Here is a 72,089-nt window from a genome sequence, read left to right as displayed (position 1 = left end):
CCAAATCACAAATCTAGAAATAATCTAAGGCCAGATTTAAACTCAGCTCTTCCTGACTCCTGAAACAAAAGTCTATTCATTGTGTCTCCTAATTATCTGATGTCCACCTCTATGGATCCTTGGCTATAAGGTGAATTCTGGTAATAACAAGAGAACACATGGAAATAAAATTATCTCAGATATAAAGATCTATATTAGTTTATAGGGGGTTTACCATTTAATGGTATTAATGCAATAATCACAAAGAGTTAGACTAGCTTTATCACAAATAAGTCATTTTATTCTAACCCCATTTATATATATTTTTAAGATAAGGGGAATTATAGAGATATATTTTAGGGAAAAATGAATTTTAAGATATTTCCATGATATAGAGACAGCTAAGTTGTGCAGTGAATAGAGCACTGGCCCTGGAGTCAGGAGGACCTCGTTTCAAATCCGACCTGAAACATTTGACACTTACTAGCTGTGTGACCCTGGGCAAATCACTTAACCCTCATTTCCCTGAAAAAAAGAAAAAAAAAGATATTTCCATGATATTTCTATGGGGGAAAAGGAGGGAAATGTGTTGTAGATAATAGGTAAGTTAAGTATCATTAGAACTAAATGGCTGTATCTAAAGAATTTTATAATTATGGTCCCATGTCACCTTGGGCAGAGGTATGTAGTGGAATCTTCCTGAGATCTGTAGTTATCCCTGCAATGTTTATCATTCTAAACAATTATTTAGATAATAGAATAGATTCACATACTTGCTGAATTTGCAGTTGAGAGAATTTTAAAAACAAGAATTAGCATTTTAGTTGATAGAGACAAGATTCAAAAGGTTTCAGATTGGCAAGAATGTTGGAATGACATGGAGATAGGATTCAATAAAGATAAAGCCAGTTTTACACTTGAATCCAAATAAATCATAAAACAGTACTTCACTTTACATCTGCTCTTCTGCGTATATTCCATTCCATGGAACATGATGCCTCTCCCAGGATAAGCTAAACCCTTTAAATCTTGCCACTATATTGTTAAATCAAGTCTTGCTCACACCACCTCCTTTATCCTCCTCTCTCTTCTGTTTGGAGAGTTAGAGGGTGGAATACCAAATGCCTCAAAATGTCTTTCTTTATAGAAGGCAGAAACTGGACTCAGCAACCCTCTTCAGAAACTAAGAATACCAGAAAAAGATACAAGTAACCTTCAAAGGAGAGTGTGAATATACATGTTTCTGAAACCTTTTCCCCACTTAGGTTGTCTAAATGGTTGGTTAATCAAGACTTGTCTAATTTCGACTCTGCTGCAGTAATAAATATCCTTGCAGGTGCAGGATAACGATTAGCCAATAAACAGATAAAATACCACAGTATGCTCTCACTATAAGTCCCGAGGTGTGAATTTCCCCAGTATTTGTTTGACATGCTTAAGATTCCTCTGAAACTCATTTCTCTCAGTGGTACATCAGAGCTTAGATACTGTTGTCTTGGGGGCACAGTATAAAGCTGGTTTATTTTATCCAACTTTTGGCAGAGTAAAATTTCTCCTTCTTTTTGTTAAACAAATCAGTACATGCTGGGTTGTATCAAATTGATTTTTCAGTTTACCTATTGTTAGTTACCTGTATTTCCAGTGCTTAAGATTCCCACCCCCTTCAGAAGCTCCCTTTCATTTATCAGTAGAAGCTATAAAAACAAAATAAATATACCACATCTATGAAAAAAATCTGTTTTCCTATTCTGTGTAGCAAAATGCTTTGTTCTTTCCCTCTTCTAATCTATATTGAGGTTCTTTTATTGTATCTTCTGTGGGCTTTTTGGCTATATGTCACTCTGATTAGTTTCATTGTTCCACGCTTTAGCTTTCTGTGCAGTTTCTGTTGCCTTAACTATAGCCTGGACAATTCTCTGATTAATGTTGATAGAAAGCAGCTGTGATTTCTAAGGTTCTCATATGGAATGGTTGTGGGGTTTTCATGAACCCCAGGAATTATCAGACACCTTCTGTGCATGAATCTTCACTGGATGTCAAGACAACCTGGCAACTCTTTAATTCCTCCAGGTGTGGAAACAAGAGGGGACTATTATTGAAAAGGTGAGAGTATTATCCAAAATCTGACTCTATATGTAAGCATTTGTGAATGTACTTTCTGAAATAATTATATTTACTGCAGTTGACTTAATGTTGTTTTGTGGGATTTTAGAGGTTATGAACACATAGATCAAACTCCAATCATGACATTCATTTCACTTGTGTTCAATTTATCTCATCAATATGGTTAAGTCTATTTTTGTGATTTTTTTCCACGTGTTTTACTCATGGTTTTTACCAGTTCTGCTATTTCTTAGCTTTAAGATATTGGACAGGGGCAGCTAGATGGCACAGTGGATAGAGCACCAGCCCTGGTCTCAGGAGTACCTGAGTTCAAATCTGGCCTCAGACACTTAACACTTACTAGCTGTGTGACCCTAGCAAGTCACTTAACCCCAAGTGCCTTGCTAAAAAAAAAAAAAAAAAAAAAAAAAAAAAAAGATATTGGACAAGTCATTTTCTTTTTAGCCTAAATTCCTCATCTGTACAATAAAAATAATTGAATCCTTACCTGCTTCATAGAATTTCCATGAGAGTTAGATGGAATAATTTATTATCAAGCATTATGAATTGTAAAATTCCATTTTTCAGAAGTTTAGAGCTAGAAGGCACATTACATGGTGTTTTGTTTTCTAACCTCATCATTTTACAAGAAACTAAGGACCGTAGAGGTTAAATTATTTGTCAAAATGGGGGAAATGACCTGTTCTTGTAAATAGAATCAAATCTAGGCTTTCTTGCTCAAAAGGCAATAATACTTATTATTTTATATTTCTTCATAATACACACTATTCTGAGTTTTTCACAGTGGTTTATCAATACATACAGTTAACTATGTGAGATCAGGTGATTATATTGAAATGTTTTCTTATGAGTATGAACTACTCATATGGTATAATTGGAAGAACTTAATTTCCTGTCTCATATTTCTTGCCCTTTTTCTATGCCACAACTGTGATAAGGTCTGATATTTCCCAATTAGAAATTAATTCCTTTGGTTTTAAAGATTAGGATTTTGAAAGTTATCTGAATGCAAAAGTTGCTGGGAAGAATAATTTTTAAGCTCTGTAACACACGAAACTTTCATGGAGTTTATTTGAGAACTATTTCAAAGACAAGCATGGCCTATCAGGAAATGGTATAGTATAGGGAACAAAATATGTATCTGAATAGGGGTAAGAGAGGATCGAGACTTTTCTTCCCCCAAACTTTCTAATACTGTCTAAGGTGAGCAATGACATTTCATCTATCACATCAATTATATTAAAATTTACAATATTAAGGGATTATCAAACCAAACAGGATTTATTGCTAAAATTTGATATTTGAGCATAATTAGAAGAATCAGATTTCAGTATTAATTAAAACACTTGTATTCCTAATGGAATATAGATACATTTCTACCAATTGAAGCAAAGTAGTATATTTGGTAACTTCTTGAATTGCTTTTTTTTTTAATTCCAAGAACCAACAGTCAAACAATCAAGCAATAAGCAATTTGTAAGCACCAGTAATGTTCCATAGATGCTAAGCACTGAGTATCAAAAGGAAAGAGATACAACAGTTTCTAATCAACACCTCTCTCAATTTACCCTCCTTTCTATCAACCTCACCTCCCTTTTCTTTTCCCTTTTTACTTCCTAGTTTTGTCCTCCCTTCTTTCATCATCCTTCTCTTTTCTTTCCCTTTTCCCATCTTATTTACTTATAGAGTAACATAAATTTCTATACCTGAGTGCACTATGTATATGTTATTCCCTTTTTGAACTAAATCAGTAGAGAGTAAGGTTGAAATCATCTGTACCCCTTCCTTCTTTCCCTCTATTTTTTTTTGTTTTTTTGTTTTTTGTTTTTAGTGAGGCAATTGGGGTTAAGTGACTTGCCCAGGGTCACACAGCTAGTAAGTGTTGTGTCTGAGGCCGGATTTGAACTCAGGTACTCCTGAATCCAGGGCCGGTGCTCTATCCACTGTGCCACCTAGCTGCCCCCTTTCCCTCTATTTTAATGGGTATTTTGTTCCTTTTCATGTAATGTGATTTATCCCATTCTTCCTTCTCTTTCATCTTCTTTCAATATAATCCTTTTTGTCATACCTTACAGTTTTTTAATATATATCATCACGCCAAAATCATCTTCTACCCATACCCTCTATGTGTACTCCTTCTATCTGTCTTAATAGAGATATAGTTCTCAAGAATTAGAAGTATCTTTTTCCTGTTTAAGGATGGAAACATTTTAGCCTTATTGAATAATCTTTTTTGTTTCTCTCTCCCCCAGTCCCCCATACGTTTCACTTTCTATGCTTCACTTGATTCTTTTATTTGAGGATTGAATTTTCTTTTCAGTTTTGTACTTTTCATCAGGAAAGTTTTAAAATCCCCTATTTCATTGAATGCCATCTTTTCCCCTAAAAGATTATACAAAATTTTTCTTAGTAGTACATTCTTGGTTGTAATCCAAGTTTCTTTACCTCCCCCAACCCCTCGATGTTAATGGAAGGATTATATCATCATCAACATTAGATATTCAGTTGCGATAGAGTTGGGGGGGGTGGATGAATGATGTGGATGTTATTGTTCAGGTGCATGTATACACACATATAGATACATACGTGTATTTGTATCTAAGAAAATATATGTTTACATCCATATACACCCAGATAGATAGATAGATGATATAGATATGGATACATATATAGATATATATTGATATTTTGATATAGAGTGATATACTAACTAAAAAAATCATAGCTGGTGTGAGAAGATGCTCAAATCTTGTCCCATTCAATACATTCTGTACATAATTGTCAGACTTATTTCCATAAATAATGAATTTACTATGTCACTCTTTTACTCAGTAAATCCCAAGGGATGCTTATTACTTTTAGAATTATTCAAACCCTATAACCTACCTCCTCAAACTTATTATACATTGCTCCTCTTCACAGTGAGTTAGTTGGCTTGGGGGATAGAATGCTGGGTCTGGAATAAAGAAGACCTGAATTCAAATCTGGCCTCAGACACTTGCTAACAGTGATCTTAGATGACTTCCCTAATTTCTCTCTGCCTCAGTTTCCTCAACTGGAAAATGGTCATAATTTTAGTGCCTACCTTGTAGGAATGTTGTTAAGGATCAAATGAAGTGATATTTGTAAAGTGAATAGCATAGTGATAGTCAAATAATAAATGTTTGTTTCCTTTCTTCACCAGCCATTATATTCTTCTGGATACACAATATTCTTATTTCCATTTCATTGGATTTGTATTGGCTCTTTACTTTGCCTCTAATGACCTTCCTCTTTACTTCTGTCTTCTAGAATCCATAGTTTCCTTTAAGATTCAGGTAAATATCCATATTCTATTGAATCCAATAATCTAATCCAACAAACATTTATCAAGTGCAAACTATCTGCCAGACACTATGTTAAATGCTGAGGATATAATTAATTAATAAAGAGAATGACACTGTCTGCCCTCAAGGAGCTTAGAATCTTGGTGGGGAGAGACAACACCAAAAAGAGGAACTAGAAAAATTGGGGGAGGGGTTGGAAGACTAAGAGGCATTTTGTTCCATGGAATTGAAATCATGCAGAGAAGCAGCTGCAGAGTGGATTGAGTTCAAAAGTCCAGTTTCGGTCCTCTATAATGGAAGGCATTTGGAGGAGTTTTGTACTCTACCCTTCAGCTCTCCAATCAGAGGGGAGAAGATAATGGACCTGGTGCCAATCAAAACGTGATTAGCAATATAAAACCTTTTATGCCTCCAGGTGCTATTGTTCTCCCCCCAAAAAAATCTTTGTAATAATGTTTCTATATAATAAGAATAAGAAAAACCAGGAAAAACACACTAGTTTGCCAAACTGGGTTGATCAAAGGCCATGCCAGTGTGAATGCATGACAATGAGTCTGTGGACACAATATTAAGAATCATAAATCTTGATGTGCCTACTCCACTTCTCTCTCAAGGCCTCTTCCCTATTTTCATTTGTGAGGAGAGGGTCCAATTTGGACACTTAATATACTTTAAAGACTTGAAGACTATGTCAGAGTATTGTCCAGTGGGCCAGGAAGAGTTACTCAGTCATTCAGCTTAGAGAGAGAAATAACTTCTGTTCTTGCTTTGTTGACACTTCTGAGCAAATTGGCAATCTTGTCATTTTTCCACTGGACTCCCAGGGATGCAGGGAGATGATCTTGCTCAATTTCCCACTCCTTGATGATAACTAAGGTGGTTATACGCACAAAGCAATGAGTACATATGCATGCTTAGGGTGAGATCGCAAATTCATGTGTCTTTTGCTTTGTATTTGTTTTCCAAAGAAGTGATCCTGAGAGATGAATATTTCAGCTTTGTCAGGTATCTCAAGAGTTCAGGTGCTGGTTCCTCAGTGTGCTGCTGTACTTCCTGCATCTTTGTTTCATGAGGCATTGTTCCTGTCTGGACAGGAGATAGGAAACTTGAATGAGTTGTTGAAATAATAATGATTGAAAGGGAGAGTAAAATGTTACTTTATCAATCACATAAGCCTCTTGGAAGGTTAAGACTCCCAGTAGATAATAATCACAGTGATGAGTTACTGATTCATGTTTTATATAGTTTTCAATATGTTTATATCTTTTTATTTGTTTTGAACAATGATTTTATGGCAGAGAAAATAAATAGTTGTCATTTAATTATCTACTTTATATAAAATACCTTCTAGATGATGCCTCATTCTCCATTATTTCTCTGTATTCTTTGACAAAGCTGATTCCCCTATCTTCTTTAACACACTATTCTCTCTAGATTTTTGAGACACTACAAGGAGAGCCTTGTTCTCTTCTTACCTTTCTTAACACTCCTCAATTTCCATTGCTGATCCTCATTAGATCATGATATTTAGCCATATATCTTCCATAGTATTCTGTTCTAGGTCCTGTTTTAATCTCTCGAGTGCTACTTCACTTGGTCATCTAATTAGCTCCTATGGATTTAATTACAATCTCTAAATTGAAGATTTTCAATTCTACCTATCCTGCCCCAACATTGCTATCGATCACTAATCTCACAACTTGAATTTCCTTTCAGATATCTCAAACTGGATGTCCCATGGACATCTTAAACTAAATATGTTCAAAATCAAACCCATTATATTATCTCCCTAAATTCCCCCCTTCTCCTGCCTTCCCTATTTTTGTAGAGCAATAGGAACTTCCCTCAGGCTTTCAAGTTATTAGTAATTTTGACCTCTTCAATATCACCTCCCATCTCCAATCCAATCCCAAGGCCTATAGAGGCCTTATAATATCTCTCAAATATGCTTCCATTTCTCCTCTAATACTACAACCACTTTTCTGCAGGCCCTCAATGCTTCAAACCGACATTATTACAGTAGCCTGCTGGTGGGACTGACTACCTCCCTCAAATTCTTCCTAATCCAATCCATTTTCTTTTCAGTTATTATAGTGATTTTCCTAATATCCAACCATGACAATTATTACCATGGTCTTTCCCTACTTAGTAAACTCCAGTGACTTCCTATCACCTCTGGATATACCACTAGGCCTGGAGTACTCCTCCTCCTTACCTCTAAATACTGTCTGCTTTAATTTCTTCTAAGTCCCAACTAAAATCCCATTTTTGCAGGAAGTTTTCCCTAATACCTTTTGATTCTCCTGCCTTCCCTCTGTTAATCGTTTCCCAATTATCCTGCATATAGCTTCTTTATATATATTTCTTTGTATGTTGTCTCACACTACCAGTTAGAAGTTGAGAAAACAAGGCTTGAATGTGCTTTCATCTATTAACTGTTGACATCTTTTTTTCTTCAATTTTTAAACCTAGAATAGGTGTTTATTTTCCTGCTCTTCTAGTTATTAAAGAAAAGATATGAGTTATAATGGAAGTGAGAAACTCAGTTGGGATCCAAAGTGTTCTCTTTTTGTCCCTGCCCTTAGACTTTGGGAAATTAGCATGTGATATAAGAATAGTCACTTACTTTTCATTCAGTAAGTTTAGGAACACTCATTAATTGATTACTCTGTTAAGCACTTGGTTAAGCACTGAGGATACAAAGAAAGGTAATTTTTTTCTTTGATTCTTATTTATCAGATTTAACTAAAGATTTTTTTGAGATAGTTAAAATTATGAACAGAGAAGAGAATATAAAAAAATAAAATTTATCAGAATCCTTGACTTTATATTTCATTATCTAATACTATTATAGAAAATACTCTAAATTGCATTATTTGAAAGGTCCAGTCAAATTCTTGTGTTTATTACTGTGTGACATTTTGAAAGTGATCAAAATGTCACAGAGCAGGAAACCCTAGGGGAATGATAGCACTGACCATTTGTTACTAATTAAAAAATGCTACATAACAGATCCATCTCTGTGTCAGGAAATTTCCCATAGAGATTTTATTAGAACTTTACTCTTGTTCTTCCCTTCTAATGATGACCACAATACCTTTAAAAAGCCTGTAGTCTAAAATTTTAAGGGGACAAAAGGGGTTTACTTGATATTTCACGTGACCATGAGTCATTGATATGAAAGAAATGTCCCTAGTGTGAAGAAGTATTGCCAAGTTGTTGTTGTTGTTGTTGTTTTAATGCAAAAGAGTTATATAGGTATACTGTTTTTGTTTGTTTATTTATTTTTTGAAGCACATATTTTAACGCCTGAGTCAATTTCAAAGAAATGGTAAATAAGTTTCATTCTTTGAGTTATTCTTTGAAAAACTATATTAAATATTAAAAGGACTAAGAGGTGGGGGTAGGGGGTGGGGGGAAGAAATGTTGGAAACAAGAAAAAAGTTGGAAAAAATTACATAGTCAGAAGAATAGTGATCTTGCTTCACTTCAACAATTTCTGAGTTGTATACTCAATAAAACCACTCTAAACCTAGGTGTTTTTTTTTAATCTGAAAAGTGGGATAATAAGATCTCCCCTTTTCTTGATAAATCTGTTATTCACTGGCTTAAGAAAACCCAAAGATAGGGGGCAGCTAGATGGCGCAGTGGTTAAAGCACCGGCCTTGGATTCAGGAGTACCTGAGTTCAAATCCGGCCTCAGACACTTAACACTTACTAGCTGTGTGACCCTGGGCAAGTCACTTAACCACCATTGCCCCGCAAAAAAAAAAAAAAAAAAGAAAAGAAAACCCAAAGATAGAAAACCCCTCTAGCATTACAGGTTAGTTCCTGATTTGCCTTAGTTTTTTGGTAAGTTGTCCATGACTCTAAGAAGTTAAATGGCTTCCTTATATGTTCACATAGTATTTATCAGAATCAGGATTTAAACTCAAATTTTCCTTAATTCAGGTCTTCCTGACAATAGTAAGTAATAATTAAATATTATTTGTATGTACTACACAATATTGCCTCTCCTTGGTATCAAAGAGTGAAAAGGGACCTTAGATGTCCTTTAGTCCCAACCCTTCATTGTATATATGGGAAAACTGAGAATATTGAAATGTGTTCTACGTAATTCTAGTGAAAAAATCACTTTGTAAAGTGTGACAAAGTATTAGTTGTTATTGTTATTATTACATGAGTTGACCACTTCCCCATACCCAAAATAACAGCTACTAAGGGCTAATAGAGTGAGGAAGTTAACACAAACATAATCATCTTAATTGGAAGTTTACTGTTTTGCAAAACTACCTGTGAGAAGCAATCTTTAACAATGCAATAACTCATTTATTGAGTTTTCATGAAATATGATATATATTCATCTTTGTAATATTTGTACATAGAATGTATCTTATAAAAATCTAAAGAAAGGAGAGATTTATTTATTGTCAATTTCTCCAGAAGCTCCTGTTCATTGATAATATTATACCAAATAAATCAAGTTCTAGAAAACTATAGAGCCTGATTGATATAATCCATTATTCCTCAAAGGAGATCTATCAAGTCATCCAGAAGATGGAAGAACTTATGGATAAGGAACAAATATTGCCCCAGATGATCCCATGTAGATAGAGAAAATTCAAGGCATTGGTCCATTTTTGTGTATGTGTATATACATAATATATATATATATAAATATATATATATATATATATATATATACCCATATCTAAATGCATACTCACATTAATATATATTAAGCACATGTATAATGAACTGAGTACAGAATTTAACATGAATAGGACCTCAGGCTGGATTGCATATGACACATTTTATAATGTATTTAATAAATTTTAAAATAAAATCATAGAATTACAATAATCCCCAATTAGAAATTATAAATCTATAATATATATTCATATTTTCATGTCACACAAAATTGAGTGTGGTTAGACACCAAATGAAGAAACAGACTGCAATGACTAGAAGTTACTACTACTTTTTCCCCTGTGAACACAATGGTCATCAAGAAATTAGGTCAATGCATTGACATTATAGTGAAAGAGAGAGTTTCAGAATGAAGAGGAATGATTTGTACTTCTTGAAATGTATTCCACAGGAAAAACAACACATTATTGTCTTATGCATAGCTATATATATATATATATATAGTGTTAACAATTCTCCAGGAAGAATAATATAGAACTGTTTATTTTGAGAAATAAAATTCTAACATAAATCGGAAATCTAAGTTTTGCTTTTCCTCATATTAATTTAAACAAATGAATATTTCTTTCAATTCTGCACCCAAACTATGTAGAAATAAGTATTAAAAATGGCTTAATATGGCATTGGAATAAGAATGATAAATGCTATTTAAAGTATGCTACCCTAATAGATTCCCATATACTTTCATTCCTTTGGGTTTGCATTACTGTATTTTGTACCAACAGACTTTTAACAAGTCTTCCAAATTTGCATAAATGAAGAAAATCTTATAAATGTTAGTGGAAAGGGAACTTTTGGATAATCAGTTCAAAAGAACATAAAATCATGATGCTAAATTTTTAATGTGGTATTGCCTCGTGTAGATATGAGAAGACAGGTGCTTTGTGCACATGGATCAGAAGTGCCTATTCAAACATGATTTTCCCTACATGAATGTTAATTGGAAATACACCAGAATAAAAGAAATAAGATGTTACTCTGCAGGAATTATGCAATACTAAAATAATGAAGGAATACTTTTGACAAGATACGTTAATGAAAAGGCAAATAAAAGTCCAGCTTTTTTCTTGTTTCATATCATCTAGAAGTATATTTATTAAAATAAAAATAATCAAAAGATGAAAACAGTAATCACCATTGGGAGAAAATCATCATTATCAAAAACAACAACAACAAAACAAGTGGAGCCAACAGTGAGAAACTCTGTTAATTAATTGAATATTGGGGAGGGGGAGAATGGAATAGCCATAGTACTCTAAATGTCATTATGTGTCAAATTATATTTTAATAAAAATAAGGTTCCACCAGAATTGTTAAAGTGAAGCCAAAGATAAATAATACACATCATTCCAATTTTGAAATAATGAACAATTTGCCAGGAGAAGAGATCTCTAAGGGAGAATCCAAGAATCACTGACCTAGAAAAAAGTGATAAACCAAAAGAAACCATGACTATCCTATTTCATTAAATTACAAAAGAAAATGCCCCATAAGTATTAGAGCCAAAGGGCAAAGTTCCAATAAATAGAAACCACATTGCACCATCCACAGAATATGTGATCTCTTCTCTCCACTCACAATCATCACTTTAAGATATTTTTATCACCTCTTGATTATAATATTGTCAACTTCTAATTGCTCTGCTTTGAATCTCTCCCTAATCCAATCCATCCAACAATCAGCTATCAAGGTGTTTTTTTCCCCTAAAGTGCAAATATAAACATCATTTCTAGTCCCATGAACAACAGTGTCTCAATATTTTCTCCAAGATTTAATATGAACTCCTTGTTATGCTAAGCTCATCATAGCCTGTTCTCTCCCTAATTTTCCAGTATCTTCATACTTTAATCTCCTTCATTCATTCTACAATGCAATGACAGTCTTTTACTTGAAGTTCCTCGAACACTTTACTCAACTTCTGTATCCTTTCCTTTAAATTGATTATATTCCCTATGCATGAAATACTCTATCCCTTCATTTAATCCTCTGATTCTCCTGCCCACCTTAAAATTTAAGCTTAAATTCTATGTAATCCACATGACCTTTGATTATAATATTGTCAACTTCTAATTCCTCTGCTTTGAATCTCTCCCTAATCCAATCCATTCAACAATCAGCTCTCAAGGTGTTTTTTTCCTAAAGTGCAAATATAAACATAATTTCTAGTCCCATGAACAAGTGTTCCAATATTTTCTCTAAGATTTAATATGAACTCCTTGTTATGCTAAGCTCATCATAGCCTGTTCTCTCCATAATTTTCCAGTATCTTCATATTTTAATCTCCTTCATTCACTCTACAATCCAATGACAGTCTTTTACTTGAAGTTCCTTGAATACTTTACTCAACTTCTACCTCTCAGATTGCCTTCCTTCTATTCTATATCTTTTTATGAACTTAGTTGTTCACATGGCACTGCCCTTATTATAAAAATAGCTACTTAAAGTGAGGGACTATGTTTTTGCCTTTCTTTTGTGTAATTTAAAATTCTAAATGTGGGTTCTAATCTGTCCCCCCAGGTTTGGGCGTAAACTAACATCACTGATAAGCTTAGGTTTTTAAAGGTTTATTGAAAGATAGTGAAAGAAAGAGAAAGATTGAGTGAAAGAAAGAGAAAGATTGAGAACAGATTTTCTAAACCTGGCAAACCTAACCTTCCTAAGCTCTCACTTCTGAAGTCCCCTGCCACCATGCTGATCTCTCCCACCAAAAAACACATAACTCTCTCCCCAGCGGCCACTTCCTTCTTCACATTCCTCTTCCAGAAATGGGAGGTTCTTCAAGCTGATTGGCTAGTGTCATTCAAATTCATTGGTTCACTGGACCTGAAGGTGGTCTCAATATAAAGTTCAAAGTTTTTAGTTTCTGAGAACAATTACTTTTTTAAGTACCCTTAAGTACCGGCCAGATGTGCTTACAATCTAGTAAACTGGAAGTAAGCCAGTAATCAAGTCAGCAGTCACCTTATCCAATTCTATCAGTTTAAACCAGTCTCTAGGTGGGCCTCTGAGTATCTGCTAAATCTCACCTATCACATTCCATTATCTTGACACATTTTATTTGCATAGTATTTATTTGGCACAAAATAAACCCTTGACATAAAATTTATTTGCTTTGCCATGACTTGATTCTGTGCTTGAATGTGCTCTCACTCACCTTGAATCATTAGAATGTAAGTTTATTAAGGGAAGAGCTTGGTTCACCTTTGTTTGTTCAGCGATTAGCATAGTGCTTGGCATGTTGCTTGTTGTTGTTGAGTTGTTTCAGCGATATTCAATTCTTTGTGACCCTGTTTGGGGTTTTCTTGGCAAAGATATTGAAGTGGTTTGCCATTTTCTTCTCCACTTCATTTTACAGATGAGGAAATTGAAGCAAACAGGGTTAAGTGACTTGTTCAGGTCACATAGCTAGTGCTTGAGGCCAGATTTGATCTCATGAAGTTGTCTTCCTGACTCCAGGCCTGCTAATCTATCCACTGTGCCACCTAGCTGAACAATATTCTACAGTACCACATACCTGCCTACCTTGAATGTAGTAGTGGCATAATCAATGTTTGTGAACAAATTGATCAATTGATTAATTAACTCCTGCATAGATATAACTTCAATTGGTTCCTGAGCTTCCAGGCCGAAGATAAAAATTATATAGAGATATATTACATGTCAAGTAAATTTAGGCAGAATTTCTAAGGCTATTAACCATCATCAACAAAAATAAAAGACAATAATGGAAGATTTAGAATACATTATATATATATATATATATATATATATATATATATATATATATATAGTAACGATTGGAATGATGCCACCTGCTGGATACTTACTGTAGAAGAGTTCTGCCCATGAAGCAAAGGTCTTTGAGGGCAAGACCAGGCTTCAGGAAGTGACGCGGACTAGTGGGAGGAGGAAGGAAGAGACTGGCGCTCAGTCTCGCTTCTTTTTCCTGAGGATGCTGGCGGAGAAGGGAGCTAGAAATGTGCTCTCCCTTTAATAGATAGGAATCTAGGCCTTTCTCTCTCTCTTTACCAAATTCTTATTCTCCTTAATAAATGCTTAAAAGTCTAACTCTTGCTAAAGCTTGTAATAGATTGGCGACCACTCATTAGATATTTTAGACAGACTAGCTAGAATTTTAGCCCTTAACAGATGGCTGACCACGAAGAGGAAAGCTAACCCTCAGTCTTCTGATCTTCTGGTTGGGTAAGAAATTTCCCCTCCCTCTCCCTTTAACTGCTAAGTACTGGCATACTGGCTGTGTTTTTCCTTTGAATTTTTTCGAATGGACCTTTTAAACTCCCTAATTACCCTATTTTTGATTTTAGTCTGTTTAACCAGACAAATGGGAGATAAGATCATGTTAATGCTTTGTTTTTGTGGATTTTCTATTTTTCTTTTTATTTTTGTTAAAAGAGCCAGCAACTTACTCACACAAGGAAATATCTCTCCCTCTCCCAACCATGCTTTTTCAGAGAAACCTGAAGAGATTCCCGCAGCTTTTCCCAGTTCTAACAGTAATTGTTGCTCTAATTTTGCATGCCTGGAGGCAATGACCCACCCTCTAGAAGCTTTTAATCCCCTAGCACCTGGAGGCAAAGTGGGGGAAGAGGAATCCAGGCCTGAGTTCAAAATCAAGTCTGATTCAAATTGCTCTGGTCCCTCCCCTCCTCTCCAGACCCCACCCTCTACTCCTCCTATGGCCAAGCCCATAGCTTCCCCTGCCTGGGAAGTCCAGAGATCTGATGCGCATGCTCACCTTTTTCTAACTACATTTGCACCTTCAGGCTCAACTCTTCCCCAGCCTGGCTGTGCTTCTGAGACAACCTTAGAAAGCCCTTTAAATTCCAGATATGCTTGTTTTGTTCATAATTTTGCTAACCTGCTTTTGTCTTTAATTAGTAATCTTATAAAGCATTTGTATGGTGAAAAGCCCGACAGACAATATAGAGGGGTTAAAGAAGAAAAACTTAAGCTGAATAAGAATGACAATCAACATAGTTCAAGACTCTGCTTCTTTTGCCATGGAAGGGTATATATTTTACAGAAATGTAGAAGTAAGCAGCAAGGTATTGATATGAGTATTGGGGATTTTAGATATCGGAATCAAGAGTGTTCTGAATTCACTCAGATTATTGTCAGTTCAGAGGTTACATAGGATTTCTATGCTATTACATATACATTTTGGAATTAATGGTATAGGTTTATTTTCATAGAGATTTTCATGCTTTTGAGATTGTGTCTTATACTTAGTTTCTAAAACAAGGAGAATATTTGTAAAGCTTTTTATAGTCATATGATCAAGTTTATATTTTATAATACTCTTATTAATATTAAGTTCATATTCATTTAGACTTCCTTAGTTTGAATTTCATTGTCTTTTATTGTTCCATGTGTATTTTCTTCTATTCATTTGTCTATCTAATTTTGAAACATTGCAAGATGGTTTTGATTTTATTATACAATGTTAATTCTAGGAGTATTGTGCTCCCATATTCTTAGTTGTTTGTTTTTGTTATTTTTTCTCAACTGATTATTTGATCAAACTCTTTAAAGCATTTCCCTGGCAAATTGGTTGCCATGGCAAGTGTAAATTGATTCTAGAAGTATTATTTTTGATAAGCATATTCCAAAAACAAAAAAAAAGAGGGGAACATTTGTAAAAGTTTTCTTTGAGATTGTGTTGTGATTTAACTTATATTTAAATGTTATGATTTTTCAAAAAAGAAATTGTATACTAAGTAAAAAAAAAAGGTATTATTTGAAATTGTTGCATAATTATATATTGTGTTCTGAGTCAAGATGTATTCACATTTTTTGCAATCATTTATTATCCTCAATTTTTAAATCCATATGAGACTTGGATTATGGGAATTTATCATTTAAGACATTAATTGCCTTTATTCTGAGTTATCAGATGTCAGTTGGCCAAGATGCCATCCAATCACAAGAGGAATACATGCAAGAGCAGACACTGAACTGTCACATGAGGGGAGACATGCATGAAGTCAAGGTATGGCCGAGGGAACGGCTTTTGACTAATGTTGAGGTTGGATTCTCTTGGTTTAATATTTTATTTTATTTTTCCCCACAATATTGTACAGATGGCTGGAAGTATTGATCCCACCCATCTCACTTCTACACCTGGCTTCTATGCTCCCTCCTATATGCCTGATGCCATGGACCATCTCAATCCCATGCATCTGATTAAGTCTGACTCAGTTTCCTCCAATATGTTCAGTGGCATGGACGTATATTCCATCCACCTATTTTAAGCCTGGCATACTGTATGGGCAGTACATATTGCTCAAGTGTGGGAATGCTCATATCCCATCATTTCTCTGTTCTTTTATGGTAACCCCCATAATTATCTCAGGTGTCATGATAAATAACAGTGTTGAATTTGGCCTTGACATCTGTTACTAATTATATTAGATTTTAAAATTTCTCATAATGGCATGAGGATAATTAGGCAGATGATGCAAAAAGTGATGAAACAGATAAAAATTATTTTTAATAATTAATATTGCAGCAATTGTCTTCTCAATTACCCTCCATAAGGGGGGGGACTACAGTAATATTATAATTTTAAAGAATGTTTCAATTTTTGTTTTATTATATGTTTCATGTGTAACAACTAAGATTCTGTATTCCCTTAGACATGTTTTTGAGAACTTTCATTGTTTGATTTTATTATTGACAAAGCTATTTTAAAGTTGTGTTAAGCTCAATTTTGTAGGAAATTTCCTGGCTGATTACCAGCATCCACACATCAACCCCTGAAAAGACTTCCATTCTACGACTACACCTAGAGGACATCTGAGAAAAGACTTTCAGAGACTTTAAATGAACAGTTTTGTTTTGTTGTTGTTTTTTTTTCTCTTTTCTCTTTCTGTTATAATATACACCATCTGTAACGTGTATTCTCTGCAGAGGCCCTCCCTTTGCAAGACTAATGTCAAAGCGTCGGTTCATGAGGACAAAAAAAAAAAAAATCGCCCCTCTGGACAAAACTTTCCTCTCTTCCTTTTCTATATTGTTGTTCACATATTATTAGTTAGCAATAGTTATTATATTGTTTTTACTGTTCCGTCAAGGAAACATTTTGTTTCTTGAGGAACAACAGGGGGGACTGTAACGATTGGAATGACGCAACCTGCTGGATACTTACTGTAGAAGAGTTCTGCCCATGAAGCAAAGGTCTTTGAGGGCAAGACCAGGCTTCAGGAAGTGACGCGGACTAGTGGGAGGAGGAAGGAAGAGACTGGCGCTCAGTCTCGCTTCTTTTTCCTGAGGATGCTGGCGGAGAAGGGAGCTAGAAATGTGCTCTCCCTTTAATAGATAGGAATCTAGGCCTTTCTCTCTCTCTTTACCAAATTCTTATTCTCCTTAATAAATGCTTAAAAGTCTAACTCTTGCTAAAGCTTGTAATTGATTGGCGACCACTCATTAGATATTTTAGACAGACTAGCTAGAATTTTAGCCCTTAACAATATATATATATATAAAAGGAAAATTCCTTGCCTTCATAGCATTACGTATAATTAATTATGTCTACATTTATACTACTATATGCCAGACACTGCTAAGTGTAGAGGATACAAAAAATGGGTATAAACTCCCTTATCTTATAGTCATTTTCGTTTGTTTGTTTTTGTTTTTTGCAGGGCAATGAGGGTTAAGTGACTTGCCCAGGGTCACACAGCTAGTAAATGTCAAGTGTCTGAGGCTAGATTTGAATTCCTGAATCCAGGGCTGGTGTTTTATCTACTGTGCCACCTAGCTGCCCCAAAATTCTCTGACTTAAAGAACTCATCTTCCAGTGGTGGAAATAACATGACAATATGCAAATAATACATAAATCACACAACACACAGATGTGATAAATTAAAAATAATATCAGAGAGAAGGAACATATTAAGGAGGATTCAGAATAGTTTCTTGCAAATACTAAGAATTTATCTGACAATTGAAGGAAGCCAGGAAGCAGAGATGAAGAGGGAGAGAGTTCTGTGTATGAGAGATAGTCAATGAAAACAAACCAAGTTGAAAAATAATGTCATGCTTAGCTATTCTTGGCAATACAATGATCCAAGACAACTCTGAAGGACTTATGATGAAAAACACTATCCCTTCCCAGAGAAAGAACTGATGGTGTCTGAATACAGCTTGAAGCATATTTTTTAACTTTACTTTTCTTGAGTTTTTTTTGGCCTATTTTCTTTCATAACATGACTAATGTGGAAATGTTTTGCATGCTAAACATGCATAACCTATATTGAATTGCTTGCTTTCTCAAAGAGGGGAAGGAAGGAAGAAGCGAGAGAATTTTAAACATAAAGTTTTAAAATTAGATGTTGGGGCAGCTAGGTGGCACAGTGGATAAAGCACTGGCCCTGGATTCAGGAGGAACTGAGTTCAAATCCGGTCTCAGACACTTGACACTTACTAGCTGTGTGACCTTGGGCAACTCACTTAACCCTCATTGCCCAGCAAATCTCTGCTCCCCAAAAAAGGAGATGTTGTTGAATATTAAAATATAGTTTTTGTATCTGCTTGTCTCCTACAAACAGATCAGAGAAATAATGTCTATCTCTCCTACAAAATTAATAAATCAGAAAAATTATATTATAATATCTCCTACTAACCAGATCAGACAACATGATATCCATACCTGTCCTTCTATGAAACAGATCAGAGACAGACAGAAAAAACATAATATCAATTTAATATTTCATCCAAAGAAGAAATATATAACACATGATCATGTTGAGACTCCCCTATTAGAAGAGAGCTCAGAGACTCCCCATTTCTGAGGGTATATTTTTTTTTTGTCCACTGATTACAGGGCATTGACAGTTTCAATACTATGATACAGAAGCAAAGGCAGTTTAACAATTTCAGTTATAACAAGTATGAAGGAAATACCAAAGCATCATGATAAGATTACAGGATTCAAAAAAAAATGGTTTGGCAAGGATGAGGATGCTGAGATGTTACCATAAGATAGGGACTTACTATCTTGAGGGAAAAGAAATCACTAGGTAGGGTCTTTTATCTGCTAGCTATCTGGGTTCAGTTTGGAATTCAGTTGAAGGACATTTTGTTCCTATTAACCTATTAAACCAAGGTTTCATAAAAAATACTTTTGGATAATAAGATACCTCCATCAAATCCAGGTGATCAATATATTCATAGTAACAATGTTAAAATTGTTTTTGATGTAATTGGAGAAAAGTAAAATAATAAAGAAAAAAGAATTTCATGATTTAAGGAATGGTGAGGAAGCCAATGTCATTAGATTGCATAAAGCACAGAGAAGAGTGATGTGTAAAAAGGTAGAATTGGCGAAGTTATAAAGGACTTTAGAAGCCAAATAAAGGATTTTATATTTTATCTTGCAGATTTCCCTGTATGGCCCAGGCAAGTTAGCTGCAGGGGAGTGGTGAAAAATGAGAGAGAGTGTACAGAGTCTGTGGAAGTAGAAAAGTCTGGAGATATTTTGTTCTGGAAGGGACCTTAGATAAAATAAGGAAAGTGAGAGACACAACCGTTAAGTGACAGAGCTATAATCTGTAGCCTGGTTTTCTGATTCTTCACACCTAGCAAACCAGAAAAATAACAATAGCTGAAAGATTACAAAACTCATTGTTGGAAGTACTGCAGGAAGAAAGAAATGAAAATTCATTGCTGTAATAGAATTTCATTCTAGAAAACGACTTGAAATTTGGAAAATTAAAAAAAATTCTAATCTTTTAATTGAGAAGTACACTAAAATGTACTATACAACAGGAGATTATTGAGAGCAGGAAAAGCACTACAAATTTGCACATTTTTATAGTAGAAGATTTTGGACAACAGAAAGCTTTTTTTAAGGAGAGAGTGAGGCTGACATAGGTCAGGACAACTAGACACGATCCCAGATACAGTGGGAGACCTTGGCCTTTTTAAGTTAAGGTATTGTCCAGGTCTCAGTTTATCTGAGGCAACAACCATTCAGTAATTACAAGCTTGGTAAGAATCAAGACAAAATATGACCTAGTTTACCTTCTCAAAAGAATCATTCTGGCAGGAGAAGACCCTCAGGATTTCTGGCCAGAACAGTAGTAGTAGCAGTAGTAGTAGTAGTAGTAGTAGTAGTAGGCTTCCACCAGTCTCAGACAACCACAGATCACTGCCTTGAAGAGCCATAGGCCACAGTGTGGCTGTGCAGTCCGATACGGGAGCCGCAGCTCCTGAGTGACTTATAACCTGTAACTGCTGCATCCCATGTTGTATCTACCCCATGAGGAGTAGCTGGAATGTCCTCTCCAGGGCGCTGGCCTGGGCAGATCAATATGGAAAACAAGCTGTTGCTCATGCAGCAGGTTTTCCCTCTCTGTGACATTGGCGAATCCAAAAGAGAGGCAAAGCCAATACAATTTGGCACCAGTGTCGCAGCAGGAGTTGCCAGAGGGATGTGATGTCCAACATCCAACTGCCTAAGGGACTCCACTCCTGATTTTTCCTCGGGGTTAACTCCCAAAGCCTTTCCCATATATGGGTGTACAGCCGCAAGGAAGCAGAGGTTTAAAAGCAAGGTTACCTTCCCTTAGGCGGGTTGCCTACCAAGGCTAACTAGCCCCACCTGCCTGAAGTGACTGGTTTTTAAGGCATCAATGACTTGCCTTCACCCCTTCTCCTGTTAGTGGAAACAGTTCCACCACGAGAAGGCCAGGAGTTGGTATTGGGTTGTCAGAAGCTATTTGAGACACATGCTATTAGAGCATTTTATAGAGAGTGGGAGCTTAACTCCACTCCCACCCCAGCATGACAAACCTTTGGAATGAGCCAGAAGAGTAACAACTGCTATTTGCACTCCTTCTGAGAGATCTGTGACCTATTATTGGCCAATCAGTGAGAGCCAGAATGAATTGCATTTAAAGGCATTGTCAAGTAGCTCCATTTGAATCCCAATGGACTTTATCAAACCTGGTTTTCTTCAAGTGTATTTCAAGAAATTATAAATGAAAAATATATTAGACAAAAGATTTAATGTTTCCAGTTTTACAAAATGATTGAATAAATAAGGAAGAATAAAAAAAATGTAGTCTCCAAACCCCAAGAAATAAAACTTTATATTCCTTTGGACAGAGCATCTGCTCTTAACTCAGTTTCTTCTTCCATAAAATAGAGGCTAAGCATAGATGGCATTTCAAGTCCCAGCTCTGATTCTCTGATTCTCTGATCTATGGCTATATCCATTATCTTCTTTTCATCTTCAAAATACTGTGAGGTAGGTACCATATGTATTATCATTTCCATTGTAGATATAAGAAATTGTGCCTTTGAGAGACCATAAAACTTGTCTATAATCATTTAGATGGTAAGTAGCAGAGAAAAAGTTGGAGAGAGGAATCTGATGCCATGTTTTTCTTGAATCTAACTCCAGTGCCCCTTCAAATACATTGTCTGAAGATTGACAAAAGTATTCATTGATTTTCATATGATATTATCTTTTTTGTGTGATGTACAGTGAGCTGGTGATAGAGGATACAGAAATGTGTTAGGTTCCTAAAGCAATTTCAGCCTCCCTTCCGTTTTTTCACCATAAAAAGGTCAGAAAGATCTGAAAATGAGAAGGGTAAGATGTTCCTCTGGAAAGGTTATATTCAGTGGGATACTGTTTTCCTTAATGCAATAAGTATTACCTGGTGGAAGATGGGTGATTTTCATCTGGGTCTTAGGTGTCCTTAAGTTCTTCAATGTGGTTCTGTCACCAGTTGGGATAGAATATGGAAATATTTTACATGTGTCTATTGTTTCCTTTTTTACCATAATTATTTATGAATATGTGGGACTTTGTGCTTTTTTATCTTTTTGACTTTGTTATTTCATCAACCTTTGTCCTTGAGCTCTCAAAAGCAAAACTGGTAGGTCAAAAACTGTAAGAGTTCTGTATAAGCTAAAAATCTTTATATATGGCCTCTGTAAGAGGCTTTGCTATCTTCCAGATGACCATCCTAGTACAGTATGAAGAAGTTCATTACAGAAACAATAGCCACTAGGTGGTGAATTTATGGGGAATACAGGATAGCATAGCAGAGCAGAGCATAGCAGATCATAGCAGAGCACAGTACAGAACAGCACTGGTATAGTATAGTACAACATTAATAGGGTATAGAATAGTATGGTATAGTAGAATAGAGTGTAGTGTAATGTAGTGTAGTGTTGTGTAGTATAGTATAGTATAGTATAGTATAGTATAGTATAGTATAGTATAGTGTAGTGTAGTGTAGTGTAGTGTAGTGTAGTGTAGTGTAGTGTAGTATAGTATAGTATAATATGGTGGAGTGGAGTATAGTGTAGTGTATTATGGCATAGTCAATGAAATGTACAAAAATATAGATTATCTTTGATTTTTATGTGGTTACCTTTGTGTTTTATGATCACAATTGCAGGATGTCCAATTGGCCATCCAAATCTGTTGATAATATAAGTACAGCAGGGATGATAGCAACACCCACACTTCCTTCTCCTCATGAATCCTCACCATTAGTCTAGTCCATCTTATTCCTAACCAGTACCACTAGAGCCAGGTTCTACCAAAGTCTAATATATTCTACTATACCATTTGAAATTCGTACTTAATTTTTTTTTTGTATAGCAACATTCTCAAGCGCTTTTAAGTGTGAACGTTTCACTAGACACTATGCTAAGCACTGGTGAAACAAAAAGACACAAAAGACTGTCGCTACCAGTAAGGAACTTATAATATAAAGAGGGAGACAATGTGCAAACAAATATATACAAAGCAAACTACTTACAAGATAGATAGGGAATAAAAAAGGGAAAGCACTAGAATAAAGAGGAGTTAGGGAAGGCTTCTGGTAGAAGGTAGGATTTTAATTTTGATTTAAAAGCGGTCAGGGAAAATGAGGAGGGAAAGCATTCTAAATGTTGGGGCTAGCCCAAGAAAATGCCCAGAACTGAGAAATTGATTATCTTTTTTTTCAGGCACAGTTAGGACAACAATATCACTAAATTGAATAACACTAGAAAAATAGAGGGGACTGGGTTACAGAGGACTTTGAATGCTAAACCAAAGATTTACATCACTCCTGGATGCAAACAGAAGCCATTGGGATTTATTGGGGGAGTGGCATGATCAGATATGCTTTTAGGAAAATCACTTTAATGGCTGAATGCAGAATGAATTGTAGTGGGGAGAGACTTCAGGAAGGCAGAACCACAAACATGTTATTGCAATAATCAAGACTTGAGGTGATGAAGCCCTGCACTAGAATGGTGGCAATGAATGTTTAAGACATGGTGCAAATGTAAAATAGGCAAGCTTGGATATGATGAGTAGGAGGGGAGGGTGAAAGATACTGAGGATTTCAGGATGATGCCTAGATTTTGATGTTGAGGGGCTGGGAGGATTGTGTTGCCTTCTAAAGTAAGAGGGAAGGTTGGAGGTTGTGGAAAAGGGCTAGGAGGAAAGATAATGAGTTTTATTTTTGACACATTGACTTTAAGATGTCTATTAGACATCGAATTTGATATGTCTAAAAGTCAGTGGGAAATGCAAAATTGGGGGTCAGGAGAGATCTGAGAATCATTAGCATAAAGATGGTCATTAAATTCATTTGAACTGATGAGATCACCAAATAAAGTTATATAGAGGAAATAGAGAAGAAGTGATTGATTGGAGGTAGATATCAGGCATTTGGACTGCTTCCAACCCAACAGCCTTTCCTCAGGTGAGCATCAGGTGATGGAAGGCTCATGCTCTAGTGTACTAGTAGTCTGATGTCATTTCACTAAAATCTTAACTTTGGTTAAATTCCTGACCTCACTTTTCAACCAAAACTGCTCTTTCCAATATTCTCTTAATTTCTGAATCTAGTGGCTTTTTCTGATCTATCTGCCACATTTAATACTATTAGTTAGTTTCTTTTCCTGAAGCTTCTCTCCTTTCTGGATTTTCATGACATTCTTCTCTCATGGTTCTCCTCTTACAGCTGATCACTCCTCAATCATTTTTGTATGTATTTTTGGCCCTTTTCTTTTTTTCATCTATAGTATTTCACTTGGTTATCTTATCAGTTGCCTTAAATTGAATTATCATTTCTACAAAGCAATTTTCTATATCTACATAAGCACGTCTCTCCTGAGTGCCAATCCAACATCAGTTACTGTCTTGTTGACATATTAAATTGAATGTCTGTTAATATCTAAAGCTGAACATGAAACTAAAAGGAATTCATTATTTCTCCAGAGTAGATCAACACACAATTTTGATGATACTGTGTACAATGTTCTTCTGGTTCTGCTCATCTCACTCATCATAAGCCCATGCAAGACCCTCCAGGTTTCTCTGAACTCCTCCTGCTCATCATTTCTTACAGCACAATAGTATTCCATTACATTCATATACCACAACTTGGCCAGCCATTCCCTAATTGATGGGCATCCCCTCAACTTCCAATTCCTTGCCATCACATAAGAAGCAGGTATAATATATATATATATATATATATATATATATATATATAATTAAAAGCACTATTAATCTCAAGACTAATCCACCAAACCTTAAAGGATTTTCCTTCAATTCCTTTCATTTTACCCAAAAGAAATGTTACTAATTTCTTCATCTGTTGCTAGGAAAATATTTTAGCAACTCCCAAAGCATTGTATACATTTTTTTTCTTATCATTATTATTGTTGAACCAACTACTGAGTGCTTAAATTACTGAATTTGTCATCATCTCATTAAGAGAATTAAAATTTCCTTTCACTTCTTATGATAGCCACTCTTTTTAGTAACTACATTTCAAGAGAGGGCTATGCCAGAAGACATCCTTTTTCCTATTTTAGGGATAATATAAGCAGAAAACCTCCATAATATTGCCATGACTCCAACAAGATAGAATCTATAGAAGACACAAATGACCAACTGAATTTTGACTAAAATGAACAATATTGTGCCAATAGTTTGTCCTGTTGAATTCCCACATTTAAGTGGTCAAATTGTATCTTTTCCACAAAAGTCATTATTAACCCTAATTAATTCCTTAACATTTTTGGAAAAAAGTATGATTTCCCCCATCTTTACAACTATCATGACCATCTCAGAGTCAAGCCCTGCTTGTTTACTGATTAGTATATTGAAGTGTCTCTGATCGACTGATGAGTTGATAAAGCTATTTCCCTCCTAATGAGATGCATGTCTTTAAGTTCAGTAACAAGTGTTCCATCCAAAACTACATACACAAACAAAATATAGTTTTATATTTACTCCCCAGTCACCAACTCAGTAAAGTAATAAATGATTTTAAATCATTAGCCCAAAATAGCCTCTGCAGCTGCTTGCCCTTGGATGATATGTAGTTGAAATATATTCCATATTTAATGCAGTGTCATTAGAGTTATTTATTTGAAATTAGCATGTTTTCTATGCACATTTTCTGATATTTTACACCTGTTAAGACCATCTTGCCACTAGCAATTTCTTTCATACTGTACTCCAGAACTGCCAGAAGTACTTTAAATTATTTTTCTAGCCTCCTTCCTCCTATTCTTGATTCCTATTAAAACCAAAATTGCATATAACCCCTTATCCTCTGGTGAACTACCTTAAACCAACTAATCCTTCCTCTTAAAAATATTTTTTTTCATGTTTTGAAGGTCATTTTTTATTGAATAGAATTTTATTTTCCAAAATATATGTAAAAACAAATTTTAACATCAATTTTTAAGAAATTTGTGTTCCAACTTCTCTTTCTCCTCCGTTCCCACCTCCCACCCACTAGAACTCAAGCATTTCAAAATAAGTTATACATGAGTAGTCATGGAAAGTATTCCCACATCTGAAATATTTTCTATATTAAATTGACTAAGCGATTTTGAACCACAATGGGTAGTTTAAACCATACTAAGCTAATAGCTGAGTTCCACATACATTTTTCTGGTTGACTTTTGACTAATATGATATCTCGGTACTATTTTATTCATTTGAACTTTTTAAAAAATGATGATCCAGGGGCAGCTAAGTGGCGCAGTGGATAGAGCAGTGGCCCTGGAGTCAGGAGGACCTGAGTTCAAATCCGGACTTATTCACTTTACACTTACTAACTGTGTGACCCTGGGCAAGTCACTTAACAGCAATTGCCTCACCAAAAAAAGAAAGAAAGAAAGAAAGAAAGAAAGAAAGAAAGAAAGAAAGAAAGAAAGAAAGAAAGAAAGAAAGAAAGAAAGAAAGAAAAAATGATGATCCAAGACAATCCCAAAGGACTATTGATGAAACATACTATCCACCTCCAAAGGAAAAACTGATATTGATGGAACACACACACACACACACACACACACACACACACACAAAATGGACTTACTCCATTTTTACCATTAAATAAACAAATATTGAAAACCATCATAATATAGAAGATAAAACATTGGACCTGGAGGCAGGAACCCTTTGTTCAAATTCTGCCTCAAGTACTTCCTAGATGTATGACCCTGGACAAATCACCTAATCTATTTGTGTCACAATTTCTTGACCTAAAACATGATGAGATTGAACTAGTTGTCCTTTAATGTCTCCTCCATTTTGAAATCTATGATCTTATGATGATTAAGATTTTGACCCTTCCCCCAATTCTCTATCTTTAAAATGGATATACTGTGTTTAGATAATGGAAAAAGTACTAGATATGGATATGAGATACTTGTTTTCACACATCAGATATTTACTGACTATTTAATAATGGACATGTCTTTTAACTTCTCTAAGCATCTTTCTTTATCTATAAAACATATAATACAATGGCGTCTGGAACATTTAGAGTATTTCTGAAAGCATCTCTTTTAGAGAATCTGGGGGATCTGTTTCCAGGAGAGTCATAATGACATATAATGATAGTGCCTTGGAAATATTTGGAGCATGCTTAGGTATTGTCTTAATTTGTTCTAGTTGGTTAACCATGTAGTGAACTGGAGGCTCTTTTATTGGTAGAAGAGACTTTCAAAAATTCCTAGTGAACAGAATCACAACCATTGTTACTCTTTAGCTGTGCTCTGGTGATTTGGCTTTCTTAATATTAATACTGCCTACCTGACAGATTGATTGTTAGGAATGAGCTGGACAAACCTCTAGCCCCTCCCCCCCAATATAAGTTATGTTTAATGTAATAACAATATGTAGACATATATAGAAAAGTAAAAAAATAGTGAAGAGAACAAATATGTAAGATTTTATGTGACAGAGATATGTGTGTATGTGTGTGTGTGTTTGTGTGTGAAATTGGGCTGTGACTGAAACTAATTCAGCACTGGAAAAGATCTAAAATCTGTACTCAAATGTACTAGTATAAACCTCATTTTCAAGACCTCGAGGGATGAATAATTAATACCTACCCAAACTGTTCCATTTGTGGAGATCTCTAATAATTCAAAAGTGTTCTTGTTTTTTGTTATTTTGATACATACACACATATAATGTTGTGGGGGGTTTTATGACATTTAACTAAAATATATATTTTTGAACATTGTCCCTAAGTCTTACCTCTGGTAGTAGACTTCCACCAGTCATGGACGACCATGGGTAAGTCTTACCTCTAAAACTAAGGAAAATGAAAGAGAGGGAGGGAAAAAATCAGGATCTATTAAGCTCCTATTATATGCCAAGCAGTGTGCTAATTATTTTACAGGTATAATTTCATTTGATTCTCCTAACAACCCTGAGGTAGGGGCTATTATGACTTCTCTTCTATAGTTTAAGAAATTAAGCAAGACAGAAGTTAAGTGACTTGCCAGGGTCACCCAGTAAGTGCCTGAAGCCAGATTTGAACTTTGTTCTTACTGACTACAGACCCAGGACTATATTCACCATGCCACATATATTCCTCTGAACAAGGTAAGCCCATCCTACTACATGACAGCCATTAAATACTTAAAATTAATTCTCTAATTTTCTTTATTGGAGAGTAAAATGCCCCAGTTACTCAGTCATCATAAAGTGTGGTCTCCTCTCTGTCTCTCATCTTGGTCTTTCTTTGGGATGGAATTCTGAAATTTCATTGTTTAATTCTTCAGGATATCCTCTTCTAAGTGTCACTTATTCTCATCAAAATATATAAAGATAAGGAAACAGACATGTTTATATAATTATTTTTGTGGTTTTTAATTGGTAAAAATAAGATCCAATACTTTTGCTCAAAACTTTGCTTTCCTATCCTTTCAAGTACCTTGAAAATAAATATATTAAATGCATCTGACATCCCATTAGCAGCTTGACTTCAATGTATCTGCAACAGAACTTATTCATTCTACTACTTGAAATCTACCTTTCACTCTGTGGGAAAAGCTCAAGATGTAAACTGTTTTTGATGAAGTGTGTACCACTATCCTTTCCAAATGCTCAGAACCTTTGCCTTCCTTTAGTAATTCATTCTGGCATTTTGTGAGTAACTAAGGTCAAACTTCTGGCTAATATTTTGCATAACAATTGCTCTCCCCATATTATCTATCATCTATCTGTATGTCTGTCTATCCATTTATGTATTCATCTATTTATGTATGTTAATTCATTTGTATATTTTTATTTAGCTATTTTTACTCATTCATTCATTTATTAAAAATAAGACAAATCTATAATATTTCCCCATTTCTAAGTGCTTTTTTTGATGATCAGAATAATTACCTTTATGTTCTCTTAGTACCTTGGGACATGGTTTGCTTTACCTGGTGAACTAAATTCATTGTGCATATATTTGTTCTTTCACAATCTTTCTTCTTGTTTTGGATTATACTACATATTAATCATTTTTCCTATCTTTTACAGTCTGAATATTATTATTCTTGAAATAATGTACAATAGCAAAATCTTTATCCCATTCATCCTGTGAAGTGGTCCTATCACATTGTGATCTGTTGATTCTGTAGTCTTGCTGAGCACACAATTATATGCCATGGACTCAAGCTGTTAAGACATAATTCTACCCAGGATTAAAAGAGACTACTTTCTCCAATGCTATGCCAGGTGGGTATTTGATTTCTATTCCAAAATTTAGCAAGGTAGTTTCTGTGGGTCTCCTTCTATGTTTTTTACTCAATGCCATTTAATTGAAATTTGAAATAAAGACATTGATTCATAATAAGTTTCAGAAGAATTGAAGCTGGGTGGGAGTTAAAAAGCATGCCATGACTGCTGACCCTAGAGGATGGCTTAATTAGAGGTCATTTAATAAAACCTTATTCAATTTACAGATGAAGAAACCAAGGCCCTAGAGCTTAAGTGACTTGACAGAGTTAACATAGACCGTACCAGAACAGAGATTGAAATCCACAGTGGTGGCTGTTGTGTGGTGAACTGAATCATGGAAATAGTTAGGAGAAAAATGGATTTAAATGTCCCAGTACTTACTAATGTGCAATTCTGGGTAAGCTTCTTAAAATCTGCAAGCCTCACTTCCCTTATCCACAAAATGGGGAGGATGATAATAGTACTTACCTCATAGAGTTTTTAAGAGGATCAAATGAAATTTTATATATATATATATATATATATATATATATATACATATATATATATATATATATATATATAAAGTCTTCTACAAATGTTAAAGAAGCATATAAATAATACAATATATATTATTATCTTGTAGGGAAAATTGTTGATTTTTGTTCATGGCCCCAATACAACAAATAATCTTAATGACTTTGCTGAAGATGGTTATGTCTAATAAGAGAGGAATGCAAACTTGGGGGTCATTATTTTTAATAAAATCTGTTCACGCATAAAGTGAAAAGGGGGCCAAGAAATCCAAGGAATCAGACAAGAATGTTGTCAGATATGAGAATTCTCAAGATAAAAACAAGATAATATGGAATTGTGGCAAACAATTTAATTCTTGCTAGCAAAAAGCAAGTCCAGGGAAGAAAGTCAAGGATAACACTATCTCAGAACCGGACAAGTAATGTCCTGGGTTATGACCAAGACTAATTGTCCAGTGATGAAACTGTGAGGTTTGGGAACTTCTTTCAATTGAAGGGACTAGTATTGCAATTATTTTCTCTCCAGCTTTTTAACTGATCATTTATCTGTGACATATAGTAAAGTCTGGGGCATCTTGGTGGTACAGTAGATAGAGTGCTGGGCTTGGAATCAGAAAGACTTTGAATCTGGCCTCAGATACTTAATAGCTATGTAATTATGGACTGGTCATATAACATGTTTTCCTAAGTTTTCTCATACATAAAATGGGGATAATAATTGCATTGTGCTTCTGAGGATCAAATGGGACAACAATTGTAAATCATTTAGCACAATATCTGGTGCATAGTAAGTATTATATAAATGATGATAATAATGATTGACAGGTATTCATTTGATAGAGTTGAACTTAGAGACAGTTATCTGAGTTTGAATCCTTTTTCATATACTTATACGCTGAGTAAACCTAGGTAACTCCTTTTATGTGTTTGAATCTTATTTTAGAAATCTCTAAAATGATGATACTTATACCATCTACTTTAAAAGGTTGTTGTGAATATTAAATGATAGAATGCAGGTAGAGCAGATTTTCAGTGATCATTATTATTACTTATTAAAGTCTAAGTCCTTAAAGGCCTACAGGACTATGATATAATGACTTTCCATGACATAAAAATAATAAATACCAAAAAATACTTGAATAAGTAAAAAAGGGAGAGATTACATTGCAAAGAATGCTCAAGAAATAACAAAAAGACCATGTGACCGTCAAAATTATAGAATATATAATAACAGGGATAAATAATGATGATAAGTCACACATGCAGTACTTTATAATTTATGAAGCTATTTTTTTTACAACAAGCCTGAGATTAATTTTTGTAAGGTCACTTACCAAGGAATAGCTAAAAATATAGAATGTTCTAGAACTTCCCTCTGTTCTTGGGATCTTCTCACACTAGGAGAATCTTCTGCCAGGTTACTCCCCACCTTCTTCATTTTTGCAGGGCAATAAGGGTTAAGTGACTTGCCCAAGGTCACACAGTGTCTAAGGCCGGATTTGAACTCAAGTCCTCATGAATCCAGGGCCAGTGCTTTATCTACCTCACCACCTAGCTACCTCCAGAAGAATTTTTTTTTAATAGTGAAAATAGAATGCTTCAATCTGCATTCAGAGTTTGTAGTTCTTTTTTGGATGTGGAGAACATTTTCCATCATGGTTCAAGTATTGCCCTCCATCATTGTATAGCTGAGAAGAGTTACTTCTATCACAGTAAGTCATCACACAATGTTGTTTCTGTGTACAATGTTCTCTTGATTGTGCTCATTTCACTCATCATCAACTCATGTAAGGTTTCCAGGTTTTTTACAAATCTGCCTGCTAGTCATTTCTTATAGCATCATAGTACTCCATTGCATTCATATACCACAACTTGTTCAACCATTCCTCAATTGATGGGCATACCCTCTATTTCCAATTATTTGCCAACACAAAGAGAGCTGCTAGAAATATTTTTGTACATATGGGTCCTTTTCCCTTTTTTATGATCTCTTTGGCAAATAGACCTAATAATGATATTGCTGGGTCAAATGGTGTGCACATTTTTATAGCCTTTGGGGCATGGTTCCAAATTGCTCTCCAGAATGGTTGGATCAGTTCACAACTCCACCAACAATGCATTAATGGTCCAGTTTTCCCACACCTCCAACAATTATCATGTTCCTTTTTATTGTCATATTATCCAATTGGCTAGATGTGAGGTAATACCTCATAATAGTTTTGTGTTGTTTTTTGTTGGTTTGTTTGTTGGTTTGTTTTACCAAGTCCATTTGTTTCAAGTGTTAAGCCAGCCCAAGAATAGGGTAGAGAGGAATCTTTCTTACTAGAGAAAAAGGAAAAAAAACCCACATATCCCTTTTTGTGACCTAACGATCTGATACCATAGGCATTTATTTTAGTGTCCTTTAGAGTAGTGGTATTAAAAAATTAATGAATATACATAATATGTAAAATAAGTGCTTATTTGGACTAATTCCCTTAACTAGTCCAGTATTAGGCAATCAATGCCACTAGTAGTAAAAAGCATCATTTTTAATTTTCTCACCAGCATTGGTCCTAAATCAAATTGTCAAATAGTAATTTGTTTATGCTGTATCATTTCCCCCATAAAATATCACTTTTGTCCTTCTTTGTATTTTATCCTTCACTAGACAGCCTCTTCCTTCTATATTTCCTTTTTTGTTCCACATCTTTGTCACCTAGAATTTAAATTTTTTAAATAAAAGTATTTTATTATTTTCCAGTTACATCTAGAGATACTTTTCAACATTTGTTTATATAAGATTTAAAATTTCAAATTTTTCTCCCTCCATTTTGCATTTCATAATATTCTCTACCTCCTGTTTGGTCATAAACTGTTCTCCTTTGCAAAGATCTGAAAGGTAGACCATTCCTTCCTCTCCTAATTTACCTATGGTATAACCTCTTATGTCTAAATCATGTATCCATTTTGACCTTATTTTAGTATAAGGTGTAAGATGTTGGTCTATGCCTAATTTCTGCCATACTATCTTCCAGTTTTCCCAGCAGTTTTTGTCAAATACTGAGTTCCTATCCCAGAAGCTGGAGTCTTTGGGTTTATCAAAGAGTATATTACTAATGTCATTTACTACCATGTCTCCTGTGCCTAGACTATTCCATTGATCCTTCACTCTATTTCTCAGCCAGTACCACATAGTTTTGATGACTACCATTTTATAGTAGAGCTTCAGATTTGGTACAGCTAACCCACCTTCCTGTCCATTTTTTCATTATTTTCTTTGATATTCTTGACTTTTTGTTTTTACAGATGAATTTTGTTATTATTTTTCTAGCTCTGTAAAATAAATTTTAGGTAGTCTGATTGGTACTGAATAAGTACATTAATTTAGGTAGAATCATCATTAGAATTTAAATTGTTGTTGTTCAATTGTGTTCAAGTCTTCATGGCACCATTTAGGATTTTCTTGGCAAAGATATTGGAATTACTTGCCATTTTCTTTTCCAGCTTCCCCCCCCCAAAAAAAAAAACTGAAACAAACCATTAAGTGACTTGTCCAGAGTCACATTCTTTTTTATGGTATAGCTTCGGCAAACATGTTGATGATGTGCTAGAGGGGAGATGCATGGAGAGTTCCAAAGGCAGAGCCAAGATGGCAGAGTGAAGCCAGGAATCTGCTTGAGCTCTCCCAATTTTCTCTCAGAAACAAAATTAAATTAAGCCCCTAAATGGATTCTGGAGTTATAGAATCTACAAAAATATGGAGTGAAATAATCTTCTGGCTTAAGATAACCTAGAAGGTCTTCATCTCACTTGGGTAAAAAGGGAGCACAGTTCAGTGCAACGGGTGTCTGTATAAGCCTGCAAAAGGCACTTAGCCACATCACAGATCAGTAGGTGAGGACACTTGGTCCTAGCTCAGCAAACTAGTGGTACAGCAGGCCAGTTGTGAGGCTCCTAGGTCAAATGCAGAAGACAATCTGCCAGCTGGAGTATCTGCTACCCAAGAGGTCCAACTAGGCTCTCCAGTGCAATGAGCAAGCTGCAAGTAGCTGAGGCCTCAGAGTAGAAAGCCAGTAACTGGGCCCCTGGAACCAAACAAAAGAAGCTCGGGAAAGTGAATACTTTATCACAGGAGTAGAACTCCACTTTAAAAAGCATGAAATAGGCTAAAATATGAATAAGAAATAGAACCCTCACCATTGACAATTACTTTTGAGGACCAAAACATAAACTCAGAGAAAGACAAAAATGTCAAAACTCCTACACGTGAAACCTTAAAGGGTTTCAAGACCAAAAATCCCTCTTGGAAGAGCTCAACAAGGATTTTATAAACCAAATAAGAGAGGCAGGAGAAAAATTGGGAACAGAAATGCTTTATACAAGATAAAGTCAATAGTCTTGATAAAGAAAATAATGCCTAAAAATACAATTGGCTAAATGCAAAAGGAAATGCAAAAGCTGGCTGGGGAAAATAATTCCTTAAGAATCAGAATTCACGGGGCAGCTAGGTGGCACAGTGGATAGAGCACCGGCCCTGGAGTCAGGAGTACCTGAGTTCAAATCCGGCCTCAGACACTTAACACTTACTAGCTGTGTGACCCTGGGCAAGTCACTTAACCCCAATTGCCTCACTAAAAAAAAAAAAAAAAAAAAAAAAAGAAGAATCAGAATTCGGCAGATGAAAGCTAATGATTAAATGAGACAATAGGAAGAAGTAAAGCAGAATCAAAATAATATGAGGAGAAGAATATGTACAATATCTCTTCAGAACAATAGATCTTGCAAATGGATCCAGGAGTGACAATTTAAGAATAAAAGGACTACCTGAAGACCATAATCAAAAAAGAGTCTGCACAGCATATTTCATGATATTATCAAGCAGGACTGCCCTAATTTCTTAGAACCAGAGGGAAAAAATAGTCTTTTAAATAATCCACCAGGGCAGCTAGGTGGCACAGTGGATAAAGCACTGATGTTGGATTCAGGAGGACCTGAGTTCAAATCCAGCCTCAGACACTTGACACTAACTGTGTGACACTGGGCAAATCACTTAACACTAACTACCCTGCAAAAAAAAAAGAAGAAGAAGAAGAAGAAGGAGAAATAATCCACCAATCACCTCCTGAAAGAAACCAAAAAAGGACTGCTCTAAGGAATATCATAGCTAAATTCCAGAATTATCATGTAAAGGAGAAAATACTACAAGCAGCCAGAAAGAAACAATTTAAATATCAAGGAGTAATACTCAGGATCATACAGCATGAGACAGCTTCAGCATTAAAGGATCATAGGGTTTAAAATATGATATTTAGGAGGACAAAGGGACTTGGGTTACAAACAAGAATGTCTTACTCTGCAAAATGAATCATACTCTTTAAAGGGAAAAGATGAGCATTCAAAGAAATAGGGGACTTTAAAATTTTCCTAATGAAAATCCCAGAATTGAACAGAAAATTAATTCTACAAATTCAAGACTCAAGAGAAACATAAAAAGGTTTCAATAAGGTTTAAATGTTTACATTCCTACGTGGGAAAAAGATAGTTGTAATTCTTAAGAACTGTATCGTTATTGGGGCAAAAAGAAGAAGTACATATACACAGAGGGTTTGGGTATAAGTTGATTTTGATGTGGTGATAATAAAAAAAACAGAGGGTTACAAAATGGATTATACATGGAAAAGAGAAATTATATCACATGAAGAGGCACAAAATGCCTATTTCAATAGAGGGAAAGAATTGAGGGGTGAGCTTTGATTCACATTTACTCTCATCTGATTTGGTTTAAAGAGGGAAAAACATACAGACTCAGTTTATCATGCCCTAAAAGGAAGTAAGAGGGAAAAAGGGAAAGCAAAAGGTGAGATGCTGATAGAAGGGAGGGGAAAACTAGGAGGCAAAAGGGGATGGGCATAAGGGAGGTAGGGCTGACAGAAGGGAGAGTAGATTTAGGGAGGTGGTTGTCAGAAGCAAAACACTGGTGAGAAGGGACAGAAGGAAGGGAAAGAGAAATATATAAATAAGGAGGGAAATAGGATGCAGGGAAATTCAGTAATCATAACTGTAGTTATGATTGAGATGAACTCTCCCATAAAACAGAAGCAGATAGCAGAGTATATTAGAAACAGAATCCTACAATATGTTGTTTATAGGAAACACATTTGAATCAGAGAGATACATAGAGAGTAAATCTCAAAGGCTAGAGAAGAATTGATTATACTTCAGCTGAAGTAAAAAGAAAAAAAAGTAGGGGTAGAAATTCTTATTTCAGACAAAGCAAAAGCAAAAATAGACCTAATTAAAGGAGATAAGGAAGGAAACTACATATTGCTGATATGTACCATAGACAGTGAAGTAAAATCAATACTAAACATATGTGCACCAAATGGTATAGCATCCAAATTCTTAGAGAAAGAAGGTGTTAAGGGAGCTACAGGAAGAAATGGACAGTGAAACTCTATTAGTGGGAGGCCACAACCTCCTCCTGTCAGAACTAGGTAAATCTAATCACAAGATTAATAAGAAAGAAGTTAAGGAAGTTAATAGAAGTTTAGAAAAATAAATATGATAGAACTCTAGAGAAAAGTGAATGGGGATATACCTTTTTTTTTTCTCAACAGTGTATGGAACCTACACAAAAATTGACTATATATTAGGGCATTAAAAACCTCACAGTCAAATACTGAAAGGCAGAAATAGTAAATACAGGCTTTTCAGATCATAAAGCAATAAAAACAATATGGAATAAAGGGTCATAGAAAGATGGACCAAGAATTAATTGGAAACTAAATAATCTCATCCTAGAGAATGTGTGAGTCAAACAACAAGAATTGAAACAATAATTTCATATAAGAGAATGACAACATTAAGTCAACATATCAAAACTTATGGGATGCAATCAAAGGAGTTCTTAGGGGAAATTTTATATTTCTAAGTGACTACATGAATGAAATAGAGAAAGAGTAGATAAAGGAATTGGGCATACTACTGATAATTCTAGAAAAAGAACAAATTAAAAATCCCCAATTAAATACCAAATTAGAAATCCTGAAAATTAAAGGAGATATTAATAAAATTGAAAGTAAACTGTAAAATTAATGCATAAAACTAAGAGCTGGTTTGATGAATAAAACAATAAAATAGATAAACTTTTGGTTTATTTGATAAAAAAAAGAAAACCAAATTACCAATATCAAAAATTAAAAGGGGGAATTCAGCAACAATGAAGAGGAAAGTAAAGTGATAATTAGGACCCATTTTTCTCAACTATATGCCAATGAATTTGACAATATAAATTAAATGTATGAGTATTTATGAAAATATAAATTTCCCAGATTAACAGAAGAGGAAATAAATTTCATAAATAATCACATTTTACTAATAGAAATTGATCAAGCTATCACTGAACTCCTTAAGAAAACATTTCCACTCCCAGAAGGATTTACAAGTAAACTCTACCAAACATTTAAAGAACAATTAATTCCAATACTATACAAACTATTTGATGAAATATAGTTTGCAATAGCAATTGAGAAAAAACTTTTAAATCAAGTTTGTCTGATAAAGGTATCATTTCTCTAGCATATACAGAACTGAGTCAAATTTGTTAAAATAAAAGCCATTCCCTAATTGATAAATGATCAAAATGTACAGTTTTATAGATGAAATAATCAAAGCTATCTATATTCATATGAAAAAATGCTCTAACTTCCTATTGATAAGAAAGTTCCAGCTCAAAACAATTCTGTGGTACTACCTCATACCTATTGGATTGAATAATTGGACAGCAGAGGAAAATGACAAATGTTGTAGGGGTTATGGGTAAAATGAGACATTAATTCACTGTTGATGGAGTTGTAAACTGATTCTAACATTCTGTAGAGTGATTTGGAACTATGGCCAAAGGCTATAAAACCATGCATAATCTTTGACCTAGTAATGTTATTATTAGGTTGGTTTTGAAAAAGAGATTTTAAAAAAAACTTAAAGAACCTATATGTACAAAAATATTTATGGCAGCCCTTTTCTGGTGCAAATAATTTTAAATTGAGGAAATGCTAATCAACTGGGGAATGGCTGAACACATCATGGTAGGAGATTATGATGGAACACTGTGTGCTATAAGAAATGAAAAGCAGGAAAGACATACAGGAGCTGATGTAAAGGGAAAGGTACTATATGCCAAATAAAAGAAAAATTGTGAGATAATGAACTGTGAATTGCTTAGCTATTTTTAGCAATACAATGATCCAAGATAACTCTGAAGGACTTATGAAAAATGTGATCCATCTCCAGAGAAAGAACTGTTGGTGTCTGAATAAAGATTGAAGCATATGTTTTATTGTCTTTTTCTTAACTTTTTTTTTCATTCACAACATGACTAATATGGAAATGTTTTGCATGACTACAAATTCATAACTTATATTTAATTGCTTGCATTCTTAAGGGGGTAGGGAGAGAGGGAGGAAGATAATTTGGAACACAAAGATTTTTAAATGGATGTTAAAATTGTTTTTACATGTTATTGGGGGGAATAAAATTCTAAATAAATTTAAAAAAGAGATTGGTCTGTAATTTTCTTTCTCTGTTTTTCTTTCTTCCTGTAAAAACACAGTATTTGTCTCAATAAAGAAATTTGGTAGGATTCCTTCTTCACTTTTTCCCTCAGTTTGTATTGCATTGGAATTTTTTTTTATATATTTGACAGAATCCACTTGTAAACCCATCTATTCTATTACACCTTCTGGTTCTAGAATATCAGTGCAATATTCGCTGACAATTTCTTGGAAGATGATGTCTAGGATCTTTTTTTGATTATGGCTTTCAGGTACTTCAATAATTGTCTTTTTTTCTTTTTTTTTCTTTGTTTTATTTTTTCCTTTTTGCAGGGCAATGAGGGTTAAGTGACTTGCCCAGTGTCACACATCTAATAAGTGTCAAGTGTCTGAGGTCACATTTGAACTCAGGTCCTCCTGAATCCAGGGCTGGTGCTTTATCCACTAAGCCACCTAACTGCCTCCAGTTCAATAATTTTCAAATTATTTCTCCTGGATCTATTTTCCAAGTCTGTTTTTTTCCCCCAAAGAGATATTTCACATTGCCATCTATTTTTTTCCATTCTTTTGGTTTTGCTTTCTTTTTTCTTTATTTTTCATGAAGTCATTAGCTTACATTTGCTGAATCTTAATTTTTAACAGTTATTTTCATCAAAGAGCTTTTGTACCTCCTTTTCCATTTTTCCAATTTGGCTTTTCAAGGCATTCTTTTCCTTATTGGCTTTTTGTACCTCTTTTACCATTTGGCTTAATATGTTTTTTAAAGTGTTATTTTATTCAGTATTTTTTGTGTGTCTCCTTTACCAAGCTGCAGACTTTTTTTTCATGATTTTCTTGAATCACTATCATCTGTTTTTCCATTTTTTCCTTTACCTCTATTTTCTTTTTTTGGCAAGGCAATGAGGGTTAAGTGACTTGCCCAGGGTCACACAGTTAGTAAGTGCCAAGTGACTGAGGCCAGATTTGAACTCAGGTCCTCCTGAATCCAGGGCTGGTGCTTTATCTACTGTGCTACCTTGCTGCCTACCTCTCTTTGTTTTCAAAGTCCTTTTTGAGAGCTTCTATGATCTGAGACCAATTCATATTTTTCCTGGAAGCTTTGGATGCAAAATCTTTGACTTTGTTATCTTCTGAAGGTGTATTTTGATCTTCCTTGTCATCATAGAAACTGTCTATGATCAGAATTTTTTTCTGTTTGCTCATTTTCCCAGTATATTTCTTACTTTTAACTCTTTGTTAAAGTGGAGCACTGCTTCCAGTGGAGGGCTCGTCGTCCCAAGCTTCAGGAGATTTGAACAACTGTTCTCTGAGATACTATTAGGAATTTGTAAGTCTTTAGTTCTTCCAAGGTGGTATGATTTAAGGAGAGGTATGTTCATCACTCTCCTGGTCTGTGCTTTGGTATGCAAGCAACTACAGGCCTGCTTTTCTGTCCTGGAACTATTAAACCTTTTACACTATGACTCCAAGCTCTTGTGTGCTTGTGCTCCTCCTCCACCTGGGACCTCCATGCAAGACTGTAACTCTAGAACTGTGTATGGGCAAAACAACAGAGTCCTGCCTCAGTGCTAGCAAAGAGACCCCTATAATCTTCTTCTGGACAGCTGTTTGACCCCCTTCCTCTATGTGGGATAAGTACTGCCTTTGCTTCAGAGGCTCCAGAGGCCTGCTCTTGGTTTACTGGAGCTGAGTCTGTGCTGGGGTTGTGTCTGTGCTGGTGCAGGCTGTGCTGGTCTATGCTCTACTCTGACCTCAGTACAACAGACCTTTCCTGCCAACCTTCTAAGTTGTCTTTGGCTAGAAAATGATTTCAACCTCTCCTTTTGTGGGTTCTGCTGCTCAATAAATTGTCTTATGGCATTATTTGAAGGTAATTGGAGGGGTCTTGGACAGGGCTTAGGCAAATCACTGTCTTTCCTCCATCTTGGCTCTGCCCCCTGATATTCTCAGTATTTTTCCTTATGGCTGCCTTCAAGATAAATGCCATTATTATCCTTATTTTGTAGGTGAGGAAAGTGATGAAAAAAAGGTTAAATGATTTGCCCAGAATCACATAGCTAACAAATGTCTGAGATTGAAAAAAGAACTCAAGTCTTCCAGGCCCAGAACTCTATTTACTCTACTAACAGCTGCTTCTGATGAGGAGTCTAGGGGAGACTTAAAGCAAAAGGGAGAAATTTGAAGTAGTGGAGATAGATTTGAAGAAGTAAGATCAACTAACAGGCTATAAAGACAGTCCATACCTTGAACCCCTTGTGTAGCCACTGTTGTACTTATACCCTTTTACAGCCTCAGTGATGAGGGACTATACCAGTATGATTAGTGTTAGATAAGAAAAAGGAGTATATACAAGCAATGTTATGAAGGTGATAATGATAAGATTTGACCAATGATTGAATACAGACACTGAGTAGTCCAGGAAGATACCTAAGTTATGAATCTGCAGGATTTGGGGGATGATGGGATACTTGACAGTAAATGGTAATTAAAATGAGGGGGGGATTTGGAGAGAAAAACAATGAGTTCAATTTTGCTGAGTTAAAAATGTCAGGGCAGGGGCAGCTGGGTGGTGCAGTGGTTAGAGCACTGTCCCTGGAGTCAGGAGTACCTGAGTTCAAATAGTCTCAGGCACTTAACACTTACTAGCTGTGTGACCCTGGGCAAGTCACTTAACCCCAAGTCCCTCACTAAAAAAAAAAAAAAAAATTAAAAATATATAACTTCATATAAAAAAAAAATGTCAGGGCAGCTAGGTGGAATAGTGGATAAAGCCCTGGCCCTGGATACAGGAGTGCCCGAGTTCAAATTTGACCTCAGACAATTGACGCTTAGTAACTTTGTGACCGTGGGCAAGTCACTTAACCCTCATTGCCCCAGGGGAAAAAATTAAAATGTCCGTGCTATTTACAATTTGAAATGTATAAAAGACTTTTGGAGATGTGAGGTTGGAAGGTTGGGAAAGAAATGAGGATTTGAGAGGTGGATCTGAAAGTCATCTAATAATTGAAGCCATAGGTGCTAATGAGATTACTAAGTAAAATAGTTTAGAAGAGAAGATTCAAGACAGATTTGTGGTTGACTCTAACTGTTGGTGAGGATGATGTGTATGAAGATCCAGCAAAGGAGACAGAAAAGGTGTGGGCAGAAATGTAAGAGGAGAACCAGAAGATAGCAGTGTCATAAAAAACCTTGAGAAAAGAGATTAGAAGAAAATGGTGATTGACAATGTTAAATGCTTAGAGAGGTCAGGAAGGAAGGACAATGAGAAAAGGGTCATAAGGAAAGTCAGTTAACACATAACTAATACCTTTGGAGATAGCAGTTTTAGTTGCAAAAGGAAACTTCAAAGAGTTATGAAGAGATAAGGAAAGAAATGGAAATACCTATTATGCACAAACTTATCAAGAAGCTAAGCCACAAATAAGGGGAGAGAAATAGGATAAAAGCTAGTCAGAAAGGACAGATCAAATGGGTATTTTTCAAAGACAGGATTTTAGACAGGAGGGATTTGTCTCTGTCTACTCTAGACAGGGATGAATTGAATATTAGTGATAGCATCAGATTGATAGAGAGCAATGATAATAGAAGGATAATGAGACAATGAACCTCTGTGAAAAACTTTGACCATAGATTGAGGGGCTTTCATTCCTGGAATTCTAATTTTAGAGGAAGAGTATCTGAGTTATAGTGATAGCCTTGGTTTAAACCTAGAGGTGAGGGCTTAATGTCTTAGGTTCCTATCCTGATTTGATTCATGAATTATATAATGCTTAAGCCTCTTAAGCAACACAGTAAAGAACTTTCTTCACAACAACCTATCATATAAATGGTAAAAGTATAGTATAATGGGATAGATGATAGGCCACTCCAAATTAGGTACAACCACATAGATTATAAAGAGTGGCAAACTTTGGAGACTTTGTGTGGAGAGGGTTGCTGTCAATACAACTCTGGTCCTTAGGACCCACTATTTCCTAACTTTTCCTACCTTGCTAAAATCTCCTGACTGATCATTTTTCCTTAGCTATAAAGGGTTAGATGACCTTTGGAGTGTCTTCTAGCTTTCATGACCTTTTGCCTTTGTTCTATCCAGCTTGTTCATTTAAGTACCAGAAGCCTAGTGGTAATTCCTTCAGTCACCAACCTATCCTGTTGGGCTTGAATAAACAAATCACAGAAAAACAGTTCTTTGGGAATTGGTTTATAAATATATACCACAGTTTCTAATCCACCACATTTCATTAGAGGAAGTGGTCAAATGAAGACTACTTATGGAATACTTCAATGCCTGTCAAAGCCTATGTTCTAGGATTGGTCACATAAGTTATTTTTGATTTAAAAATATCATTGTACTAAAACAAATGCCAACTTGTGTTTTTCTCAACAAACACTCTTTTGAGGGAAGTGTGGTGTGGATGGAAGGACACAGATAATTTCCAGATAAAGCTAGCTAAATTGTATATGAGTAAATATCTAAAGTGGCAATCATGCATTGATGCCACCATTTCTTCTAAAATAGGGTCTCATGATAGGCTTATAGTTTTCATAAATATACTTTCCTGGCACAAATACATGCATGTTTCACTTAATCCTTGTGAGGGCCCTGTTAATTGTATAGTGTCAAGATTTTTTTCCCCCTTTACTATATTAGGAAATAGAGACACAAAAAACTGAGTTTCTCAATTTTATATACTGGTCAAGAGATGGAGCTGGTGTTCAAAGTGAGGTTTTCTGAATCTAAGTTTTCTTCTCTTCCTAGTTGACTAATTTGCCTCTCTATGTAATGACACATTTTAAAATGTATTCTCCCTGTGCCCCAGTAAAGAGATGTGGGTGTGGGTGTGGGTGTATGTTGGGGAGCATACAATTTCTATAAATTTAAAATCTTACTATTATAGTTAAAGTATTACTTCAAGCAATGTTAAATGAAAATAAATAAAATGTGTCTTATAGACTCAAATCATTACTAATTCATAGGGCAAAAATTAGTAAAATCACACCTCAATGTGTTTTGGCGGTCTATGTAGTCATGAAATGGTACATATCATCTCCAGAACAGAGATGAGATGAATGGACTTGGCTACTGTCATACAGCTAGTGATCAGATCTCAGGATTACGAAACTAAAGTGGATTTCATCTAGCACAACTCATTTCCTAATGGATGATAAAAGTGATATTCAAAGCCAGGTCTTTCACCTTCACTTCCAAGCTGTTTCCATTGCATTACTATATTCTTTTTCAAATTACCTCCTGCAAATAAACCTATTGGGCATATTGGTAGCACAGAAGGTAGAGTGCCAGTCCTAAAGCCAGGAAGACATCTTCCTGAGTACAAAGGTACCTAAGACATTTATTAGCTGTGTTACCCTGGGCAAGTAACAACCCTCTTTGCCTCAGTTTCCCCATCTGTAAAGACTGGGGAAGGAAATAGCAAATTACTCCAGTATCTTTGTCAAAAAACCCCAAGATGGGACCATGAAGAGTCAGACATGCCTGAAAAATGATTGAACAGCAACTAAATCAATTTTATTCCCATTCTTCTTCTTCTTCTTCCTTCTTCTTCTTCTCCCTCCTCCTTCTTCTTCTCCCTCCTCCTTCTCCTCCTTCCTCCTTCTCCTTCTCCCTCGTCCTTCTCCTTCTCCTTTTTTTGGTGGGACAATGAGGGTTAAGTAACTTTCCCAGGGTCACACAGCAAGTAAATGTCAAGTATCTGAGGCTGGATTTGAACTCAGGTCCTCCTGAATCCAGGGCCAGTGCTTTATACACTGTGCCACCTAGCTGCCCTATTCCCATTCTTCAAAGAGAAACTCTCGTCTATTTCTAATGGCACAATACAATCATTCTATTTACTCAGAATATTTCTATTAAGATGAATCCTTTTCAAGAAAAAATAAAAGCAGCAAATTTCTTGAAACACATCAGAATTCAGAATTCTCATTTCATTATAGAAATGATGGTACATTCCATTGAGTGACTACAATATTGCAAAAGTTATTCAATGAGGTCATCTTAACAAGGGAGTCATTAAATAAAATGTTTTGGTATGTTCCTTGGATACATGAGTTACTAATATTCAGCTTTTACATACCAGTTTCTAAAACACTTCTAAAACAAGTTTGGAACAATTTTCCTCAATAATCACATTAATGGGGTTATATAGAAGTTGCTAATTCTCATGGGTTTAATTAAATTTCAGTTTTCCTTCTCTCCACAGTGGGTGAAGCTGTGACCTTTTCCTCAATGCCATTCATGTTAGAGAACCTTTCACAATTTCTGCCTTCATATGCCTTGGGCAGTTCATCATTCAAGAATGACACTCAGCACAGCTTCTCCTTAATGTCTGTGAGGGCCAACATTTGATATACTGAGCATTATTTGGGTGACTCGCCTTAATATTGGGGTCCCAGAAATAATGAGGGACCCCTAGGTTCAAAGTTCTCTCCCCTCTGAACTGCCTTTTTTAGATATTTTTCCAAGACCAATAAGAAAAGGAGCCTCTGAGCTTTAGTTCACAAAAGGATCAGATTTTATTACTTGGGAATTAATTAAACAACAAAGGTGAAACTAATAAAAATCAAAGAAAAGGAAATAGGAAAATAGAAATAAAGATAGATATTCTAAATATTTTTTTTTTTAGTGAGGCAATTGGGATTAAGTGACTTGCCCAGGGTCACACAGCTAGTAAGTGTTAAGTGTCTGAGGCTGTATTTGAACTCAGGTACTCCTGATTCCATGGCTGGTGGTCTATCCACTGAACCACCTAGCTGCCCCCAGATAAATATTCTTAACTCTAAGCTTAACCCAGACCTTTTCCAATTTAGCTAGTTCAAAGGAATTTAGGGTTTTCCATAATTAAACTCACCCACGTCTGTTCAGTCTAAAGTTGCTTGTGCAGAGACAGCAGTCACCCAAGACAGAGCACAAACATGTGCCACATGCCACCACCACAAGGGCCCAAGCAGAAAAGCCGAGTACCAGAAATAATCCTAGCATTCCAGAAGCAGCCTGACTCCCTTCCAGTTGCGTTTGATCTTCCCCACCCCCCCCAAGGGGAGGTCCTTCAAAAGCTGCCTTCATAACCTCAGGGTGGGCCAGGTGTGGCCAAATGAGTTAGCTAAAAATGGGAATATGAATCTTTACCACAAATAATTTTTACCACATGTCCCTATGGGAGGTTGCTTTCATAATACCAACAGGAAATGTGTGCACCTGACAGAAGAATTTGGCTGAGGCATACAAGTCTAAGTGTGCTCTTGGGTTGAGCAAAGGGAAGTAAAAAGCATGTCAATGTAATACTAACAGGAAGGGAAAAAAAAAGTTGTGTAGATCAGCTAAGGTATGTAAATTGGCAAATACAAATAGTTACTTCCACTTAATAAAAACAACAACACTAAGAAATATACTTTTTTTTTTTAGGGAGGCAATTGGGGTTAAGTGACTTGCCCAGGGTCACACAGCTAGTAAGTGTTAAGTGTCTGAGGCCGGATTTGAACTCTCAGGTCCTCCTGAATCCAGGACCAGTGTCCTATCCACTGTGCCACCTAGCTGCCCCAGAAATATACTTTCAATGAGCCTATAGAAGATAAATTTATATTTTTTATCTATAAAAATAATTTATCCACTTGTGCAATGGCCTCTAGAACATTAAATATAAAATAACACTAATTGAATGAAGACTCATCTCAACACCATTTCTGTATGAACTTCATTGAAGAAAATAATTTTGAGATAAGAAGAGTAAAAATTATGATGATATTATTACATTTGATAATATAGACATGTCTCTCTAAAAGGTTTATCAAGTATTTTATTCACAAAGATCTAGGTAGTATTGAGGTAACATCTATTTGTAATTTCAACATTCCTAAATGTAAGGAGGGTGGGGGTAAAGTGGTGTGTATGGATCATCTCACTAGGGAGTTCAGGGAGTTCTGCATGGCTAAATATCTTGTAATTTACAGTTTGTGGCACTTGGAAGATTAAAGAATCATAAAGAATGACAAGAGTCAGTAGAAGAGAGAAAGAGAGATGGAACTGGTGAGTTGAGCTGTAGTAAGGAAGGCATGGGACCAATATAGTAATAGAAACTATGAAACCAAGCATAGGGAATGGCCTCAGCCTACCCCATTTTCTCCATTATATGTGGGGGGGGGGGGAGAGGAGCTGTTTGTATTTTTGTAAAGAGGTGATTGTCCCTCTGTAAATACTGTAAGGAGGCTGCAGAAAGGATTTCTCTCTCCAATTATGCACCACCACCATATTCTCAGTCTTTGCCATTAAAAGCAAAACAAAACAAAAAAATTACATGAATTCCAGCAATGAAAGAAAGGCCTCTCTCACTTTCATTTGCTAGATCCAACTAGAGTACATCTTGGCAATGCACAACTTTCAGTACTGGTCACAGATTTTATGTGGAGATAATAATAATATAATAGTAAAGACAGTAAGGTGATAGTAAAATCAGTATAAAGGTACAACCTAAAACAGTGAAGAAACAAATTACAAATGGAGGCAATTAGTCATGAGGAGGGAAAGAGGGTGGAAAAAGAAAAACTTTTGCAGCTGCCCTATGCTTCTAATTTTCCCTTCCACAACACATCTTTAATATTATCTGATTCACTCTAGTGAAAGCTAGATGAGTGGTTAAAAGGGCTTTAAGCTATAATTAATGATCATATTCTTTCTATGAAGATAAGAGATAACCAATTATAGCATCTATGAAAAAGAACTATCTCACAGAAATGACATTTTAGCTGGCCCTTATGGGTAATCAGGTAACCTGATTAGTGCAACTGACATAGTTTTCCTAAAAGCAATTCAACATCCATACAGTCACAGATTCCAAGCTGGAAAAGATCTAAGGAATAATCTCATCCTATCCCTTCATTTTAAGATTAAATAAATTTATATTTCAAGAGATTATGTGGATCAAAGTCATAAGGGACAGTCAGGGAGCTCTGACTCCAAAATAATTGCTCTTTTCACTATAACATATCGCTTTCCCTTTGTGTCATCTGTATGACTAAAGCTGTTTGGAGTCTCGGCTCATAACGAAACACTTATAATCCTTCACTTAGAAGGAACTTGTTTATAGCAACACCACCTGGATCTTACCTTTAAAAAAAACAGGTCAAATGTGACACCCTCAAAATCTATCATTATCTAAGAAATTGAAAATATGCCTTTCGGTTAAAGGAAGAGGGAACCCCTAGGAAGATTTATGAGTGTAAAAATGTCATGGCATGACTTCCATAGGGACAGAATGCTGGGTGTTGGTATTATGTACCTCTTATATATCCTTTCAATATAGTTTCAAATGTCAGTTTTCTAAATATGCCTGCAAAAGTTACCATGTCAGTGCAACAAGCTAGATAAAGAGAGTGGAACAGTGATAAAGAAATGATTCTTAGGACATCATTTATGGCAGAGCAAACAATCCTGCAGGGACTAGTCCAAGAGTAGATAGCTGCCTCACACTTCATTGAAGAAAAAAAAGACTGAACTTAATAAACACAGGGAATCAGTCAAGTCAGTTCAATCGGTTGAGAATGACTGATAAATCATAGCTGTCTGAGGCTCAGCCCTTTTTGGAGCATTTTCCCCCAGAAACATAAAATATATTAGTGTTCTCAGCAGCCATTTTAGAGCTAGCAATTCTGTGATTTAAAAAAAAAAAGTGGTAATAGTGATCTTCTATTCTGAATCTGTCAGGTCCTGCCAGCTCCTTTCTTCATAAGATGGAAACAGCTGGATGTCATTCTGTTCAAAGGACTTCAAATTGTGTTGCTTGCACATGACTCTGAAACAGCCCAGAGTCAGTAGACAGCAAAGCACTCATATTATGTATTGATCAGTGAGGAAGGCTGCCAAGAGTTTGAAATTTTAGATCATAGCATCATGATTTTGAGTCAGAAGTGTCCTTACAGGCCTGTTAGTCCAACCTTCGCATTTTACAGATGAGGAAACTGAGGACTAGGAAGTTAAGTACAATAGCTTGGTCTCATAGACTCTGCTTTAAGTACAAGAGTATAAACATGATTGATGTAAAAAAGACTGGGAAAGCAGCTAAAATGTAGTAGAAAAGGCAAGAATTTGGCATTAGCTAGCTTCAGTTTGAACCCTCACTCTGAAAATTAGTAGCTGCGTGACCTTTTCTAAGATAGTTTATCTCTTGAGGTGTCACACTGTAAAGTGAGAGAGATAGAATGTCAGTTCTTTAAGATTCTCTTATCATCCTGTGGCATAATTGGGGACAAATTTTTAAACTTATCTATTCATAATTCATTCACAACTATTCACTATATGGAAAGATTAATTTATTTGTAAACTGGAAAATATCTTTTGTATAGCATGAGCAATTTGTCCTTTATTAACATGAAAATCCATCAGGGAAAGAAAGCCCTTCTTAAGTCCTACATTGAGTAGCTAAAAGAATGTATGTTTTCAGGGGCAGCTAGGTGGTGCAGTGCATAAATCACTGGCCCTGGGTTCAGGAGGACTTGAACTCAAATCTGGCCTCATACACTTGACACTTACTAACTGTGTGACCCTGGGAAGTCACTTAACCCTCATTGCCCCACCAAAAAAAAAAAAAAGAATGCATGTTTTCTCCAAGGAAAATATGTAAATTCCCACAATAAAAGAAAAAAGAAAAAAAAAACTAATCACCAAAACAATTGTGATCTCTCTGGAAAACTAGTTCATTATAAGACATGACTGGAAGCTGTCCAATATGGATTTGCTGTGATTGATGAAATAAACATTTAGTTTTATACCTTACACTAGTTACAGGTTTTGAATGCTGAAGGTCAAGACTTCCATAGAACTAAGCTTGATTTTACTCTCCATTATTTGTTTTTAACATTACAAATCTTTAAACTAATTGAGACACTATAATGCCATGCATTGAAATAATTTTGTGGAACAAAAGAGGTGGAATTGAGAGACCATATATATTTACTTTATCACTAATAAGCCATGTGAATTGAAGCAAGCCATTTAACTGTTCTGTTTCCTCATACTTATAAATGTGATACAATGATATAAATTCACATAGTGGTACAAGAACCAAGTAATATTCTCCCCCCACTATTTCATTGCCTAGCACAGTACCAAAAAGGTACTCTTTTTCAACCCATACCTTTTATTTATTTATTTTTTAATGTGACCTCACACTTTGCCCTGGTCTCACTTTTCTAGGAATACCTGTTTTTCCCTGAGGAAGAATTAGACTCCGTAATGCTTTATTTCCACCTTCACCTCAGATTCCTGATGAACAAATCCAACTTTGGTTCATCTAGAGTTTTCTCAAGTAAGATAAGTACACCAAATTTAAAAAAAAAAGAACAACATATAGGAAAGATAATTTTATATTTCATTAACACAGAGAAAATAAGAAATTAGGTCATGTAGTGAATAGTGTTGAAAGAAAACTCAGGAAGTGCTGAGTTCAATTCCAGTCTTAGATTTTTACTAGCTATGTAATCTTGGGAAAGTGACTTGATCACCCTTTGTCTCAGTTTCTTCATCTATAAAAATTATAAATAGCATCTATCTCTCAGGGCTTTTGTGAGGAGAAGACACTTCATACATAAAGTGATTTGCAAACCTCAAAATACTATATCCATTCTATTTATTATTGTTATTAAATTATTGTTAATAAAAGCACAAGAGAAAATTATTCTTGGGGAAATCTAAACTATGAATTCTGACAAGTGAAAATTCTGAAAGGCAGAGCTTATGGGTAGTTACTAATCAATTTATTAATTAGGATGATAAATAATCAATCTATTAAGGCGAGTGGTTCTTTCAACCCAAGACCCCTAATGGAAATTAGTGAATGCCTTAAATACCTTAGGAAAAGTGTCTTCCCAACAGACAGAGATTAATCCTGATTGGTGACCAATTAATGAGGGAATGAACATAATAATGAGTGGACTTTTTCTAATGAGAGGCTAGGGAGATGTGACTGATCATCTCAGTACTCCCAATGTTTCCACCTCCAGCAAGCTATATAAAAAAAAAACAAACAAACAAACAAACATTTATTTTCCACCTAGTTCTACCAAAGTTTAATGATGGTGGAGTTACAGGTAATATGGTCTGGGTAGAGTGAATTTGGGGGTAAGGTCAGAAACTTCCTTAATATTATGCTTTGAATGAGCAAGCAAAACCAGGATCTTTGGGTCCCATATATAAAATTGGTTCCTAACATAAAAAGAATTATTTTTTGCAGTATTAGAGGTGGGATGGGGAGTACAGACAAAGAGCTTTTTCCCAGAAGGGAAAATACAGTTGCAGGATAGGTATTTAAAACATGTTCTTATGCAGAATGCATATGCACAGTGCTCTTTAAATGGTATCAATCCATCAATCAATCCAAAAGCATTCATTCATTAAGTGCTTACTAAGTGTCAGGTGATATGATGAGCACCGGAGATAATAAACATATTCTTGACTTCCAGAAGTTTATGTACTAATTGTCGAGGCAACAGGTACATATATCAGCATATACAGAAAATGTACAAAATGAGAAAATAGTTTTAAGAGAAAGTATAAACTATTGGCCAGTGAGAGTGACATGGAGATCAGGGAAGGCTTCATGTAAAAGGTAGCAGCTTAGGAGTATGATGGTAAAAATCTAAATTGTGTGGTCGCCTTAAATAAGAAGCTTTAGCACCAGTCTTTGGGCATTAAGCCTTTATTAGAGCATACCAGGTATTCACATGGAGTTCAGAAAGTTAAGAAATGGCCTATGTAGCCTAGAGTTCCAGCCTTGTGGGGTTCTTCCTCAAGTCCTCCACCATGAGCCTGCTTCAATGACAAACCCTCTAGCAAACTGAGTGTGGAAACTCTGTATAGGTCCAGAGCATGGGGAGTCCTTACATACTGTTTCAAGCTGAATTGGATATCATCATCCAGATTCATTGGTCACTGGACTTGAAGGTGGTCTCAAGTTAAGTTCAAAGTCTAGTTTCTGAGAACAATACCTTCTTAAGGGCTAACCAGGTATGCTTACAATCTAGTTAACTTGAAGCAGGCTAATCAGCAGTCAATCACTCTCACTTAATTCAATCAGTTTAGATTAATCTCCAGGTGGCCCTTTTAGTATCTGCCAAATTCCATTATTTTATCACAGGTGAATCTTGAAAAAAAAAATCAAAGTTTCAAAGAAATAGAAATGTTTTAGGATTTCTCATATAGAGAAATGCCAATATAAAAGAACACAGAGAGAAGATTGAGCATCATATTTGTGGAAAAGGAAAAATAAACTATTATAGCTGGTTTGTAGATTGTATGGTGGAGAATAATGCATACCTCTAAATGCCACATCAATTTGTATTGGATTTTAGAGATAAAAGAGACCCATTGCCATTTATTAAATAGGGACATGATATCATCACCCTTGCATTTTAGGAAAATCACTTTAGCAATTCTGAGGAGGAAAAGCTGGAACAGGGAGAAACTTCAGGCAGAAAAACCAAAATGAAGACTATTGCATAGAGAATTCATGAGAACCTGAACTTGTAGTGGCTGTGTGGGTGGAGAGATGAGAATTTACTAGAGTTGATATTGTGGAGATAGAAACCACACTATTTGGTAACTGATTGGATATGTGGAGAGAAAATGAGGAATCAAGTATAACACTAAGATTGTAATTTGAATTACTGGAATTGTGGTGTTGCTATCAACAATAACAAGAAAGTTCAAATGAGGATTTTTATTGCATAAATGTTGAATGATAATATTTTTTCAAGACTTCCTCTTAACCTCTCTCCTAGAGTTGAGAGTACTATCAGCTTCCCAGACACCCAGGCAGACAATCTAAGTATCAACTCCTTATTCTCTCATCCACCATATCCAACTTTTTCCAAGAATTTTCAATCCAACCTTCGAAACATATTCCATATGTACCTCATTTTCTCTTCTGACACCAACACTTTCCTAGTGTGGTCCTAATCCCCTGAAACCTGGGCTATCCAGTAACTTCTGGATGGCCTGTGTACCTCAAATCTGTCCTCACTCCAGTCCATTCCTCACTCAACTAGTAAAGTATTCTTGTCACTTCCCTATTCAATTTTGAGTCTGTCCTCATCTGACCATCCTAGTTTTATTAGATTTTACTTCCCCACATGTATTGTATGAACCAGTGCTTCTGGCATCCTTGTTGTTCCTAACATATAGTACTCTATTTCCTGAATCTACATTTTTCCTGGCTACCTCCAAAGTTTGAAATCCTCTCTCTCCTCAATTCTGCCTCCTCAATTCCTTTATGACTGAGCTAAGATTCCACCTACTTTAAGAAGTCTTTCCTGGTCCATTTTAATGTTATTATTTTCTCTCTGATATTACATATAATTTATCCTTTATATATCTTGTTTGTACATAGCTGTTTGTTGTCTCCACCAATAGATTTTGAGTTTCATGAGGGAAGTAATTGTTTTTATTTTTTTGTATCTTTAGCACTTACCATAGTACCTAGGGTGGTCCCTTAATAAATGCTTGTCAACTTCCCTTGAATTGAATGAATTTCCACATTATCTGGTTCTATAGTAAGAACAACCAAACATTTCATTAGATCTTTCAAACCAATTTTTCTTTTGTTTAATTCATTCAAATTGTAAATTCAGCTACAACTAGGAAGTAGCTTCAATGTCAAGAGGACAACTGAGGTTCAACAATTATATGTATGATACTCCACATTTTTAACTTGCAATGTATCCCTCAATTTTATAAAGCAATTTTAAAATTGTATATTCTTATGGGCCATCTATATAGATGCTTAAGAGGAGTTTATTTGGCAGTAGGGAAGGCATACTTGATGTCTTCATGGACTAAAGTTCAGGAGACTTGAATCAGCCCTGTTTCTGTCACCAATTTGTTTTGTGACCAGAAGCAAGGAAGTTCAAGGCTGTGGACGATTTCCTCCCCTCTAAAAATGATAGGAAAGTATAATCTTTAAAAAATGTTCCAGTACTAATATGCTGCAATCCTTTGAGTATAAGAAGCAAAGAGAAGAGGAGAGGAGAAATCTGACTGAACAAACATACTCTCCAGGGAAACAGTAGAAAGAAAATAAAGAAAACAATTTTCCCTAGGAATTATAATAGCAATAATAACAAATACTTCCATTTATATAGAGATTTCAAGCTTATAAACACTTTTCCCAAAAGAAAAAAAAGCAGGCATATTCAAGACATTGTCTCTTAGTAACCTTGTGATGAATAAAATATGACTAAAATTTATATAAATCTTTGCATATGAAATAACTGAGAATATGCTTATGCAAAAAAAGTTATAAATGTCACCCATAGCTGAATACCTCTCAGACCTGGATTTTCACAGAACAAATCACATCTGGAAGCTGGCTGATCTAAGATATCTGAATTATATTGCCCATATCCAGGATAAACTCTTGAAAATCTATGTCTATAATGCCTTTAGGAATTCCTGTATATATTTGGGAAAGTGGTCTACAACCCTCATATCAGCACTCATGTCAACTATTGCATTTGTCTTGAGATGAACCTTTATTTCAACAGACAGATTATCCTTAAAACACGAAGCATTGTGGGGTGGCTAGGTGGCATAGTGGATAAAGCATTAGCCCTTAATTCAGGAGGATCTGAGTTCAAATCTGACCTCAGACACTTGACACTTACCAGCTGTGTGACTCTGGGCAAGGTACTTAACCCTCATTGCCAGTAAAAACAAAACAAACAAACAAACAACAACAGCAAAAAAAAAATACATGAAGCATCTTTCTTTCTTTTTGTTTGTTTTTGGTGGGGCAATGAGGGTTAAGTGATTTGCCCAAGGTCGCACAGCCAGTAAGTGTCAAGTGTCTGAGAACAGATTTGAACTCAGGTCCTCCTGAATCTATGGCCAGTGCTTTATCCACTATGCCACCTAGCTGCTCCTGCATGAAGCATCTTTCAAGAGAACAAGAATCATAGATATGAGAGTGAAAGTGTGATTTCATCTTCTTCCAGTTCTTCTTGGCATGACTGAGAGCAAAACCCTTCCTATGCTAGGCCAGGGATATTTATATTTGAAGATAGCCTTTCTGGAGAAAGGCTAGAGAGATAAAGGAGGAGCTTCTTCTGCTGAGTTGGCTGGGAAGAGGGAATAATGAAAAGGGTTTCCCCATATTACATTAAGAACCCGAAGAAGATAACTAAAAGAATCCCCACACCTACACACACTTTTTCATACTTCACAGAAGGGACAAAGACTCTCCTATTTTGTTCTTTCTCCTAAGTAGTCCACAGAAATAGCTGCAAGTGATGGTAAGCCAAGATGGACTTTTCAACTCTGAGTATAAAAGGGTAGAACTGGTTGTCTGGAAGCTGACTTCTCACTGACCGACTCCTCTGGCTTTGACTTGATTTCCACCATCAGTTACTGATCCAGATTTGCTTCATACTGCTCGGCCTCACCCAAAATGTTACAGTCTCTTATCACCTTAGTTGAGGATGTTTTCTGTTCTTTATTGTAAAGTATGGAAACCAGCACCAAATCCTCTCCTAAGCAAGATCTGGGTGCCATATCCCTCAGGTCATATCGTTGCTTTGACCTCTCCTGACACAGTTCTTCCCCAAGTCCAGGGTCATGGATCTTTGGATCATGAAAATTCTTTCACCAACATGATTCTGAGAAAATTAGACCCTGAGGTAGTCCTTTTTTCCACATGCCACTCAATTCTCTTTCACCTTGAGAGAGGTGCTCCACATGAAATACTTATATGAGCCCATAAATGAATGCAAAAAATATGGAAAAGAACTTACAATAAAAATATGTATGATAATCACACATCTGTTGTATATCTCAATTTCCCATAAATTCCTAAATTCCTGCTCCTAAACACCAGTTAGTTCTTTATCTTGATGTTCCCTTCAAAAAAATTCTGATCATGAGACTATTAGGACTTTACTGGAGTGGAATTTGCATTCTCTCCTCAACCAGTATTAATTATTTGTCCTGATTAAGTAGATAATATGGAAAGTAGAAAGGGGAAAAAAAGATGTAATTGTTTACCTTGAAGCACATTTATATGTTTGTAAAGTTTGGAGGTTAGAAATAAATATATCATGTTATGAAATTAAAAAAAAAGTCTACCTTATCATGCCTAGTTCAAAAAGGCTATCTGGATTCCCTAGTTGTCTTCCCCTCAAAACAATTGATGAATCAGGCTGGCTTATCTACTTTACGTAAGTTTTGATAATAGGATATAGTAAGTAGTTATTGTACAAAAGATATGTTATCTTTAAAATGTTGTTTAGTAAGCAAAACTGAATATTCCTAACATTTTGAGTTACATTCACAAAAATTCACAGAAAGGATCCCATGAGTTAAAAATGATCTCAGAAGCAGTCTAATTCAACCCATACCTGAATGAGAATCTCTCTTACACCTGACAGACAAGTGGTCATACAAACTTTGTTGTATAACCTCCAGTGGCCAATTACCTCCTGAAGCAGCTTATTCCAGTATGGGTAGTTCTGTTAGCAACTTTTTTTGTTAAGCATACATTTGTTTCTTTTGAATTTCTCCTCATTGTTCTTAGTTCTTCCCTTAGGGGTAGGGCAACAATTCTAATTTCTTCTAAATATGACAACCCTTCAAACAAAATCCAACTGTTTGTCATTGTCGTCTTCATCATCGTCACTGCCATCATGATCATAGCTAACATCTTTGAATTTTATTATTTATTTAATTTTTAATTTATGGAATAAAACAAGTGTTTCCATAACATAGTGTAATGAAAAAAGATGATTGTGCATGAAATTGCAAAAGCTATTCCCTTAAAATATATAATAAACTTATCATGTAAATTAGTTTTTCCTCCACAACATCCTGGAGATCACTACCATCAGACACACACATATATATACACATGTATACATGTGCATATATATATATATATATATATATATATATATATATACAATACACATAAATGTACACATACATATATACATACATATATACACACATGTAAAATCATTCTATACATACTTCTCTATCAGTTATTTTTCTGGATGTAGATAGTATCCTCTTTCATATATCCTTTGTAGTTAATTTGGGTTTTTATAATAGTCAAAATGACTTATTCATTCAAAGTCATTAAGACAATGTTGCTGTTATTGTATTCAAAGTTGTCTTGGTTATGCTCATTTCTCAATTCATTATTTCACGTAAGTCTATATATGTTTTGTTTTGTTTTTAAGATCACTGAACTAGCATTTTTAAAAAATAGCACTTTAAAAGTTACAATTTAATTGCATATGCTCTCTGACTGATCTTCACATCAGTCCTGGAGTGTATGAGATGATCAGGGATCACCTCTGGTATGAGGGCTTGCAGACTCCTTTTCAGGACTGCTTATCCACCTTTTGTGTCCACCTGACATTCAAATTTCAACTATGGCTCCAAGAAGGTATAGTATGTGCAGTAGTCATATCTGAGTGTACTTGACAGGCCTAGATTCCATCATCAGTGAGGTAGGGAAATGTCAACCCTAAGCATATAAAGACTTTTTCTGGCAGAATGGGCAGATAAAAATGATGTGTTTCAGTGACCATGAAGGCAGCTAAAGAAGTCACTGTGGAACCCTTACAGCTTTATCAGATATCAATGATTCTGAGGTCATCCACTGTATCCTGAGCCATTGCCAGTTATTTTGACTTTTGTCTTTCCACTGGGGTTCAATGACTTTGGAATAGAGAGTGAGGTTAACTACTTGGATCAGTTCTGCCTCATGAAAATACAATTTAAAGGAAATTCAATACATTGCCTATGAATTCATTAGCAACCTTTAAAAATAAAGGGTCAAAACCCAACAACGTCCATCCTTTAAGGAATGTATTATTATCTGCATTTTATAGATGAGAAAACTGAGGCCAAAAGGGGCTGAGAAATTTGCCAAGAATCACATAGATAATAAGGGTCTGAGGCAGAGTTCAAACTTAGGTTTTCCTGATTCCAGGTTCAGTGCTCTATTCACTACACTTCATTGGTAGGTTCCTCTAACATTCTGAAGAACTATCATGGGAGGGAGTGGAGGTGGGGGTGGGCAGTGGAAGCCCCATCAGAACTCTTCTTAAAAAAATATATTTCAAGCCTAAATTACACTGGATCCTTAAAATAACTATGGGAGATAAACAATTCAAATATTGGTATCCCTATTTTACATATGAAGCCAGAGAAATGTTGAGTGACTTGCCCAACACCATGTAGCTAGATATGAACCTCAGTCCTTTTTCTCTAAATCCAAGGATGAATAAAAGTAAAAATAATGTAGGCTGAGAACACCCTTCAACTTGACACGGAAAATTAAAAGAAAAATAAAGTGATTTTTTAAAATGTAGAGATAGTTTAATTAAACACCTGAAAAATCCATATTGACCACATCTGCCCCTCCACTAATAAAGTCTTCTCTTTTCCAGAATAATTATCTCCATTGTCTCTAATTCTTGAAGGACATAGTATGCATTATCTAGATGTTCTTCATTATGTCAATGCCCTTCCTATATTGTATTACTGAGTATAAGACATCTTTCCTTGAGTATTAGCAGAGATGTCCTCTGGCACCTAGCAGCCTTCTTTCAGGGGACATGGAAGTAGGCAAGTAAAGTGACTAAAATAGCCACACCTTTAGAACCAGACTTTCCAATAATAAATTGTATCCCAAGTATTTCATTGATATCAAAGACATACTTCATATACAGAAAGAATATTTACAACATCACTTTTTGTGGTAACAAGAAGAGGCTGGGGGAGTAATTGTCCATAAATTGATAAATGACTAAATTTATTATGTTACTTGAATGCAATAAAATATTACTGTGTTGGCAGAGATAACATCCAATGATTACAGAGAAGCAAGTAAAGACTTTCTTGATCTAATGTAGAATGAAATAAACATGGCAAAGACATACATATATAATGACTAGAACAACGTAAATGGAAGGAATAGTGACAAAACAAAGTGAATGATGCAACTCATGAAAAATAAATATCACTCCAAAGAAGTGATAGAAGACACCCCAAACCCACACTTTTATAAAGGCTGGGAGTCCATGTGTGTCATACCTTTCACATATTTTCATAGTTTTAGTCATTTGTGTCCACTTTTTCTCTTTTTTTCTTTAATATCTGCTTTTCATATGGCATAGCTCACTGGAAAGAAGAGAAAAATAGGAGAAAATTTGGTAATGTAAAAAAAAAACCCTCTCAATAACTTTTTTTTGTTTTGTTTTGTTTTGTTTTGTTTTTTTGTGGGGCAATGGGGGTTAAGAAACTTGCCCAGGGTCACACAGCTAGTAAGTGTCAAGTGTCTGAGGCCAGATTTGAACCCAGGTATTCCTGAATTCAAGGCCGGTACTTTATCCACTGTGTCACGTAGCCACCCCTCAATAACATTTTTATAATGAAAATCTTTTTAATTCCTAAATGCAAAGGAAACTATTCTTTGTCCATCAGTTTTTTCTTACCCATTTGGATCGAAGTTGACCTCTACCCATATTGAAAAATAAATTCTACTTATTTTAATTATTGACTAATGAAAGGGTCTAGGAGTAAAGGTCCAAGGTAAGAGTACTGAATGATTATGACATACTTATAGATGTTTAATGTTGAACATGAGATGAGTTTATGATTTCAATTGATAATTACTGATTGACAGGCATTCACATTATTAAATTATGATTAATTCTGACACTAATTGGCATAAGTAACAATAGCACAATGTGGTTATATAATCAAACCTATGTGGTAAAAATTATTTGTGGTAAAGATTAATATCAAAAGTTCTAGCTGAATCATTTGGGAGGGGCCACACCTGACCCACCCTGAGATTGTGCATGCTACTGAGCAGCTTTTGAAGGACTTCCCCTTTTGGGGGAGGAAAAACTGAACTCAATCAGGAGGGAGGGAACTTCCAGTAGGAGGGGCGTGTTCAAAAGTTCGCACTTTTTGGGCCTGGCAAGCAGTCTGGTGGCGTTTGGGGACTTGACAGAGGCACGTGTTTTGCTCTGTTTCGGGCAACTGCTGAGTAACTGGGGTTTGGTGAGTTTTAATTAAGGAAAATCCTAAATTCCTTTGAACTAGCTTAATTGGCAACACTCTGGGATTGCATAGGCAAAGCTTAGAGTTAAGACTATCTGTATTGCTACTTCCTTATTTCCTTAATGGGTTTCACCTTTGTGGTTTTAAGTAATAAAAACTGATCCTTTATGAACTAAAGCTCAGAGGCTCCTTTTCTTATTGGCCTAGGAGGAATATATAAAAAGGAAAGTTCAAAGGGGAGATTAAACCTAAAAGAATCCCTCATATTTCTGGGACCCCAATATTAAGGTGTCACCCTAATAATGCTCCGTATATCAAATTTTGACCCTCATACTTAACATTTGGATATTAGATTATCTTGCCCAGATTACCTTCCACTTACACTGTATATATCTTATATGTCATGAATTATGTTTATAAAAATATCTAGCATATGTATTAGATAGGGAAATGACAATTGAGTCCACAAGACATTTTCAGTTATATACTATCTGTGCAATGCTAGACAGGTCATTTAACCTTTTAATGGTCCAAGCAACCTTCTACTACTGTGAACTACAGAACAACTACCAAGTTACCAATGATTAGAGGTCATTTCTAAATAGGAGATCTTTATACTATAGACTTCGCAGGGGTAGTAAAAAATGATATTAAAACAAAAACTATCCCTCCTCCTAGTATCATATGGCATTGATATGCAAATGGACTAGTTGGCATTCCTTACATACAAAATTCCATCTCCTGTCTTCATGACATATTACCCTGTCCAGACCCTATGCCAGAAATGTCCAATGTCCTCACCTTCCACTTCCATTGAATCAAAGAGTATGTGTCAGGGAGTAAGGTGTAAGAAAACTATAAAGTTAGGAGAAGGCTAGGTTATAAAAGCTTTGAATGCCAAACAAAGCATTATTTCCTCCTAGAAGCAGTAGGTAGTCACTTGAATTTATTGAGTTGGGGGTGGGGGGTGATAAGAGCAGATCTGCCTTTAGGAAAATCACTTTAGTGGCTGAATGGTGAATAGGGAGAGACCTACCAGCAAAATACTGAAATAATCAAAGAGTGAGGTGATGAGGACCTATACTGTAGTGGTGTCAGTATCAGAGGAAAAAGGGAGCATATTTGAGAGATATTACAAAGGTGAAAGGTCTTAGCAACAGATTGGCATTTTGGGGTGTATGAGAGAGATAGTAAGCAATGGAGGTGATGCCTAGGTTTCAAGTGTGAGAGACTGAATGCTATTCCACTTTACAGTAATGGAGAAGGTAGAAAGGAGGACAGTTTAGTGGAAAACATAGTGAGTACTCCTTTGGAAATATTAAGATGTCTACTTGAATACATTTCAAGATGTTTGAAAGGCAGTTGGAGACTTGAAACTGGAGGTCAGCAGAAAGATTGGGATAGGAAAGTTAACCGTGAGAATCATTAGCATAGAGATAGTAATTAAAGTCATGGAAGCTGATCAGACCACCAATGGAAAAGGATAGAGGGAGAAGACAAGAGAATCTAGGACAGAACCCTGAAAGACAATAAGAATTAGAGGACATGATTTGGAGGAGGATTCCGAAAAAGAGACCTAGATGGAGTGATCAGATATATAGGAGGAAAACCAGGAGACAGTGGTTTGATAAAAACCTAAAAGAAAATAGCAAGGAGGTTTAAGTGATCAGTAGTGTTAAAGGCTGCAAATGCTAGGAGAATGAAGACTGAAGAAAGGCTTTTACAATTTGTAACTATGACATCATTAGTAACTTTGGATAGAGCAGTTTCAATTGAATGGTAATATCAGAAGTTTGATTATAAGAGGATAAAAAAAGAAGAGAAGAGAAAATGGAGGCACCTACTATAGATGGAGTTTTCAAAGAATTTAGCTACAAAGAGCAGAAGAGCTAGATGACTATAGTTATTGGGAATGGAAAGATGAGATGAGAGTTTTGAGGGTGTTTTTTTTTAATAGGGGAGATAAGCGAATGTTTGCCTTTCTTTGTCAACCTTGCATTTGGTACAGTACCTGGTGCATGGTAAACACTTGTAATGATTAAAATTTAATGTGTGGTTGCCTTATTTCTGTCTCAAATGTAGGTAAAATTAACTAGGGTTTACTTACAAATTAGAAACTTTAGCATCAGTTTGAGGCATTAAGCATTTATTAAAGCATACCAGATAATAGTAAAAAGAACACCTGGGTCAAAAAGTTAAGAAAAGGCCTATCTAGCTTAGAGTTCCAGACTGTCTTGGTTCTTCTTCAGGTCCTCCTCCATGAACCTGTTCAAGAGATGAACTGCCAGTTGCAGCTTCCACTGAGTCTGGATGAGAGGTGGTCCATACATACTCCTTCAAGATAATTGGCTAGTATCACCCAAATCCACTGGTTCGCTGGACTTGAGGATGGTCCAGTGTTGAGGTCAGAGTCCACGGTCTCTGAGAACACACCCTCCTGAGGGCCAGGCAGGTGCAGCTTCAATTGAATTAACTTTAAGTTAATTAATCAGGGAAGTCAGGAAATCTCAGTTAATTGAATCAGTCCAAATAAATCCCCTCAAGCTGGGGCCTTTGGGTGCTGGCAACACCCATTATTTTCTTATATACTTGATACATTCTTATAGACTGACAGATACATACTAACAGTAAAATCATTTCCTGGTGGTCCTTGAGCAATCTGGATTTGTATTCAAAGGTACTGGGCTAAATTACAGTGCTGGTACTCACCATTTTGTTATTTTAGGTTCATCACTTTTAATCCCTAATTCCTAGTGTCCTCATGTGAAAAATATGGATAACTCTAATAGACATCTACTGAAATTCATTCTAGTTCAAAATCTATGCTCTTTCATCCCCAGGTGGTGCTTGAGAAATGTGAAAATGAAGAGACAGAATAGGAGCAATTAGACGGTACAATGGATAGACTAGAGCCTAGAACCAAGAAGACTTGAGTTTGTTTTGTTTTGTTTTGTTTTTTGAGGGACAATAAGGGTTAAGTGACTTGCCCAGGGTCACACAGCTAGTAAGCGTCATGTGTCTGAGGCCGGATTTGAACTCAGGTCCTCCTGAATCCAGGGTTGGTGCTTTATCCACTGTGCCACCTAGCTGCCCCCTAAGAAGACTTGAGTTAAAATGTGACCAAATAAACTTATTAAATTTGGAATGCAGGGAAAATCACAACCTCCATTTGGTCCAGTGTCTTTTGTACAATGAGGATAATAATAGCACCTTTCTGGCACGATTATTGTGAGGATCAAATGAGATATTTGTATATCATAGCACAGTGCCTGGCACATACTAAGTGCTATATAAATGCTAATTGTTTGTTGATTTTGTTATTGTTGCTTTTGTTGTTATTATTATTATTACCCTATAAAGTTGTTAATTTAGTTAGTATTATCTCCATTTTACATATGAAGAAACAGATTCAGACTAGCCCAATGATAAACAGCTAGTGATTCAGGTTCAAAATCAGGTTTCTTACAAATCCAGGCCTAGTGCTGTTTCCACTCTACCACATTGAATCAGGAAGGGGAAAGGGTGGACCCTCAACATCCACAGCTCTGGACAATTGAACATTCTGATTCCTTTTTCATTATTATTGTCAGTGCCAGTTGATGAAACACTATTCTTGTCTTCTATTGTGTTAACATTCTGGCTGACGCTGAATGTTACTAAATTCAACCAACCTGAAGATGAAAGGATGCGGAAAGCTTTACTGAGAAATAACATCTATCACCTTATAATGTCCATCCCCCCTGAAATCTTACCTTGCTCCATCTTCACTCTTTAAAACCTAAGAGAAAAAACCTCATACTGTTATTGCTAAATAACAATTTTAGAAACCTAAATTTGAGGTAATTCAAGGACATTACTTTAAGGAAAACTTGGTGCATTCATCTTTCTCTTATTCCATTTTATTTTCAGTGAGAAATGGGAGGCTGGGGAGTACTGGATCCTTAGCCTGCCTGGCTATGTTGAACTTGACCATGGATCTTTCAGGTTAGGACATCACTGATTTTGACTTTAACTACATTGAGGTGAGCCTAAATGATATTCATTTACATCAGGACAGGGCACTGAGGAGAAAATTATCAATTGCATATTTAAGTATTGCTATTTGGATTCTCCTCCTTCTCTTTATACATTTCTGTAATGAAGAAAATTGAAGTAAGGAACTAAACAGGCCTTCTCAAACATGTGACAACTGAAGCATCTGAGGCCAATCCAGGTCAAGAGTATTTTTCCTGTTTTCTATCTCAGGTAATCCAACCTTAGAACAGTAAATGTCTCTATTCACAGATCAAACACACAAACTGTGAAGCAATGAAATGCGACAAGTTTGCCCTCAGTGCAGTGATTATGATGCAGAAATTTAAGCCTCAGGGGAATCTTTCAACAACTCTATAAGAATAAAAGAGTGTTTTTCCCTCCCGCTATTTTAAATCACAGTTTCTATAAACAGATTTTTTTCTTTTTTCATTTTATCAACTGATTCATTTCCTGCCATCTTACTCTAGGAAGGAAAAAAAAAGAAATAAGTATTTTTATGTACCAATCACTGTGTTAAGTGGTTTACAAATATCTCGTTTGATGTTCATAACAACAACCCTAAGAGCTAGGTGTCATTATTATCCCCATTTCAGATTTGTGGGAACCGAGGCAGACAGAGGTTAAATAACTTGACCAGGTTTACACAGCTAGTCAATGTGTGGGGATACATTTGTATTAAGTTCTTCCTAGCTCCAAGCCCAGAATTCCATTCACAGTGCCACCTGGTTGCCTCTAAAACTAGCTAGATCCAACACAGGCTAGGCAATTTTTATAATGGTAGGTTACTGACAGGGGTAAAAGAAGCTATAATTTGAAATAATTTTCTAGCCTCCAATCACATTACCCTCTATTATCTGTTTTTTAAAGGTTTTGTCATCTCATTGCGGTGAGTATTCCTTCCACTGGTGCAGGTACCTCCATGCCTCACTATATGCAACTTTTCTTCAAGTCTTTGTACAAATCTTTTTTAAAACATACCCATTAATTCTTAAAGGAACTATCACATTCTATTATATTTAGTTCAATGATTGAGTCTCCATTACCCGCTTTTCATCTCATCTTCTGTATCATTCTTGAAAAATATCTAAATTAATCACTTATAATGCACATTTACTTTTTCTTCCTTAACATAATAATTTCTTAGTGTGTTCAAAAGTTCATTCTTTAAAGATGCTTATTTTTGTGGGGCATAGCCAAGATGGCAGAGGAAAGACTGTGACTCTCTACATTCCCAACAAATCTGTTCATGTATCTCAAAAAAAATATACCATAAGACAACTCCTAGAGCAGCATAATCCACAAAAGAAGAGAGTGACACTATTTTCCAGCCAAAGATTGCTAAAATAGGTGGCTGGGATCATCTGCTATACAGGGTGAGAGAGGGGCTGACCACATGGTACAGATCCAACCTCAGGCTGACCACACCTCCAGAGTCAGCATCAGTGCCTTCTTCTGAAACTTGGCTCATGGACCAGTGACAGGGTCCAGTGGTTGGCTGCAGGGAAATAGATCCAGTTTCTGCTGGAGATAAGGAGGAGTGCCCGTATTCTGAACCAGTAAGCAGACTCGAGATGCAGCAGCCCAGTAGAAGAAGGGCACAGGCATGCCAAGCTTCCTGCCATAGAGAATCAGATTTCAATCAGATTTCTGCTTCTAGGTTAAAGATAAAATGAGCCATGGTTACTTACTGGCCAGGCAGGCTGAAAACAAGCCTAATTTTACCACCTGGGAACCCCTGTAGCTTGGGACAGTTCATCCTGGAAGTAGCACCACAGGTTAAGAAGGAATTAAAAGCCAAGAAATAGGCAGTCAAGATGAGTAAGGAGATAAAGCAGCAAATAATTGAAAGCTTCTTTGGTGGCAAGGTCGATCAAAATAGACCATCAGAAGAAGATAATAACAAAGTCAAAGCTCCTACATCCAAAGCTTCCAAGAAAAATATGAATTGGTCTCAGGCCATGGAAGTACTCAAAAAGGATTTTGAAGATAAAGTAAAGGAGGTAGAATGTAAAGTTAGAGAGGTAGAGGAAAAAATGGAAAGAGAAATGAAAGTGATGCAGGAGGGTCAGGAAAAATAAATCAACACCTTGAAAAGCCAAATTGGCCAAATGGAAAAGGAGGTACATAAACTCTCTGAAGAAAATCATTGCTTAAGAATTAGGATAGAGCAAATAAAAGCTAATGACTTTATGAGAAATCAAGAAACAATAAAATAAATCCAAATGAATAAAAAAAATAGACGTCAATATGAAGTATCTCCTTGGAAAAATAGCTGACCTGGAAAATAGATCCAGGAAAAATAATTTGAAAATCACTGGACTACCGAAAAACCATGATCAAAATAAGAGCTTAGACATCATCTTCCAAGAAATTGTCAGGGAAAATTACCCTGATATTTTAGAAGCAGAATGTAAAATAGAAATTGAAAGAATCCACCAATCACCTCTTGAAACAGATCCCAAAAGGAAAACTTCCAGGAATATTATAGCCAAATTCCAGAGATCCCAGGTGAAGGAGAAAATATTGCAAGCAGCTAGAAAAAAAATAAATCCAAATACTGTTGAGCTACAGTAAGGATAACACAAAATCTAGCAGCTTCTACATTAATGGATCAGAGGGCATTGTATATGATATTCTGAAGGACAAAGGAACTGGGATTACAAACAAAAATAGCCTACCAAGCAAAACTGTATATAATCTTTCAGAGGAAAAAAATGGGACTTCAATGAAAAGAGAACATTCAGGTATTTGTGATGAAAAGATGTGAACTCAATAGAAAATTTGACTTTCAAATACAGGTCCCCAGAGAAGCATAAAAAGGTACACAGGAAAAAGAAAGCATGAGGGCTATTAAAAGATTTAACTGTTTACATTCCTACATGGAAAGATAATACTTCTAATTCATAAGAACTTACTCAGTATTAAGGCAGCTGAAAGGAATATACTTAGACAGAGGTCATAGGTATGTATTGAATATGAACAGATAATATCTGTAAAACATATATTTTTTGTTTATACTTGTTTTAGGTGGGACAGACAGGATGGGGTTCCTTATGTCTGGAGCCAGATTTGGACTCAGGGCCTCCTGGGTCCAGGGCTGGCGCTTTGTCCACTGTGTCACCTGGCTGCCACATGATGACATCTATAAAATAAAGTTAAAGGGTAAGAGGAATTCACTGGAAGAAAGGGAAAGGGAGAGGTGGAAGGTTGTGAAGTAGCTCACATAAAAGAAATAAGAAAAAACTTATGGAGTGCAGGGGAAGATGGAGAAAGAGCAGGGGATTAAGTGAGCCTTATTCTCATCAAAATTGCTTCAAATAGGGAATAACATACACACTCAACTGGGTATAGTAATATATTTTTCCCTTAGGGAAAGTGGGAGGGGAAGGGGGTAAGGGGAGAGAGGCAAAGCAAGGGAGGGAAGATTGGGGAGGGGGCAGTAAAAAGCAAAGCACTTTTGAGGAATGATAGGGTGAAAGAAGATAGAAAATAGAGTAAATATCAAGGGGAGGGAATAGGATGGAGGATAATACAGTTAGCAATAGTAATTGTAAAAGAAATGATGAGCATGATGCTATCAGAATGATGTGTGAAAAATGCAAACCATCAACAGAGAAACAACTGATGGTACCTGAATACAGATTGAAGTATAATTTTATTTGTTAGTTCCTCTTCCTAAAGTTATTTGTCTGTTGTCTTTCACATTAATGTGATGGCTGTGTGTGACTAATGTGAAAATGATTTGCATGACTACACATGTATGACATTGAATTGCTTGATTTATTAGGGAGGATTGAGGAGGGAGGGAGGAAGAAAATTTGGAACACAAAATTTTAAAAAATCAGTGTGAAAAATTTGTTTTTTTTAAATGTAACTTGGGGAAAATTTTAAATTAAAAATGATTTAAAAATTAATAGAAGGGGCAGCTAGGTGGTGCAGTGGTTAGAGCACTGTCCCTGGAGTCAGGAGGACCTGATTTCAAATCTGGCCTCAGACAATTAACACTTACTAGCTGTGCGAACCTGGGCAAGTCACTTAACCCCAATTGCCTCACCAAAAAAAAAAAAAATTAATATAGATTCTTCTTTTGGATCCCTATTGATTCAGTATATCTTTCTTCTGTTGATTCTTAGCTGATAAGAATCTATTTAACCTCTCTTCAAATTATAATATTCATTTCCCTCAAATCCAAGATGGGTATCAAATGTCCCTATTTCTACTTCTTGTAAGATCATAATAGAGTTATAGATGGAAAAGAGTCTAAAGAGCATTAATTTGAGCACCTTGTTTTTCAGATGAGGAAAATTGCATGTGGGAAATTAAAATCACTTGCCCAGGGTTACCCAACTGATAAGTATATGAGGCTGTATTTTAACCCAGTTTATATTAATACCAAGTAAAGGGCCCTACCCAATAGGCTATGTTGCCTGTTGCTTACATGAATTTTAAGGAAATGTGATTATTTCTTCCCAAGTTTCTTGGTACTTTGAAAACCAATTCCTCTCTTTTGTACAAAATAATAACCAGCATACTAATTCTTGTTATTGTTTCTACCATCTTTTGAAGAATGACATTTAAATTTTAAAAATAAATTCATTATTTTAGCATTCTTTTTTACAATGTAGAGTTCCAAATTATCTTCCTCCCTCCTACCCTTCTACCACTTGTTGAAAAGGAAAGAAATGTAATATTAATTTTAAGTGCCAAATCATACAAAGTATGTTTCCAAATAGCTGTGTTGTAAATAACAATAAACCAAGAAAACTAATGTAAAAAGAATATGCTTCAAACTACAATTAAATTTTATTAGCCCTCTGTCTTGAGGTGGATAGCATTTTTCATAAGTACTTTGGAATTGTCTTGGATCATTATTATAGATTAAGCAGCTGACTTTTTCACAGTTCATCACCCTTATAATATAGCCATTACTTTGTACAATGTCCTATTGGTTCCACTTGCATTGCTTTGCATCACTTCATATAAGTCTTTGAGATTTTTCTAAAACCATCCTGTTAATCAGTTCTTTATGTAACAATAGTAGAATGACATTAGATTAATGTGGATCAAGTATGTATTGACTTCTCCACTGTTAAAAGAGAAAATTCCTTTTAGTAGTGCAGAGAGTTAATAGTATATATCCTTACCATCTCATGCCTCTTTGCTATGCCTGTTAATTATTTTGCAAACTCATCATCTCTGGCCTCTTTCAGCTAAGTGTTCAGTGATATCCTGCCACCACAATACCTTGTTTTTCCCTTCTCCACTGATCCTCATTTATTTGCTTTCTATTGTTTTTCCTATTTGCTATACAAAAAGTTCTCTAACATTTTGACAAACAATACTGCTTCCCTGCCTTGATTATGTGATTTACTTATAACATGTTACAGTCAGCTCAAATATGCTGTGCTTTCAATCAGGAATGTTGAACACCCTTCCCATTACACAGGTACATGCTGTCAGAAATAGATAAAATAAATAAAAATCAAGATAATTTGTTTCCTACAGAGATCTAAAACTAGAATTAAGTGGCCCCCATTTCTATCTAAGTTTGACAACACTTCTTTCGATTATTCTTAGCATGAGTCTTTGGAGAATATACTATTAAATAACTTAAAGAATGTTGTTCTGAAAAAGTTAAAATAGTTGTCATCCAGAGCTTGCATGATTTTCTTACTTAGAGTATAATGAGTATATGTTCTTGTTGTTGTGCTTTCTCTTCATTGTTAATAATTGACAAACTTGACTGAATGACTCTATTAGCTATGCTACCTTCCAAATCATGGGCATTTTCCTATGAACCTTTGTACCTTCTGCACATCACTCAACAATAAGTAGGATGATTTCAGATAATAAAGATATGGTCTATCACTCTACTTGTATATAATGTTTCCTGTTGATCCAAGAGAAGTTGAGAAAATTTCTATTTCTAATTATAGAGTTTTATATTTCCCACTTAAAAAGGGGGGGGGGGAGGATTATCTTGTCCAAGAGCTTTCCTGGAAAAGGTTTCCTAGAGAAAAGTACCATCATTATTTTTATACTTTCTTTTTTCATAATGCTACCTTTTCTCCTAACATAATAACGTACTAATTATTGGTTTCTATTCTCATTTTTAGTACTGAAAATGCAGGTGTTAGTTCATTCATTTAATTAATAACAGCTATGATTTGGGGAAATAAAAATATTTTGACATTCCAACTTAAAAGATAAACATGATCTGGTAAACAATTAATCTAAAACAACATTGGTTTTACATCAGCAAAACCCATTGAAATACTGTTTTTATATTAAAAAAAATTAATTGATTCACTTTTCACTCACAAGGAAGTAACAGGATCCTTTAACAATCATGAAATGTGTAAGCATGACTAAATGAAACAAAGTGCAATTATCATGTACTTCTCCTAGAAATTGTGCCACTGCCATGCCTATTGTCAAAAGACACAAAAGAGGACAAGAATCTATTGTGTAGACACATTTAAACAATCCATTTTTGTGTACTTAATTCCTGCAACATAGTAGATCCTTGATAAATATTTACTGATTAATTGATTGTGGTGGTAAAACAAAACAAAATTGGAAATGAATGGAATGCCCATCAATTGAGGAATGACTAAATAAGTTTTGTTATATAGATATAATGGACTATTGATAATGCATAAGCAATTAGAAAATAGATTATTTCAAAGAAACATGGAAAGACTAGTATGAAGTGATGCATAGTGAATGGAGCAGAACCAGAAGAATAATTTATTTGATGACAAGAATACTATGAAAATGAATGATTTGAAGGAGGAATTACTCTGGAGTGAAGTCACAATAAATCATTTTAGAAACTCAAAAATATGATGAAAACAACAGCTATTTATGATTACAATGATGACCAATGATGAATAGAAAATTCTCTCCACAAAGAAGTGATGGATTTAGAGTTCAGATAAGAGACAGAGACAGAGAGACAGAGAAATGAAGCGATAAAATACCATCTTTAAAAAAATTTAAATGCCATCTTTTGAAGCCTAATTTAATTACTCTAATAAATCTTAGTGCCATCTTTCCCAAATTACTTGCCTTTGAATACATTAAATTTATATTTATTAACTTTATATTTATGGTGAGTATGCACATATACATACATATACATGTACAACCATGTAAAGTTTCTTCACATGCATGTTTTATACGTGTATATACATACATAAATGTTTATATGTGTATATGCATGTTTTATATGTGTATATACATATACATGGAACATATATACATGGAACACACATTTTTTGCATATAGATAGTATTTGATTCCATGGGAGTAAAATAGGACATCATTTCATGATAGTCAAGTATTTACTAGATTCATTTGTGACCATATTTAAGTCAGATTCAGGATTTTTTCCCTGAATATTTGTAATACTTTTGTCATTCATGGTACATAACAGTAAATAATTTATCACAGTGCCTTGCATGTAGTATATACTATAAAAATACCACCACCACCACTACCATCGCCATCTCTACTATGACCTCTACCCCTCCTCCTTCTCCTTCTGCTACTACTACATATCCTACTATTTCTTCTTGGACTACTTTGGATGGCTATTCCCTTCATTCTAATGAATGGTATGGTCATCCAAATTAGTCCAAGAAGCCATTATTCTCAGCCTCATTTTTTTTTTGGTCTACCTTCTACTCTTATGCTTTCTAAGGCTTTTAATCTGGCACAGGTAAATTCTCTTATGCCTCTCTAATCTCTTTCTCTACCCTGATTCCTTCTCACTTGCCTAAAAATGTTTTTAGGACTCCTTAATTCTTAAAAAAGGTGTTACCTTTTTCCCCTCATTTACCCCCAAATACTGTGCATCTCCTCTACACTAAAAGATTTATTGAGTAAGGTTTTTAATCTATAGTTCTCCTGACCTTTCAATTTTTCCTCCCTTATATTTTGAAATACAATCCCTCCTTCCTTTAGGAAGTTACTAGGTAGAAGAACAGTTAAAGTTCTCTAAGTATTTATGGTTTGGGTAGTGGGAACACAATAGCATTTCTGATGACAAAAGTTTCCATACTCTTCTATTGAGTAGTAAGCATGTTTCACAGGTCAAGAGTGACAAGAAACCTTTAGCATATTTATGATATATTTTAAATATCTTGTTCACATTGCATAAAATAAACTTATATTGACAAAAGAATAAACCTGTCATTTTGGTTTCCTACTGATATTTATGTTTTGTTTTCTCTTCTAACCTATATATTCTCATGTATGAAATAAGGAGGTACAAATAGAGAATTTTTTCATATTTATAGATAACTTTATTTTTTAATTAATGAAATAATACAAGCCTTTTTGTGGGGCAATGAGGGTTAAGTGACTTACCCAGGGTCATACAGCTAGTAAGTGTCAAGTATCTGAGGCTGAATTTGAATTCAGGTCCTCTTGAATCCAGGGCCAATTGCTTTATTTTATTTATTTATTTATTTATTTATTTTTTGCGGGGCAATGGGGGTTAAGTGAGTTGCCCATGGTCACACAGCTAGTAAGTGTCAAGTGTCTGAGGCCGGATTTGAACTCAGATACTCCTGAATCCAGGGCCGGCGCTTTATCCACTGCACCATCTAGCTGCCCCCGCGAATTGCTTTATTCATGGTGCCACCTAGCTGCCCCCAACACAAGCATTTTCATAACAGAATAAAAAAGTTCCATATGCACATGAAACTGAAAATCTATTATGTAAACTCCTTATTCCTTTAAAGTATATACTAAATTTATAATGTA

This window comes from Dromiciops gliroides, chromosome 1, assembly GCF_019393635.1.
Source record: "Dromiciops gliroides isolate mDroGli1 chromosome 1, mDroGli1.pri, whole genome shotgun sequence".
Taxonomy (NCBI): Eukaryota; Metazoa; Chordata; class Mammalia; order Microbiotheria; family Microbiotheriidae; genus Dromiciops; species Dromiciops gliroides.
This window is presented reverse-complemented; position numbering follows the sequence as displayed.